This window comes from Phodopus roborovskii, unplaced genomic scaffold, assembly GCF_943737965.1.
Source record: "Phodopus roborovskii unplaced genomic scaffold, PHOROB, whole genome shotgun sequence".
Taxonomy (NCBI): domain Eukaryota; kingdom Metazoa; phylum Chordata; class Mammalia; order Rodentia; family Cricetidae; genus Phodopus; species Phodopus roborovskii.
The window spans coordinates 4,664,123-4,736,211 of record NW_026126447.1 but is presented as its reverse complement, the minus strand read 5'-3'; positions in this window follow the sequence as shown (position 1 = coordinate 4,736,211).

The window sequence follows — 72,089 nt, the reverse complement described above, 5'->3', positions numbered from 1 at the left end:
AAGCACTGTTGGCCAATAGGAATGCAAGATAGGCGGGACTAGGAGACAAGGAGGAAAGAGGAAGTAGTAAGGAGGGGTCAGGATGGAGAGCCTGGAGAGAAGAGAACTGCCATTCCTCTGCTCTCGGTAAGACCACGTGGAAGTACATAGAAATGGGTTAATAATTAAGACAGAGCTAGCCGATAAGAAACTAGCACCTGGCCAAAAGCATTGTATCAAATACAGAGTCTCTGTGCATTATTTGGGGCTGGCGCGGCAGTAGGACAAGACCAGCGGCGGCAGGCAGAAAAACCGTACTCCTTACAATTCTCCTAATTTTTCTAGCAGACAGTATTGCTTCCAGTGTGAGCTGGATTATCAAGTTGTTGATTAAAATGATGAATGAATATATGAAAACGTGAATGAATGAATGAATGGATGAATGAGTGAATTCTGTACACCTCCTTAATACCTGGATTTGCTTTGAGTCTATACCATGACCTCAATAAATATTCTTGTTGATTTATTCATTAGAACTCACTTTCAAATAAAAATAGTTTTCTTTCCTCCTCTTTATAACACTTGCAAATCCCCAGACCATCCAGCAAAATATTATTAAACTGTTGAAAGGAAGCAAGTTGCTACATGTTGACATAATCTTTCAGGAATGGGACAAGACTTTTGTCCTGTTGTGCTACAGGAAGAGAAAAAGTGGAGGAAGAAAGATGAGCTTTTGCTGCGAAGGACTCACACACACACACACACACACCTACACACACACACACACACACACACAAGCACATATTGTATTTGAAAGAAACCATTAAGACATTTCTCTTCCTTAAGCAGTAAGGATAGGCAGTGAAAGAGAACTGTGAGCAAATCCTTTGGGGCATTGATAATAGCCACCCATGGTGTTCCCAATCCCACTACACCAATGCAGTATGAGGTGTAAATAAGCAAGCTATGGTATTTTTAATAGCTACCCACCTAAATGGCTAAAATAAGAGAAAGTGCTTCTGTAGCTCATCCCACATCTAGAAAAGGTTACCATTAGTGCTGGGACTGCTCTATTTCAATGTAAACTCCCTGAGGAATTTTTCCAAAAATGCCAGTAAGGAATCATAATAACACTTCTGTAAATGTAGCTACTTCTTCTGCATCTTGGCAGCTGTGAATACATACCTGTCTTGGCTCATCCTTCAATTTATGTATGCTTTCAGATGGTAGAAGGCAGCATGAAAGTTCACCCTTCCAATATTCTTCCTTTTCTGGTGTCCTTAGAAGGCAGGAAGCCTGGTTAGGGAAATAGCAGTGTGCTGCTAGGGGCCTCAGGGCATGCACACACTGGGTTTTGGGCCTCTGGCAAATTCTCTTCAAGTAGCTAAACTTAGAGCATCATAACTCCTCTCTACATTCTCTATACTCCACCCCTGCTCCAATTCTATCTCATCACAAAACAAAACAAAACAGAATTTGTAATATTAAAGTGTACTCCTTGTATATGTAATTCAAAGGATTCACACTTCTCTCTCTCTCTCTTTCTCCTCTCTCTCCCTCTCTCTTTTTTTCTCTCTTTTCAAGGTTCTATAGACACCTCGAATATAATATGCCTTGCTTCTTTACTCAAAATACTGTCATGGTGGACCACTCATTGTATAGTTATGGCTAATTATTTTAATGTCATTTAAACCTTGCTTGAATCTTCATTCTTTTACTTTCATCTTCTGTTATAATGTATTCATTTTGAGTGTCTTTCAGATTCTAAAATGTGTTCTTTTCACACATTTGTGTGGTTCAGTTGTGCTCATTGTTGACAAAAGCTTCACTGGACACGTCCTATTCCCATTTCCATTTTACAGATGAGAATGGCAGGAGCCATAGTACATAAATGCTTTGTTTCAAATTAATCCCTTTGCTAAATCCGTCTTCTGGTATGTGTTTTTGCATGTGTCCCTATGCCCATATAACTGTGTGTCTCTGTGCATGTGTGTGTGCATGCATTCACACACGACCCCGTGTGTGCATATGCTGGCATTTGGAGGTCAGAGCTCAACATTGAGAGTTCCGCTAATTGCTCTCTACAATATGTTTTGATTGAGTTCTTCTCTAAACTGGAAACTTGCTGAAATAGCCTGTCTAATCTAACAGCAAGCCACAGAGGTTCCTGTGCCCAACACTTGTTTAACAATCAAGGGCTCCTACATCCAGAATAAAAATAAATAAATATATTCATTTATTTTACATCCTGGCCTCAGTTTTTCCTCCCTCTTCTCCTCCCATTCTTCCACCCTATCCCACCTCTGTCTTCTGTCTTTCCTCCAATCCTCTCCTCCTCTGTTTCAATTCAGAAATGGGCATTTCTCCTATGGGTATCAACAAAGAATGGAATATCAATTTGCAGTAGAACTGAGCTTATTTCCTTGTGTTAAGGCTGGAAAAGGAAAGCCACTATGAGAAATAGGTCCCCAAAAGTCAGCCAAATTGTGAGAGATTGTACCTGCTCCCACTGTTAGGAGTTCCACAAACAGGACAAGCTGCCCAAGTGTCACATGTAGGTAGAGGGCTTCCTTATTGTTTGATCACACTCTATAAGTGCCTTTGTGTTCAGGTTAGTTTTTTTTCCTGTGGATTTTCTTATGATGTCTTTGGACACTCTATCTCCTACAATCCTTTTTTCTTCTCCTCAGCAGTTTTCTTCAAGCTCAGCCACATGTTGGCCATGGTCTTTGCATCTGCTTTCATCAGGTATTTTATGGAAGTCCTCAGATGATAGTTGGGGTAGTCTCCAATCTATGACTGTAGCAGATTACCATTAAGTATCATTACTTTTTTTCCTTCCCATTGTGTATGGTCCTATCTTAGGTTTCTGGTCCATCCAGTCTTTGTGTCCTTTCACTCCAGGAAGTGTCACATGTGGACTTATTCTAATGGCATGGGTCAGACTGGGGGCTGAAATCAATAAAATAGAAATAAAGACAAGGAAACAAAAAAATCAATGAAACAAAGTTTGTTCTTTTAGACAATCAACAAAGTAGACAAACGCTATTCAAACTAACAGAAAGGCAGCAAGAAAAACCAAATTAACAAAATCAAAAATTAAATGGAAGACAAAACACCAGGCAGTGAGGAAATCCAGAGAATCATTAGATCATGCTTCAAAAATCTGTACTCCACAAAATTTGAAAATCTACAAGAACTGGACAAATTTCTTGATAGAGACCACATAGCAAAATTAAGTCAAAATAAGATAAACAATTTAAATAGACCTATACTTCCAAGGAAATAGAAGCATCTACATAAATCTCCCAATCAAACATGCCCATGGTCAGACAGTTTCAGCACAGAATTCTGTAGTTTCAAAGAAGGTCTAGTACCAATATTTCTCAAATTATTACACAAAATAGAAATGGGGGAAACAATGCCAAATTCTTTTTCAAAGGCCACAGCCATCCTGACACCCAAACCACACAAAGACTCAACAAAGAAAAAAATTACACAGCAATTTCCCTTATAAATATTGATACAGAAATACTCAATAAATACTGGCAAACTGAAAAAAAAATCCACCTTGATTAAGCAAGCTTCATTCCAAATATGCAGGCATTGTTTAACATACAAAAATTCCAGGGATGTAATCCACCATATAAACAAACTGAAAGAAAAACACCACATGTTCAACTCATTAGATGGTAAAATGCCTGTGACAAAATCTAACACTGCCTTGAGATACAAGGGACATACCTAAATGTAATAAAAGCAATATACAACAAGCTAAAAGCCAATATCAAATTAGATGGCGAGAAACGTAAAGCAATTCCACTAAAATCAGGAAAATGAAAAGGTTGTCCACTCTCTTCATTTATTCAACATAGTACTTGGTGTTATAGCTAAAGCAATAAGATAACAAAAGGAGATCAAGGGGATACAAATTAGAAAAGTAGTCAAAATATCACTCTTTTCAGATGACATGATAGTATACATAAGTGACCGTAAATTTTTTTAACAGGCATCTCCCAACAGGTAACAACACATTTAGTGGAGTGGCTAGATATAATATTAACAACAGCAGCAACAGCAACAACAAAAACAAACAAACAAACAAACAAAAAACCAGTAGACTTTTATATACACAAAATAAACAGACAGAGAGTAATCAGGGAAATGACACCCTTCACAACAGCCCCAAATAATATACAAAAGCTTGAAGTAACTTTTACCAAGCAAGTGAAAGACCTGTATGTCATCCAGCTTTTTATGTGGCTTCTGGGAACCCAAACTCAAACTCTGTGTTAGCTTGACAAGCAATCTATTGACTGAGCCATCTCCCCAGCACTTCATTTTGGTCTTCTGAGGCAGGCTCTCACTCTTTAATTCAGGCTTTAAATTCAATCATACTGTCCCTGTCTTCACAGTGATCCTCCTGCATGTAATTCCTGACTCCTTGGCAGCCATGCTCTGAAAATAGGCAAATATTTGCTTATACAGTTTGGTCTGTTCCCTTGACCTGCTGGGTTTTGTTTGTTTGGTTGATTTTTTGTTTTTGTTTTTGTTTTGTTTTTCCCATGAGAAACTGATGGCTGGTGATGTCAGTTCAAATAGATTACAACACATATGGAACAGACTTGATTCTCAATTAAATCCCAAGGACAGACCAACTGGACATGAAGACTGAAACAGAGTTGTGATAATCAACCATGGAAGAATTTCTGACTAAAAGGAGATGCTTCTTGCATTCAGCCACAGATTCAGGTCAATGCATTTACACTTCAATATGATGCTGATACTTAATACAGTGTGAATCATCTTTGCCTTCTGTCTTACAAACTCCTGCTACCAGTTTATATAGAGTAGTTTCAAAAGTGGGGGTATGTGAAAAAGATGAGTAGTATATAGTCTGCATTTGAAATAAAAAATGATTACTAAATCATAACTTTTTATTATTCTAAAATACAATGTGCTATTTTGAAATATGTATGCAATGTGGTATGATTAAATAAAAGTAATTAACATGTCCTCTCTTATCTATCATCTTTTTAAGGGAAGGCATTTGTAATCCATTCCACTCTTACTATTTTAGAATATGTAGCATGTTATTTTGAGTATAGTTACAAAGCTTCATAATATTGTCTTTGCAAGCTTGTAGAAATTTCAAAGGGCAGAAAGTGGAAATGTGGAAATGTTTGTAACACAGCCTCTAAGGGAATGTGTGAGCTATCCCTAAGGCCATGTGTAGTTGGCGAGATTGTGACATGTGGACCTAGGATAGAAAAGATGGAAAAATGTTTAGATTATACATTTACTTTTAAACTAAAAAACAAGTAATAGTCTTAAATAGTTTACAATGGTATTGATTTTTGTATATTGAACCAAATTTAATATTATTTTTGTTACACTGTATATGTATTTCTAAACCTGTTTAAGGTATTGTATCTATGCAGCTCATTTAACAATATAGCATAACAGGACCCCCTGAATATGTTTCTCAGCCAGAAGGACTGAGCAGTCTAAGGGACCTCAGACAGTGGAACCAGGATGTATCCCTGGTGCACAAAAGGACCTTGTGAACACATCCCCCATGGAGGGATAACTCCCTTAACCTAGAGACAGGAGAAAAGTCCTAGTCCCTACTTCAAATGACTTGAAAGATTTCCATGACCCCACCTGGATGGCATTGCACTACATGTGGAATTGGGGTGGGGGGATGGGAGCAGAGGGTGGTCAGGGTGCATGTGAGGGGGCAGAGAGGGTAAAAGGGAGGGAGAGAGGGAGGGAGAGAGGGGGAACTGGGATCGACATGTAAAATAAAAAATAAAATTTTAATAAAGAAATATCAAAAAAACCAATATAGCATAAATTTCTGGTCCTTGAAAATTATTATTTGGGATAATTAAGAGATACAGGTGAGTAATTATTCATACATACTAATCAAACCAGTAGTCATGTTAGGTATAATTTCAAGTTCAAAGAAATATTTTAAGATAATAGTCTTCAAACAACTCAGAGATCTTCAGAATGTGGTATTTAAGATGGTTTAATAACATAAGGTTTTTCATGATAGTGAGTCATGTCTCCTCCTGGCAATATAATTTACTTGAGAAGAGGATAATGTGTATCAAAGAACCTCCATATAAAGTTTGCTTTTATTTGTGGCAAATTTAATCACTGGGCAAAGAAACTGCCCTTTTCTCCATGGTTGACAGAGTGCTTTCAAAAAATGAACATGCAGAACACAAAAGAAATCAAGTGTGAAACTTTGCCAAGAGCTGGTAGAAAAATCCTTCAAAATGCCTGTTTCTTAGAAAAATCTGTCATATATTTTAGGCCTTTGGGCTGAAAATAGTTACCCCAACCTTGCAGGAAAACTTGGGTCCAGGCATCCAAAATTTCTGAAATTTCTATAAGTTTTGAAGATGTTTGTTCTGCATTTCTTGTTTACTCAGGTAATATTATATCCTTCTCACTTCCTGCATAGGATTAAAGACAGTATAGTTATAGTTACAATGTTCCTTAATACAAGTTCAGAAAAGAAATTCACAAAAGAGGTGTGAAATGTATGTGGTTGATATACATAAAAGCTTAAGTTCTTTATCTAAAAGAAGTTGTAAGGTTCAAAAAGATGTTTTTTTTAGATGGTAATACAAGTTATAATAGAAAATGGTTTAGGTATAAAGCTTTGTACTCACTAAAATAGGATAGATAATACAGTACATTTTTCTGAATTTGTCAAATTCAATTGGCATGGATATTATAAATGTAAGTCTTACCTGATAATTGTTCATATTGTATATAGTTTAACTATGTTACATTTAAAGCCCTTACTTTTTATTTAGATCATACCTAATTATTGTTCTTATATTATATAGTTTTACAGTGTTAGAGTTAAAACCTTTTCTTTGTATTTAGACAGAAGAGGGGAAAGTAGGATATTCTGATCTGACACTCCTGAGACTGGACAATAAGGCTATATCTTGAATATGAATCGGGATTGGAGACAGTGATTGGCTGACCAAAATTGACCATAGAAAAGCCAATGATTCGGATAGAAAAGACATATGAAGGAAAGGGGAGGGACTAGAGTTTCAGCTGTCTTACTTCTGGGTTAAGGGAATAGATGTATCTCTTAAGATGTCTCCGGCCATAAATGAAAGTCAGACAGTTGCTACTGAGCCTCACCAATTCAAGGTATAACTTTATTGGGCAGTCTCAGAAATATGATAAAAATATTCAATAACATGGACACTAGAGTAAACAAATGGGGCTTTTGAGGTTATGTCTTTTGCATTCAGGTTATAAATGGAACAGTTCTGATTAAGTGCATCGTGTCAGAGTCTTCTCACATTTGACGAAGTGTTTTATAGTTATGAAGTTGTAGTTTTTGTGTGTTTAAGAGTGTTTCTCTAACAGGTAAAGTGATTAATTGGTGCTAGTAGCTTAGGTTTCCATCATAAATACCACGGTAAGAGGTTGTAAATGTGTTTCAGTTATAAAATACTTGCCTAGCATGTACAAACTCTGGGTTGAATATAGTCAATTACAATTAAATCAAGATTAATGGTTTGGTAGTATCAGATGTTAAATTCCCAAATATAGTAGTCAGATATATCAATCACCTTTATTTCTATGAGTTCCCAGTAATTATTAAAAAGGTGTTGCACCACGTCAGGACAAATTTTGTTATTTTCCCTGCACTAACTACCACAGAAAGATAACCCAGGAAATTTTGGGTTGGTACACTACTGTTATTTGAATTCTACATAGGGCATTTTCTTTATTTCAAACTCTCTTTTACCACAAACATCTTTGAATATGTGACTTTCTAATTGCTACTTAAATAAAATTGAGTGAAAGTGGACATTGGGATGGCCATGACTGTGTTATCTCATGTGACTCAACTTGCCAATTCCATAATAGGGTACAGAAGGCAAGTCATGAGAATAGAGAGTATCTTGATCTTTGTATAAGTAAGTGCATGAGAACTCTGGAATCTCAAGCTTTAGGAATGTCAGTCTTGCCTTCTGTTGAATACAGTCTCTATTTCTATAGTTTGCTTGAATGCTCCATGGAACATGATTATAGATACAAGCCCTCCAGTACTATTGTTTCTGCAACATAAGCGAATAAACCACATTGCATGTTACAGCTTCAAAGGACTGCTTCAAGATGTGTTGAAAAGAAGGATATGTTTGACAAAAAGAAAATTATCATAAAATATGTCTTATTTAACCAATAAAAGAATAATATTTCAGAAGACATCAGAAATGTGAACAACTCAGTAAAGTGATACAGATTTACTATACTCGCGAGCTGTGACTTGGAGATATAAAGGACAACCAGAAGTCCTACCTTCAGCAAAAGCATGATCTGGGGACTAATAAGTTAATACGTCAATATGTATAGACAAGTCATTCACAGAATAAATAAATGACTCTATGACATGTCATAGTTAAAGTATAGATTGGGGAAATCAGTTCTAAAGGAAGTGATATCTATGCTGGGTTTGGAGAATTAGTTAAAAGGCAGAGGGGGACAGGCAGAGGAAAGAGTAAGATAAAATAATACCTGTGTCTTATGTCACTTACTCTTTTAGAAAAAAAAACACCTTATATTGAGGAATGTAGCAATCATTGAAATTTATTTCCTACAATTCTGAAGTATAGGAGGTCAAAGACCAGGGTACCAGTGGCTGTAGTACTCAAGAAAAAATATTTCTGAAAACCATAGAAGGCTCTTTTCTAGCTACACCCTCACATGGCAAAATTAGTAAATAATAAGCTACCTTGTGTCGTTTTTCCCCTTTGGTCAAGGTTACTAATCTCATTCATGAAGTATTCATGGATGTTAAGAGTCTCCAATAAATAATTGTGCCACATTGTACCAATGGGAATATGACCAGTTTTGTATCACTGAACTCATACCTGGTACCATTAACAGAGGAAGGAATACATGTTGGTTTTAGTCTATAAGACAGAACCTCCTATTTCTAACCTTTTAATCAGACATGGCATGAAACTATTTTCTATGTTCACATCTTTTAAAGCAGAGGTTGCATCTCATAAATTTTATCACAGAAGTTTCTTTTAACAATAGATTATAATTAACTCAGAGAACATGACTGGTTAACATTCAGAGAATAGGAGCCTTCAGAGTACACAGCCCCAATTTGGAATTTATATCTTGCTTTTTATTCCAAAGTCACTGGAATCATTATAGAAAAATGGGTAGGAAAATTATAAGTCATGGGTAGTACAAAAGTGATCTCTAGACTTGAAAGGTAAGTTGTGTACATGAACTCTCAGGAACTGTGATTGTATCCCCCAAAACATGCATAGGATCAACATAGTCAAAATAACAACCTGAAGTATCATAAAATTTTACCAATATCTGAGAAGCTATTGGCAATAGATATTTGTTAGAAAAGGAATAGTCATTTTTCTATAATGAATAGGACCCTATGAGCTTACTCAGAATCTAATTGATGGCTCCATATTGGTAGTACTATGTAGGAAAAGTGCATTTTAAAAAGAGAAGATTGCATGAAGCTGGAATGGAGAGTGTGGTGGTAGGGTAGGTGAAGAATTGGATGGGGGAATGGCCGGCATGTAGAATCAAAGTACATTATATGTATGTATGAAAATAATAAATTATTAAGAATTTAAGAAATTATGTATGTTTAGAACACATACATATGTATGTATGCAGGTAGTTATAATGGGGGCTTGTCCTCGGAAAGGGCATGGCAAGACAGAACAGTTAGAAAGTGCACATACTATACTTTAGAGTTGAGATAAATAGCAGTCCAGCCACATTTGCAAAACAAAACATTCTTCACCAACAAGTCAGAAGTATTATTGAAATAAAATAAGCAATGGATACTAGTCAAAAATATAATTTATTCTTGAATGTTATACACACATGTGTCACTGTATTTTTGCTATCTCTTTTTTGTAGATCTACATATTTTCAATATCTTATAGAAGAAATTGCAATCCAAAGACATAGAATGGCTTTTCCAGATTTCCCATAAGCAGTTTTAGGCCTTGTCTCTCTTCATCCAACACAGACACTTTTAGCCTGTATCTTCTGTAATTGTGGAATGCACTTTAATGATGAGTAAAATGTGGAAAGACAGAGATCAGCATTATAGGTTTCATATAAAACCACACCATTGCCCACCTCCAGAGTTCCCAGGTGCGAGGCACCATAGGGACCTAGAAATTACAAAGATTATAAAATGGATCCCCAGGTGTCCACATTTACTGCTCTAATGCATCCTCCAGGAGAGCCTTCTGTTTCTATTCTAAGAGACAGATATTCACCCTGAACTTGTAAAGAGTAATTTATAAAATGTGCACCCCTAAAGTAATAAAATAAACATCCTTCTTGAAGCTAATAATTGAACAAACTAGGGCAGAGAATGCATTATTATTATTCTCTAATTTTCCCAAAGAAGTGCACAGTTGCATACTATTTATAAAAAAATCACTGACATAACATCTCATCACATCAGCCGTCATTTCTACAAATAGAGCATTGACGCTTTAGATATTAACATGTGTTATAAATGTCATTGATATATTAAGAATGTTCAGACTGTCTATCTAAAAATAGAGGGAAAGCCATAGTCAGGGAAAAGGGGAAGATATTCTTGCAAAAGAAAGCCTTGTATATGTGGCTGGCAAATACCTAAATCTGATTCATGGTTTACTTTAAATGTGAGTAACTAGCAAAGCATGGTGCAGATAAGGAAAAGGGGCTGGGAGAGAAGGAAATGAAGAAAACAAGGAAGTGGAGAAGGAAGTACAGAAAGGGGATTGAAAAGAAGAGACAAGAGGAGGAGGGAGAGAAAATTATTAATTGATGTTAACATTATAAGACTTAAATTCTCTAAGCAAGCATTTTTTCCTTAACAATGCAGTATGTGACACTGAGTCATGTGAAGGTCACAAAGTTCATTCCAGGTAGTGTTTCTTGCTTAGGAACTTTGGAAACGATATCTAGATCAAATGTAAAAGAGAAGAATTGATGTTGTATTTTCCAAAGAAAAGTAAAAGTTTTTCTGGGTCTTTCAGAAAGCGCTGGCAAAGCTTGACTCTAAGAATTAGGAAGAGTGGTTGCACAGGAAGGCAGAGAGCTCACCACCTGAGAAGCAAAGAGAAGGATGTGGTTTCAGCTCTTTCAAAGAAATGTCTTGGAGGACACATTTGTTTTGATTGGGTTCTGATTCCCAAAGATTCCTCTTCCTTGTCTTTAATATTGCCATAGATTGGGGACCAAATCTTTCACACATATGTCTATTGTAAAAAGTTTATTACAATGAAAACTGACAGGGCAATATTGGCACATGCAGAGGAATTTCAGGGAGTAATCAATATCAAACAGAAGCTAAGTCTATTGTTTCCATTTCTATGACTTTGAGTGAAGAACTTAACTCCTTTAGATTTCTCTTTATCTCAAGTGAAAAAACAAAACAAAAAGACAAAAACAAACAACAACAACAAAAACAAGACCTCATCTAATAACCAAGGCATTAGAACCTTATCACATTCTGAGCTTAAGGGAAATGGATACTTTTGTTCAATATGAGATGCAAAGTGGGACCACTCAGATATCCACTACTTACATGAATCTCTGAAGACCCAATTGTAACTAGAAACTACTTACCACCCCTTACATATCATGGATGTTTCTCTTGATGTCTATATTCATGAAGAAACTGCTTTAAATATTGAGTCCATTTCCTAACTGTACTTTGTGTTCCCCAACTGATGATAATTGAGGAAGTATCTGCTGTGATTTTGGTTTTCCTTTGTCAGCAATGTTGCGGTAAATGTCATAACTCAGACATTTGAAAGTCTGCTGAATTCTATCACTTTGGCAGTCTTTTTATTGTATGAAGGCCTGCTTAGCTTCTTGATACTCTTTGAAAAGATTCCCAGAAGATTCCCAGCAGCCCTTTTGATTGGACTTTCCCTGACTGAGCTCCCAAGGCAGTTCATTCATCAAATATTAATTTGAACACCCTCTATTGTTCAAAGATAAGCCAAACACAGGCCTGGTATGAAAAAAAAATTAGAAGAGACATTGTAGAGATATTTGAATTTTTCTTCCAATATTAATAGAACTTTCTCAGAATTTATGAGACTTACTTCTAAATATTTACCATGCTATGGATGACCTCAAATCTTTTTCAAAAGGATGATTTTTCCTGGAGATCCATTGGGATTAGATAATGACTTTATGAGAAAAGGTCTAGGTTTATCTCTTCCTTGTAATCTCTTTTGTTTGGCTCTCCATTATAACAGCAACCATAAGGTATCATCAGGAACTTCTGATTTTTTTTTTCTTTGATACCCAGTTCCTCTGTGCTTCAAGGAGCATTTCCTTGGAAACAATCTGTTTCAAAGTATTACAAAGTATAACCATGATACATGGGTTCCTAAAAGTGACTGTAGGAAACAATAAATGAGAAGGGGAACAAAAAACAGATATATATTTCCAGACTGAAGAATATACCTGAATGTTTTATTTTGATGTACATTGAAAGGAGCTTAGGGTGAAAACAGGTGAGGGGGCAAAATAAGAAAGCTACAGGACACATAAGCCTCTGTAGAGAGGCATCATGAGCTCAAATGTTGTTTCCCAAATGGTCTTACTTATAAAGTTCACAACTGATTTATGGGACAGATGTCTGGAGAGTTATCCCTTGTGAATTTGCAACATAAATAGCAGAATGTCCTTTGTGTAGAATGATTCTTCCACTTCAAGACTTACTAGAAGCAGTTCAACCAAGCACCCCACACTCTGTGTGTGTGTATATGTGTTGTGAGTTTTATTAAATTTATTTATTTTTTTATTTTATATGTTGATCCCAGTACCCTCTCCTTACCTCCCACTCTCTTACCCTCTCTCCCCCCTCACATGAACCCTGACCACCATCCCCTCTCATACCCCCAACCCAATTCCACATGTAGGACTATGCCATTCAGGTGGGGTCATGTAAATCTGTCAAGTCATTTGAATTAGGGACTAAGACTACTCTGCTGTCTCTATGTTAAAGGAGTTTCCCTCCATGGGGGATGGGTCCTTAGGGTTCTTTTGTGCACCAAGTATACATCCTGGTTCCACTGTCTAAGGTCCTTTAGACTGCTCAGTCATTCTATTTGAGACTCAGGTTCAAGGAATTTGAGTCAGTAGTATGCTGGATTCTCAGCTATCAGTCTGGGGGCCCATTAGCACCTCCTTGTTCAGGTCAGCTGTCTCTATGTGTTTCTGCAACCTGGTCTTGACCTCTCCCTCTGCATCTGGATTCTTGTTCAACTTAGTGTTTAGGTATGGGTGTTTGCTTCTGTTTCCAACAGGTATTAGATGAGGGCTCCATGATGGTGGATAAGTTAGTTGTTGATCTCATTATCAAGGAAGGGCATTTGTGGTACCCTTTCCACGGTTGTTCAAATAGTTAGTTGGAGTAAGTCTTGTCTTTCTCTAGACCTTTCTTTAGGTTCAGTTTTCTCTTCAAACCAATAATGGCTCCCTCTTTTATGTTCTCTCTCTCCCCCTCCTCTCTCTCTCTCTCTCTCTCTCTCTCTCTCTCTCTCTCTCTCTCTCTCTCTCTCTCACTTTGTCTTCTATTCCTCCCCTGACTCAATCTTCCTAGTCACACATGCTTTCCTTTCCTCCACCTCTCTCCTACTTTTCTCTCCATTCCCTTGTGCTCTGGGGGACTTGTCCTTTCCCCCTCTGTGAGGGACTTTATATGAGTCTCTTAGAATACACCTTGTATCCTAGTTCCTCTGGTGGTGTGAATTATAGGCAGATGATCCTTTGCTCTAGGCCTAAAATCCATATATGAGCGAGTACATAACATGTCCCTCTTTTTTGGGGGGGGCGTTGGAGATTTTTTTTAATTCACTTTTTTGTTTTATTTTATATAACCAATTCCATTTAAATGAAAACCAACATTTATAAACAATATTTGGGAATTTGGGCGTTGTTCTTTCCAAACTACTTCCTGCTGGTAAGGGGCACTGTCATGGGGGATTAGAAGAAGATTCAGAAATCCTGGCTGTAGTCTCTCAGGCTGCTTTGTCCAGCTGTTTTGAATGTAGGATCACCTGGTACTCTGTTTCAAGTGGTCTGGCTTGATCAAACCACATTAGTCTGGAAGGAATCCACATCTTTTCATTTTCTGTGGAAACAAAAATAGAAATTCTTTTCCTCAGTAACTTGTCCTTGAACTTAAATTTTGGAGTCAAAGCATTTTTTTTTCATTTAATTTATTATTTTACATCTCGATCCCAGTTTCCTCTCCCTCCCTCCCTCCTTTCCTTCCTTCCTCCTTCCCTCCCTTTTACCCTCTCTGCCCTCTCACATGCATAACCACCCTCCCATCCCCCACCCCAATTCCACATCCCCCATGGAGGGATAACTGCCTTAACCTAGAGAGAGTAGAGAAGCCCTAGTCCCTACTTCACATGACCTGTCAGACCTACATGACCCCTACTGGGTGACATTCCTCCTTTTTTTTAATTTAATTTTTTTCTTTAATTTATTATTTTGCATGTTGATCCCTGTTCCCTCTCCCTCTCTCCTTCCCTCCCTCTCTTTTACACTCTCTGCCCCCTAGCATGCACCCTGACCACCCTCCCCTCCCATCCCCCACCCTAATTCCACATGTAGGGCTATGCCACCCAGGTGGGGTCATGTATATCTGACATGTCATTTGAAGAAGGGACTAGGACTTCTCTGCTGTCTCTAGGTTAAGGCAGTATCCCTCCATAGGGGATATGTCCAAAAGGTCCTTTTGTGCACCAGGAATACATCCTGGTTCCACTGCCTGAGGTTCCTTAGACTGCTCAGACCTTCTAGGTGAGACCCATATTCAGGGTGGCCTGAGTCAGTCTTATGCTGGATTCCCAGCTATGAGAATGGGAGCCCGTTAGCTCCTCCTTGTTCAGGTCAGCTGTCTCTATGTTTTTCTGCAACCTGGTCTTGTTCTCTCCCTCATCATCTGGATTCTAGTTCGACTCAGTGTTTAGGTATGGGTGTTTGCTTCTGTTTCCAACAGGTATTAGATGAGGGCTCCATGGATAAGTTAGTTTTTGAACTCACTATCTGGAATGGGCATTTATGGTAGTCTTTCCACGGTTGCTCAAATTATTTGGTGGCAGTGTTGTAGGTCTCTAGATTTTTCTTTAGTTTCAGTTTTCTCTTAAAACCAATAATGGCTCCCTCTTTTATGCTCTTTCTCTCTCTCTCTTCTGTCTTCTATTCCTGCCCTGACTCAAACTTCCTAGTCGCACCTGCTTTCCTCTCCTCCCCTTCTCTTTCTACTACTTCTCTCTCCATGCACTGACCCGTACTTCCCCTGTCCTCTGAGGGACTTGGTCCTTCCCCCTTCTGTGAGGGACATTACATATTTCTCTTAGAATATACCTTGTATCCTAGTTTCTCTGGTGGTGTGAATTATAGGCTTGTGATCCTTTGCTCTAGGTCTAAAATCCATATATGAGTGAGTACATACCATGTTCCTATTTTTTGTGACTGAGTTACCTCATTCAGGATGGATTCTTCTAGTGCCATCCACCTGCCTGCTAATTCAAGATTCCATCATTTTTTTCTGCAGAGTAGTATTCCATTTTGTAGATGTGCCACATCTTCTTTATCCATTCTTCAGTTGAGGGGCATCTAGGTTGCTTCCAGGTTCTTGCTATTACAAATAATGCTGATATGAACATAGTTGAGCAGATATCTTTGTTGCATGGATGCGGATTATTTGGGTATATGCCTAAGAGGGGGATTTCTGGGTCCTGTGGTAAACTAATTCCCATTTTCCTGAGGAACTGCCATATTGAACCTCAAAATGGCAATACAAGTTTGCACTCCCACCAGCAGTCGAGGCGAGTTCCCCTTTCTCCACATCCCCTCCAGCATAAGTTGTCATTGGTGTTTCTAATTTTAGCCATTCTGGCAGGAGTCAAATGGTATTTCAAAGCTGTTTTGATTCTACTGTTCTACCTGATTATTTTTGTTTCAGTGTCAAATTGTTTTCACAACTATAGCTCTGGAGTAGAGTTTAAAGTCAAGAATGGTGATGCCCCCTGATGTTCTTTTATTCTACATGGTTGCTTTGGCTATCATTGGTCTTTTGTTTATTCATATAAAGTTGATCATTATCCTTTCAAGGTTAGTGAAGAATTGTGCTGTGATTTTAATGGGGATTGCATTGAATCTGTAGATTGCTTTTGGCAAGGTTGCTATTTTTTACTATATTTATTCTATGCATCCAAGGGCATGGAATATCTTTCCATGTTCTGGTATCTAATTTCTTTCTTTAATGTCACAAAGTACTTAATATATAGGTCTTTTACTTGCTTGGTATGTATTACCCCAAGATCCTTGTTGTATGTGTTACCTGGTAGAGTTTTTGGGTCGCTTACGTAAACTATCATATCATCTGCCAATAGAGACAGTTTGAGTTTTCCTTTCCAATTTGGATCCCCTTGATCTCCTTTTGTTGTCTTGTAGCTGTAGCTAGAACTTCAAGTACAATATTGAAGAGATATGGAGAGAGAGGGCAGCCTTGTCTTGTTCCTGATTATAGAGGGATCGACTTAAGCCTTTCTCCATTCAGTTTGATGCTGGCTGTTGGTTTACTGTATATTGCTCTTATTATGTTTACGTATGTTCCTGTTATCCCTGATCTCTCAATGTCCTTTATCATGAAAGAGTGTTGAATTTTGTCGAAGGCTTTTTCAGCATCTAGGGAGATGATCATCTGGTTTTTCTTTATAGTTTATTTATATCCTGGATTACATTGATAAATTTTCATATATTAAATCATCCCTGCAATCCAGGGATGAAGCCTACTTGGTTTGGGATGATTTCTCTGATGTATTCTTTGATTTGGATTGCCAGTATTTTATTGAGCATTTTTGCATCGATGTTCATCAAGGATATTGGTGTGTAGTTTTCTTTCTTAGTTGTGTCTTTGTGTGACTTGGATATCAAGGTGACTCTAGCCTCGTAAGAAGAGTTTGGTAAAAACCTTCTGTTTGTATTTTGTGGAAAAATCTGAGGAGTATTGGTATTAGCTCTTCCTTGAATTTTGGTAGAATTCTCCAGTGAAGCCATCCTGCCCCCTCCCCTTTTTTTTTTTTTTTTTTTTTTGGTTGGAAGGCTTTCGAAGACTTCTATTTCGTTGGGGTTTATAGGTCTATTTAAGTTGTTTGTCTGTTCTTGATTTAATTTTGGTAAGTGATAGTTATCCAGAAATTTGTCCATTTCGTTTGAATTTTCTATTTTGTAGAATACAGGTTTTCTAAGTATGACCTGAAATTGTCTGGATTTCCTCTGTGTCCATTGTTATGTTCCCCTCTTCATTTCTGATTTTGTCGTTTCCATGGTCTTTCTCTGCTTTTTTGTTAGTTTGGATAAAGGTTTGTGTATCTTGTTGATTTTCTTGAAAACCCAACTGTTTGTTACATTGATTTTTTTGTATTGTTTTCCTGGTTTCTATTTTGTTGATTTCAGCCCTCAAATTGATTATTTCCTGGCGAATACAGCTGAGATGAGTTTTCTTTTTTTGTTTGTTCTGAGGCTTTTAATTGTGCTGTTAATTCTCTAATGTGACTATCCTCTGTTTTTTTCCAGGACCTTCTGGCCTTTAGGAATTCCATGGAGAAGTGAGGTTTAATTTTGATAGGTCTCTAGGTCTCCCTTTATATGTTATCTGTCCTTTTTCATTACTGCTCTTGATATTCTTCCTTTATTCTGTATGTTATGTGTTTTGATTATTATGCGTCAATGTCAAGAGGTATTTTTTTTTTTTTTTTTTTTGGTCCAGTCTATTTGGTGTTCGGTATGCTTCTTGTACTTTCATGGGCATGTCCTTCTTCAGATTGGTAGTTTTCCTTAATGATTTTGTTGAACATGTTTTTGGCACCTTTGATGTGGGCTTCCTCACCTTTCTCCATGCCTATTAGTCTTAGTTTTGGCCTTTTCACGGCATCCCATATTTCCTGGATCTTTTGTGTTAAGAATTTGTTTTATTTAAGATTTTCTTTGGTCGATGAATCTATTTCCTCTCGTTTATCTTCCGTGCCTGAGATTCTCTCTTTCATCTCTTTATTCTGTTGGTTATGCTTGTGCCTGTATTTCACGATCATTTGCCCATTTTTTTTCTATTTCCAGCATTTCTTCACTTTGTATTTTCTTTATTGTCTCTATTCCAGTTTTGAAGTCTTGAATCATTTCCTTCACCTGTTTATGTGTTTTTTCTTGGGTTTTTTTTTTTTTACTTTATTTAAGGAATTTCTTCAGTTCTTCCAATTTTTTGTTTGCTTTTTCTTCTATTTCTTTAAGCAATTATCTCACCTCATCTTTAAGGGCCCCTATCATTTTCATGATGATAATTTTTAAGTCGTCTACTTCTGCTTCATCTGCTTTGAGGTGTTCAGTTTTAGTTTTAGTTTGTATAGATTCCACAGATTCTGGTGGTGTTATGCTTGTCTTTCTACTGTTAGGTGTTTTGTTGTATTGCTGTCATCCCATAGCTTCTTGCAGTATGTGTTGGTGGGGGTCTCTCCCTCTCTCTAAGGTCCTCTCCATGTAGGCTTAGGTGGGTCAGAGGTTCAATGTCTGTAGCTCTGGTTGCTCCAAGCTCTCTATGAGATCTCTCTATCAACAGGTACCTAGCGATGTGGGTCAAAGATCAGGCTCCAGCAGAATACTGGAGATGGGAGGCAAAGATCCCGAAGGCTAGGACTCAGGATTTTCTGTAAGCTGATAGGCAGATCTCGCCTGGGCCTGGCACTGTGCAGCTGAGGCCTCTTTGGCAGAAGCCCTGTGATGAGGGTCACATGGGAACTCAGAGTGGCACTGCGGGGATAGGATGATTTCTGGGAGGGGCCTAGATCTCCAGTAGAAGACTGTCAGTGGGTGTCAGAGACCAGGCAGGTGGAAATTAAGGGTTATCCTTAGTGTATGGGCAGGTCTAGTGTGCGCAGAGCAGCTCCAGGATGTCTTCCCACCCAGTGTGTGTGTTTTAAAGCACCTACATATTTAATTCTCCATCTTGTTTTTTTACAGTTGTTTTTAAATTACAGTGTAATGCTTAGCAGATATTTTCTTGCAACCATCAGAGCATTCTCTTCTTATCATAGAATTTACATTTATAAAAACAAAACTTGGTCAACCCCCCACAGGAAACATACCTCAGAAACATACCTAATATATTAATGTTGTAGAAGAAAGCATGTTTCATTTTAGCCCATATAATTGCTTTAAAGTATGTACAATATCTGTCTGCAAGGGCTAGTCTGAACCTCTCATATATTATGAAAGCATTCTTTTAAAATAGTTACGCTGATATTAGATGTAATATACAGCAAAGACTTCCAAAATATTCTTAAATAGCTCATTGTATTTAAGGGATATATTCATTCAGTAATTTAATTTTAATAGCACTCAGAATAATTTGCAAACTCGAAAACACTGAGTCCAAGAATTTTTATTAGCATTTGGTACAATTGCTCAAAAATGTGGAAGGGGATAAATGCAGCATGAATGAAAATAATGATAATCATTGCCATCTCTATTTCTAGGAAAAATAAGCATTCCAGAGAAAAATTAAAATGTGTGTTAAGGAAGAAGATAAATGACCTGGCAGAAGAAAAGATTAGAAGGTAGGAGATGAAGGAGGAGAATGAAAAAGTAAGAACAGGAAAGAGAAAGCAGGAGAGCAGCCCGACTGGGAAATGGGAAAGCTGTGAGCACATTTATATTTAAGAACAGGGAAGAATTTCAAAAAGGAAATTTATCCACAGTGAGCTGGTGCTGGTGGAGTCTCTATGGAGAGACCAGAACCAATATTTAGACCTGTGTACAGTCTTGGACCTATCAATAGAAGAAGTAAAGAGGAATATTTAACTGACTAGTGTAATGAACAGACTTCAGTATTACACAAGATTTTGGTTCCCTTCCCAGTTTTGTGACTTTCTGAATATATGGCTCTAGACCAGTTATTTTAATTTCCCTCTGCCTCAGTTCCCTCATATGTAAAATGAGAATTATTAATTCCTGTGTCCTTAGAGAGAAAGGAACAAAACAATATGCAGCCACAGTGCAATATAATATCAGAACAGATTAAGTGCCACTTGTAGCTATTATTATTGTTATTTACTGTTATTGCCACTTTAGAAAAACCATGGTTCAATATGTAGCAAGACCCCTTCTTCCTGGAAATGGATCCCAAGAAAATAAATCCACAAATGCTAATCTGAGGATTCAGTGATGATCACCATACCATTAGCTATAATCACCAAAAAATTGGAACTACTTAAATGTCCATCAATAGGAGAATAGTTTATAGTAAATTATGATATATCAACATAATTGGATATTATGCAACCATTATACCAGTAACTATGGCAATGTAACATCTGAACAAATGCTTATAATTTAATGTTAGGTAACACAAAAATGGAATATACTATGCATTTATAGATTTATAATAGCATGCATATATATGGGCATGTAATGGCATCTTGTGAGCAAATAAATGAAATAATTATGTATGAGTATACACACAAATATTTTTTCTTGTTTGTAATTTGTTTCTTAGTCTTGTATTAAGATTGTCTACTCAATAAAAAGAACATGCAGAAGAAGATGACTAAATAGACAAACTTATAACTCATATCACTGATTTAGTGATTTAAAAAACAAATTTGCTTGGAATCATTCATACAAGAGCTTTGGGACATTTGTTTGGCTAAATCTACTGGGATTTACTGAGTTTCAGATACTCTCTAAATAACACTGACTTAATCTTTACCACAATTACATTCATGGATATGTGTTCCAAACCTTTGTAGGCTCTGTACTTATAAAGGTGCAACACATGACATTTTATGTTCTGTTGTTACAGTAAGAATTTTAAAACTCAATTTCACACATTTGCATCATGACTGCCCCTTACTCCTCAACTCCCTATCCTTCAAATTTCCTATTGTTATTCTCCCTGATCACTCACAATTTTCTATCTTCTCCTATTTTTGAAGATACATAATCTGCTGAGTTTCATTAGTGTTGTGCATATACACATGGACATAGAATTGAACAGTTTAGCATGGGTAACACTTCCTCCAGAGCACATGGCAGTATGTTCATGAAGAAACTGTCCTTGTTATTATTAGCAATCACTAGCCTCAAGTAGGAGTACAACCATTTTGTCCTTTTACTCTTCTATTCTGGAATGTTGAATGGTTTGAACTTGTATAGGCAACCACAGCTATTGCCAATTCATCAGTACAACATCTTTACATATATAGAAAACACTATTTACAACAATACTCTTAGAGGTCTGGCTTTTAGAATCTTTCTGCCATTTCTTCCATGATGTTTCTTGGGTCTTTCAGGAAGAGGTGCATTGTAGATGTCTCATTTGGTGATGGACATTCAACAGTCACTTATTCTCTGCACTCTGAGCTGTTATGTTTTTCTGAAATTCCCAATTTTATCTTTAAAATTATGTCTTTTAAATTAGTCTGATGTAATTATGAAGTATTTATTGAGAACACAGATTCAGTCTTCAAATGAATATCTACCTCCACCTATATATGTGTTTGCTACTCCTGTTTCAACCATGCTATTCTAGATGCTTCCTAGTCCCCATTTCTCTACCACCCCGCCTTTCCATACTATGGTCATTGTCATTTACTCCAAGTGTCAACAAGATTGCTTTGATATAATGGCAACTGACTTCAACCATCACTCTCTTTCTTGGTTCAGTTATGCATGGATTTATGATTTGGTCTATAAAATAACTTTGGGCTAAGCAAGATAACAAATATTTTGTCTTGTCCCATAATTTCAGCCTTATAAGAAGTGGCTAGATACAAAATTAACTTAAAAAAATCAGAAGCCTTCCTTTATAAAAAATGTTAAAGTGATTGAGAATGAAATTAGGTAAACAATACCATCTACAATAGCCACAAATAATATAAAATATCTTGGGGTAACTCTGATCATGCAAGGTAAAGACCAGTATGACAAAAAATTCAAGTCTTTGAAGAAAGAAACTGGAGCAGATATCAGAAGATTAAAAGATCACCCATGTTCATGGATTGTCAGTAAAAATGGCCACCTTACCAAAAGCAATCTACATATTCAATACAATTCCTAGCAGATTCCAAAACAATTCTTTCCAAATTTGAAAGAATAATAACTAACTTCATATAGAATAACAAAAATATTAGGATTGTAATTTTTTTGTCTATGTAGACCCACCACAGAGCTTCCAAATTAATAAAAAAGAGACTTATTTTTATGAATGTCAGCCTTACTTTGTCATGTTTTGATCCAGCCTCTTAGATTTTACCTTTCTCTATTATATATACCTTTCTTTCCTTTCTACTCCATACATAATGGCATCTCCCATCATCTCCTCTTTTCTGTCTAAATAAAAAGAAGGGTTTTAACCTTAACACAGCAAAATATATCACACAACAGTTATCAAAATAAGAATCACAGTTAACAATATATAGTTCATTAACATTTAGCAAGATTTAAGAAAATATTCCATCATCTATCCTATCTTTGTATGTCTAAAGTCTATGTAACTTATCTGTAATCCTGACTAAGAAAAACTATAACCATAACTATCTGTCTTCAACTTCTTCAAAGAACACAGACGGATAGTTTATAAACTCTAGAAATGACAGAGACATCTTGCCTGGTCAATCACCAGAAGTTCTTCTGTAATCTTTCATTTTCAGCCCATAGCCCATAGTGTGTCTAGCAGACTCTTCAGCAAATTAGAAAACTTTAAACTGTCTTCTTGTATTGGCAGTTTGTCAGTCATTTTTCTCTGTGTCCTGTAGACTGGCAAATAAAAGTGACATTTAGATCCTAGCTTGCATCTTTCATAACAATGATCAGGTGTGGGTAAGATGGAGGGCAAGAGTCCTGGCAGAGACAACTAGAATCTGGGGGCATCTCAGGGATAAGCTAGAAACTTATAGCAATGAAAGATTTCAGGAATCTATGAGGGTGGCCCCGGCTTGGATTGGAAAAAAAAACACCAGTGAAATAATTCCTAATAATATTCTGCTATTCTCATAGATTGTTTCCTAGCCCAGCTGTCATCAGAGGCTTCACCTAGCAACTTATGAGAACATATGCAGAGAGAGTCAAACATGTGGTAGACCTTGGACAATCGTTTTCAAGAGAAAGAAGAAGGATTATAGGAACCAGAGGGGTCAACAACACAACTAGAAAACCCACCAGTCCAACTAACCTGGGCTCATAGAGGCTCACAGGGACTGAATTGACAACCAGGGAACCTACATGAAGCCAGGGAGGCCTCTGCATATGTGTTACAGTTATGTAACACAGATTTCTTTTGGGACTCCTAACAGTGAGAGCATGGACTGTCTGGCACTTTCCTGCCTACCTTTGGGTCCCATTTTTCCTACTGGGTTACTTCATCCAGCCATAATGGAAGGGGAGGAACCTAGTATCACTGCAACTTTATATACCTTATATACCTTGCACGGCTGATATCCTTGGGTTGCCTGCCTGTATCTGAAGAGAAATAGTGGAAGAGGAGTGGAAGGATAGAGGGGAGGGTGGGAGCTACTACAGAGAGCGGAGACAGGGGAAGCTTTCTTGGGAATATAAAAACAAAAAATAAGTAAATAATCAACAACAAAACTCAAGCAGGCAAAAAAAAAGTGGGAGCCTACTGCTACCTCTAATTTAGGTCCACAGCATGTATTGCTTGCTCTATTCATAGGCTTACCTGGGAGTTTTTTTTTTTTTTTTGACAAAGAGTGAGCAAATAGGCCTGAGCATCCTGTGTCCTTTTACTGCCCATTCAGGCATAGCAAATACATTTATGAGTCTCTACAAATTATACAGCAGATCTTAGTTCCTACCATGAGCTACAGTAAAACAGACCACATAAAATATAAACATGCACATAGTGGAGACTCCTAGTCTTTACCTCTCCAAAATTAAAGGACACAGCAGTCATACAGTTACAGAAATTATACTTCTGTTGGGTATGTGATATTCCAACTCAATTTGGATGTTTTGATTTCACCTGTCCATAAAAGTTATATTATCTCACCTAGTTGAAGTCAGAGACAAGTTTCTGGATGCCTTAGCATCAAAATTGTCATATCAATCATAGAATAACATATATATTACCATTGTCCTTGGGTTGTAATTATAGATTTGATATAATTGTATCACCTTTTTGACTATTAACTAGCCAGTTTATCCATCAACCAAGGGCTCTCTTCCTTTGGGTATATGGAGGAGTAAATTAGACATTACCCATAAAATATCCTTTGTGATATGCCTGGCAGAATCAGCACTCAGCATCTTTACCTTATTAGGGAGAGGTGAGGCTTATACATCATTGTAGGTGTGAATGTGGGAAACTTGCTATATCACACAACATATGGGAGGTGGAGGCAATGATGAAGGCTGACATTCTGTTCAGAAAGCATTAGAGCCAGATCCTTTAATGTTCTTCTGACTTAAGAATACCTGAACAGAAGGTATTAACAGGTAGAACCTATATAAAGATCTTCTGGTTGAATTCCCAACTTCATGTGAAGTACCACACACTGAAAACACTGATCCAACACATCAGAGCACTTGTTGGCTGCTGAAACTTTTGTCAGAACAAAAGGCTTAATGTTTCCACAAGGCATTGATTTTATTTAGTTTTAATTAGAATATTAAATACATAAAAACTAAAATTGCAAACAATTTCCCCTCTTCATGAATAACTAAAAAATAAGTTGTTTAGATTGTGAAAAAAGAAACAATACAGTCAGTTGACACCTTTTAATATGGCAAAGTATTTGTATATACTTTAAAATATACTTGATTGGGTCATGATTTATAAATAACAAATGAAATATGTCAATTCCAAAAATAGTGTTCACTGAATTTCAACAGATGCATACAGATGTGTGTTATTACCTAGCTCAAAATATAGATCAAGTCACATGTATAAAGTGTTACTATGCAGTTCATAATAATCTATTACATATTTTATGAACAACCATAAACAACTAAAGCTCAAACTCTCCAAATATGAAAAAATAGTGTGAAAGTGAAAATTTTTATTGTCATGACTTGATCAGTAAAAATATATGTATATATTCAAATTTCATAATGTATCACAAAACTCTGTACAAATACTTGGTATAAATAAAAAATTAATTGGAGAGGGAACTGAGATCAACATGTAAAATAATAATTTAAATTAAAAATTAATGGTCTATTGCTTGAAGCCATGGAAACTAGGAAGGGGTACATATCCCCAAACATTCTGGGCTATTTCCATTACTGTTGGTTCCCTCTTGAACTTGATATTAAAGTCCTATTGTGTATTATATCACAAACTTGAGTAATAGGGGATGGAGAAATAATGCTGCTATTCATATGGAGATTCATCTCTACTGACTAAGTTTCACAGGGCTGGAAAACTGTCCATGTTATGTTACCTTAGAGAAAAACTGCCTAGCTGTGACATCCCAGAGCTATGTTAGTAATTACTCTGACACAATATATTGACTGGTACAATGGTAGAATGAAAGTTATGGAAGTAACCAAACCCTTTCTTGTTGGAAGAGATATGTCACCAGGTAAGAGTCCACATGAAACCCCCTTCTCATCATCCCTCCCTGTTTCACCACTTTCTCTCTGCTTTCAGCTTTTGGATCAGATGTCAGCTCATCTACCACTTCAACACTATTCCTATCTGTGGGATGTCATGCTCCCTACTGGGCTAATATTCTCAAACTATGTAGTTCCCCAATTAAGTAACTTCTTTTATAAGTTGCTTTGCTCATAGTGTCTCTTCATAGCTATACAAACTATTCATCAGTAACTAGGACAAACATTTTCTCCTCATCTGAGTATTTCCAGTTGTCCACAGTTCTTTATCTCAGGTTGAAGCCTTATAACCTTTCCCTCTCCCATGTTATCATTTCCTCTTGGTGCAATTATGATTCACTCTTTGTTAGTAAACCATGTTAATGAGAATTCAGTGATGATTTTTATGTCTTATTATAGGGATTGAAGCCAGATTCTAATGTTGCACAACAAGTATTTTACCAACTGCATTATCTCTTCATCCCAAATTTTCTACTTTAATATTCATCCAACAGAATCTTTTAGAATATATTCTAGTGTATTTCTCCATTAACTCAGCATATTTCTGAAATTCATAGATGTGTAGCTCTTACTTATTTTTATTGTTTATTAGTGATACACATTTCATTTGGTTCTTTGAGCATATAGTATTGCTTTATCTAATAACATTATATATGTATACACACATGTACACACACACACACACATAGACAGACAGACAGATAGATAGATATGTGTACGTAATTTGAAGGTTAATAGTTCCATAATTGTTATCTATGTTGGAGAGATATAAGAGCTGACAGGTCCTTAGTCCAACATTCTGCAAATATCCAAAGAAGAGGGATATCAAGAATATACCCCAACCTGAAAGACGAGTCTGAAAATTCATGGAAGGAGAGATTTTATGTAAATATGTGATGAAAAACTATAGAATCTGGACTCAGGTGCTAACAGACAACAAACAGTTAAAATAGAGCATATGTGCATGGGCTTTTTCTATCTCCCCGTTGTTTATTTCAATGCGGCCTTCAGAAGATTAGGTAGTGAAGTCATGTTCAGATTGGATTATCCTCCCTTATTTTTGCCATGCCCCCAAATATTCTCTGTAAATTAAGTTACAGACATTGCCAGAAATCTTATCCTTATTTTTAGACATCCTCAGTTACATTGACAACAAAAGTTAACCATTATACTAGTTACGCACTGTACATTCTTCTTCCATTTGCCAATAGTAAAACATCTTTTAAGTGTTTGACTATTTTAAAAGCTACATGTAATTTCCTAAATAGTCTCTTTGTGATTACAGTTTTTCATTGTTCTTATGTAAAAGGACATTTTATTTCTGCTGGGAGAATTGTTGGGTCATTTTTATGAGTCTGCTTAGCTGTTTTTCAAAGGCTGGTGCTGTTTTATACTCCTACCAGGAATGTTCATACATATTTGCTGAATTAATAAATTATTGCTTAATTAAATTCTTTATCAATAATGAATGAAGGAATTATGAGGTTTCAATTTTCTCTGCAAAGTTACTTTGTGAGAAACCATTTCACTTTTTTTAAGGAGGAACCAGATGGGTCGTTGTAGCCATCACATTCAGAATTATGATAGTTCAGACTGCTATCAACAGGGCCATAGACTTGGAGACCTGTGTTTAGCACAAACTTATATTTTCTAGTCTGATACTGAAACTAGGTTGGTGGAATAGCCAGTTTTTAATGAGATTCTTTTTTGGGGTTTCAGGCTAACATTTTCCTGCTATGTCCACATATAAGAAAACACAAAGAGATTGCTGCAGTCCCTTTGGCAAAACACTAATCTCATTCACAAGGATTCTATTCACAAGTTCCAGTCAATGCCTTCATAGTAAGAATACCATCACATAAGTGTTGGGGAAACATTCAAGCCATAACACTAACAATAAATTAATTTAGTAACTACTTACACTTTCGATGATGTATAGGTATTAAATAAAATTTACTTTGGTACAATGTGCAGTCTAGAATATCATGAATTTTGCAGAAAAGAGTCATAGTAAGTAAACAGACCATGTATTGTGAAGGAAGGAATCTGCTTGTTTTGCAACTATGTATAAAAGCCTTCCTTCTGTGATATCAGTCCAATTCTCCATTGTAGTACAGAAACATGAGCAGCCTCATCTTTGGGGCTTACTGGATCTTACATTGGTGTTGTCTGTGTTCACATTGTCTATAAAATTCAAAATCTGGGGGATGGATATGCAAAGAAACACCTTAAAATATGTTTATACAACACTTAAAAGCCCCCCCAAAACCATATGCCATATGACTGGGCAAGTCTCTCATTTAATATGAAGAATAGAAAATTGTGTTCTTTTATTTCCAGATGAAGAACTAAGAGCCAACAGGTTTTCATCTGTTAGCATGAGGATATAAGAACAATAGAACTTCAGAGTACTTTGGGTTCAAAGTGACATTGATGGCTTGCATTGTTTGTTCCAAACTCAGAAGTACTTGAGTGAGTGCCTTCCTACCATATTCATTTTTCTATGTTCAAATTTATTTCCTTTTATTTTCTCAGTAGTAGTAATTTCTTGATCTGAATCATAACATTACCTCTTTCAACTCTCCTCTCTTTGCTCTTATTCAGTTAGCCTGAGGTCCATGGTAGAGGTGTGAATTGAACCTACAACTTCTTATGTCAAAATTCCTTGGGCAATACATGCAGGGATGTTTTTATACATAATAATTTCATCAGGGAGTTAGGAGGACTAATTAATTGCTATTTATAAAGCATCCTGGGAAATGAACAGGAACAGAATTACCAGAGTGCACAATATTAGCCATATAATGTGGCATGTACAGACTCAAAACTATGACATGAGGCCAGTGAAGTGCAAAGTTTCAGTATGGGAGTGTGCTAATTAATGGAATCCTTTAACAACATCAAGATGTCTAGGAGCCATATATCCCAGTTCAAATCCCAGTAGTTGATCTGCAGTCTCTTCACGTTGAACCTACTTTCAGATGAATGGATTACACAACTCCTAGACATTAGTTACTGGTAACTTGAAAATGACTTTAGTTCTCAATTATGCATGTTTTCCTTTGAGGATTGCATTTATAGCAAAACATTAATAAATATCTATTGTTGAAGTCTCAGACATTTTGTTATAGCAATTCAGCCTGGTATAGTATTACTATTATATAAATAATGTAAACAAATTTTAATATATAGAAATAAACACGTTACATATACATTAGTATTTTGAGGCTCAGACAAAAACCAAACTCAAATGAAGTGCTGAAATGAGGGAGATATTTAATAAATACCACTTCCCAGCTATCTTTTTCTTTTGCTGTAAAAATCTATACTTTAGCTGTTGCTCCTTGTTGGCTCTATGACCTTGGTTTGGGGCATTCTGATAGAGTCTTTGACAAAAATTAAGAAACTAAGGTGTTTTGCTACAATAAGGAAAATATCCAGGTCGAAAACAAAAGGTGTTGTGCTGTTTCCTTGCACTGAGATAGACTGCACTGAGATAGATACCCTAGCATGTTAGGAATGTTACTTCACAGCATGTTTCTGAAAGCAGGAGTTGAAGTGCCCTTTCCTTTTACACCTCATCTTTATCCCTTAGAATAAAACTGTAGAACAGTATTGTTTCCTTTATGTAGTGAGCTGAGCAGTAGGATGGATTAATATTAATATGTCTCATAATAGTTTTGATTTACAAATTATGCTTATTGGCTTATGAATATGGATACATTTTCTGTACAATGAAAGGGCAAATTGGAAACAATTGATGGAGACAATATTTGAGAATGAAATCCCATAGCAGAGACTGAGCTGAGAGGTATATAAAGGGAGATCTAGGAGTCCAGGAAGATGCACAGTTGGATGAAGACAGATGCTGCCCTGATACCAAAAAAAAAAAAAAAAAAAAAAAAAAAAAAACTGGCCACCAAGATGGAGAGGCACAAAAAGAGGAGTTAGGGAAGTTGAAGAGAAAGAGCACATACTGAGGAGCCAGTGATAATTTGAGAAAGAGGTCAAGGCCACCTTGAAGTTTAAATGAATGTCTTCAGAGGAAAAAAAAATAAACAGTAATGGATTGGAAGAAAGCTGTGAAAGTCTTTCATATGGCATTTAAACTAATAAATATATATAACTCTTAGAGGCTACATGATGTATAGTATATGGAAAAACAGCTATTTTTGGTGTATTCAATTAGAGAATACTCAGTAGAATTTATCCAAGCTTCCAACAGCACTGAACACATGACCAGAGTTTAACAAACTTCAAGTCCTCAGGAGCTTGATTGAGGTTCTAAGACAAATATCCTGGACTAATAACAAGATTTACTAAGTAGTTTATTACAAAAGTATAGTATTATAGAAGAGTGGCGGAGGAAACTTTGGTATCTTGGGGGCTGGAGAGGGGGAGCTGATGAGGCCAGGACCTTCACAAGGTCATAAAAATCACATTTCTATGTACTTTACTACATGTGCAGTTTTTTTTTTTTTCCCATAAAGGAGAGACCATGGCTCAGTATATGTCTCCTGTATTTCTTAATTTAGAACTATTTTGAAAATAAAAACAGCAATGATTTCTTTCTTACTCTTTATGGGGTAATATAGAAATGACATAAATCTCCATGAGTGAAGTTATTTAGCTAAAGCATCACTGTAACGATCACTGTAACAATTTAGTTAAGTAAAGTGTGAAGTGTCTGATGTTGTGCATAGAGAGTAGGGGCACCAAATAATAACTCAGAAAGGAAACAAATAGCAACTCAATTTTTTTAAATTTATTTTATATAACAAAGTCCATTTAAATGAAAACAAACATTTATAGACAATATTTGGGAATTTGGGCATTGTTCTTTCCAAACTACTTCCTGCTGATAAGACATGCTATCATGGGGGATTCGAAGAAGATTCAGAAATCCTGGCTGTTGTCTGTCAGGCTGCTTTGTCCAGCTGTTTTGAATGTAAGATCACCTGGTACTCGGTTTCAGGCAGTCTGGCTTGATCAAACAACATTAGTCTAGAAGGAATCCACATCTTTTCATTTTCTGTGGAAACAAAACTAGAAATCCTTTTCCCCAGTAACTTGTCCTTGAAATTAAATTTTGGAGTCACTGCATTTTTTTTTAATTTAATTTATTATTTTAAATGTCGATAACAGTTCCCTGTCCCTCCCTCAGTCCCTTCTTCCCTCCTTCCCTCCCTTTTACCCTCTCTTCCCTCTCCCATGCACTCTAACAACCCTCCCCGCCCATCCCCCTACCCAATTCCATATGTAGGGGAATGCCATACAGTTGGGGTCATGTAGATCTGACACACCATGTGAACTAGGGGCTAGGGCTTCTCTCCTGTCTCTAGATTAAGGCAGTTATCCCTCCGTGGGGGATGTGTTCGCAAAGTCCTTTTGTGCACCAGGGATACATCCTGGCTCCACTGTCTGAGGTCCCTTAGACTGCTCAGTCCTTCTGGCTGAGACCCATATTCAGGGGCCCTGAGTCAGTCCCATGCTGGCTTCCCAGCTATAAGTCTAGAGGCCATTAGCTCCTCCTTGTTCAGGTAAGCTGTCTCTATGTGCTTTTGGCGCGTGGTCTTGTCTTCTCCAACTGCATCTGGGTTCTAGTTCGACTCAGTGTTTATGTATGGGTGTTTAATCCTGTTTTCAACAGGCATTAAGTTGAGGGCTCCATGGATAAGTTAGTTGTTGATCTCACGCTCCGGGAAGGGCATTTATGATAGCCTTTCCACTGAAGCTCAAATTGTTAGTTGAGAGCAGTCTTGTAGTTCTCTAGACCTTTCTTTGTGTTCAATTTTATCTTCAAACCAATATTGGCTCCCTCATTTATATGCTCTCTCTCTGTCTCGGTCTCCCTCTCTCTCTCTCTCTCTCTCTCTTTCCTGTCTTCTATTCCTAACCAGGCACAATCTTCCTTGTCGCACATGTTTTCCTTTCCTCCCCCTTGTTTTCTCCTACTTCTCTCTCCATTTGCTGCCCTCCCCACTTCCCCTGAGCTCTGAAGGGGACTTGTCCCTTCCCTGTTCTGTGAGGGACTTTATATGAATCTCTTAGAATACACCTTATATCTTAGTTCCTCTGGTGGCTGGTGATCCTTTCATCTAGGTCTAAAATCCATGTATGAGTGAGTACATACTGTGTTCCTCTTTTTGTGACTGGGTTACCTCATTCAGGATGGTTTCTTCAAGTGTCATCCAATTGCCTGCGAATTTCAAGATACCATTATTTTTTTCTGCAGAGTAGCATTCCATAGTGTAGATGTGCCACATCTTCATTAACCATTCTTCAATTGAGGGGCATCTAGGTTGCTTCCAGGTTCTTGCTATTACAAATAGTGCTGCTATGAACATAGTTGAACAGATGTCTTTGTTGCGTGGATGTGAATCCTTTGGGTATATGCCTAAGAGGGGGATTTCAGGGTCCTGTGGTAAACTAATTCCCATTTTCCTGAGGAACTGCCAAACTGATCTCCAAAATGGCTGTATGAGTTTGCACTCCCACCAGCAATGGAGGAGTGTTCCACTTTCTCCACATCCTCTCCAACATAAGTCATCACTGGTGTTTCTAATTTTAGCCATTCTGGCAGGGGTAAGATGGTATCTCAAATTTGTTTTGATTTGCATTTCCCTGATAGCTAAGGACGTGGAGCATTTTTTTAAGTGTCTTTCAGCCTTTTTGATTTCCTCTATTGAGAATTCTTTCTTCATTTCTGTACCCCATTTTTTAATAGGGTTATTTGGTGTTTTGTTGACTAGTTTCTTGAGTTCTTTGTGTATTTTGGAGATCAGCCCTTTGTCGGATATAGGGTTGGTGAAAATCTTTTCCCAGTCTGTGGGCTGCCGTTTGGTCTTGTCGACTGTGTCCTTTGCCTTACAGAAGCTTCTAAGTTTGAAGAGGTCCCATTTATTGTTTCTTTCAGTGTCTGTGCCCCTGGAGTTATGTTCAACAAGCAGTCTCCTATACCAATTTGTTCAAGGGTACCTCCTACTTTCTCTTCTAAGAGGTTCAATGTGGCTGGATTTATGTTGAGGTCTTTGTTCCATTTGGACTTGAGTTTTGTGCATGGCTACAGACGTGGGTCTAGCTGCAGTCTACTACACACCCTCATCCAATTGTGCCAGCACCATTTGTTGAAGATGCTGTCCTCGCCCCATTGTATAATTTTAGCTGTTTTGTCGAAAATCAGGTGTTCATAGGTGCGTGGATTAATATCAGGATTTTCAATTCGATTCCATTGGTCTACCTGTCTATTTTTATGCCAATACTAGGCTGTTTTTAGAACTATAGCTCTGTAGTAGAGCTTAAAGTCAGGAATGGTGATGCCTCCTGAATTTCTTTTATTGTATAGGGTAGTTTTGGCTATCCTGGGTCTTTTGTTTTTCCTTATAAAGTTGATTATTATCCTTTCAAGGTCATTGAAGAATTGTGATGGGATTTTAATGGGGATTGCATTGAATCTGTAAATTGCTTTTGGTAAGATTGCCATTTTTACTATGTTTATCCTACCTATCCAAGAGCATGGGAGATCTTTCCATTTTCTGGTATCTTCTTTAATTCTTTCTTTACAGTCACAAAGTGCTTATTATATAGGTCTTTTACTTGTTTGGTAAGCGTTACACCAAGATACTTTATGTTGCTTGTGGCTATTGTAAAGGGTGATGTTTCTCTGATTTCTTTCTCTGTCTCTTTGTCGTCTGAAAAAAGTAGGGCTATTGATTTCTTTGAGTTTATGTTGTATCCTGCTAGTTTGCTGAAGTTGTTAATCAGCTGTAGGAGTTTCCTGGTAGAGTTTATGGGTTGCTTATGTAAACTATCATGTCATCTGCAAATAGAGACAGTTTGCCTTCTTCCTTTCCAATTTGGATCCCCTTGATCTCCTTTTGTTGTTTTATAGCTTTAGCTAGAACTTCGAGTACGCTGTTGAAGAGATATGGAGAGTGAGGATAGCCTTGTATTGTTCCTGATTTTAGAGGAATTGGCTTAAGTTTCTCTCCATTCAGTTTGATGTTGGCAGTTGGTTTGCTGTATATTGTTCTTATTATGTTTAGGTATGTTCCTGTTATCCCTGACCTCTCCAAGACCTTTATCCTGAAAGGGTGTTGAATTTTGTGGAAGGCTTTTTCCTCATCTAGGGAGATAATCATATGGTTTTTCTTTTTCTGTTTGTTTATATGGTGGATCACGTTGATAGATTTTAGTATGTTAAACCATCCCTGCATTCCAGGTCTATTTGGGGTTCTATATGCTTCTTGTACTTTCATGGGCATGTCCTTCTTCAGATTTGGAAAGTTTTCCTCAATGATTTTGTTGAATATGTTTTCGGCAGCTTTGAGTTGGGCTTCCTCACCTTCCTCTATGCCTATCTTTCTTAGGTTTGGCCTTTTCATGGTGGCCCACATTTCCTGGATGTTTTGTGTTAAGGATTTGTTGGATTTATGATTTCCGTTGGTTGATGAATCTATTTCTTCTAGTTTTTCTTCTGTGCCTGAGATTCTCTCTTCCATCTCTTGAATTCTGTTGGTTATGCTTGTGTCTGTAGTTCCTGATTTTTTGCCCAGCTTTTCTATTTCCAGCATTCCTTCAGTTTGTGTTGCCTTTATTTTCTCTATTTCAGTTTTCAAGTCTTGAACTGTTTCTTTCACCTGCTTAATTGTTTTTTCTTTGCTTTCTGTACTTAAGGAATTTGTTCATTTCTTCCACTTTTTTTGTTTGTTTTTTCCTCCATTTCTTTAAGGGATTTCCTCACATCTTCTTTGAGGGTACTCACAGTGGTCCAGCAGAGATAGGCGGATCTCTGGGAGGTTGCCTGGGACTCCAGCATAGGACTGGAGGTGGGGTCAGATACCAAGCAGGTGGAAATTACAGGTGGTCCCGCGTGGATAGTCAGGTCTACTTTGTTCAGTGTTGCTCCAAGAAGTCTCTGAAGTAGGGTGGAATGTTGGCTCCACCCTTTGTCCCAGTGCTCCAGCAACTCAGTTTTAATGATTACTTTTGACCTTCTAGATACAGATGCTTTCTGAATCTTTATCCTCTCTCTCTCTCTCTTTGTTTTACACCCCCCTCCTTCCATATCTTCATTATGTGTTGTAAATAGTGGTTCTAACTCCCATAAATTTTATGGGCAATATATTTACCAATATATATATATATATATACATATATATATATATATGTGTGTGTGTGTGTAATATAGATATATTACACATAAGTTTTATATATTATTTAAAATTTGCAATACTATGTAAAGTACTAGCTTAAATAGATATGTGTAATTTTAATATGTGTGTAACAATTTGTAAATACATTTGATGATGTTACTTTGTCCTATAATATCTATTTATATAGTCTATAATTAGCATTTTATGGAACATTCTTAGTGTCTGTTGATTTAAACATTTTTTTCACAAGAATTCAGGGAAAGTCTCATTATATATCTATTCATACAAGTAATCCAATTCTTAAAGAGATGATTTATGCAGTTTATGTTTTAGAATAGATGGCATATTTGAGCAATGAGATAACTTGGTTCTGAATATAACTTGGCTTTATGCTCAAGTCTTGAGGTCAAACATATCTCAATAACAAAACTTAAAAATCAGAGCTCAGGACTAATTTATTTAGTCTCCAGAACAAAGATTCTAACTGATGCTTGCATAACACCTATATTTTTTATTAACTCTAATTATTTTTCACTTTATTATTGAAGTAAGGTCTGTGTAGAGTTAGGTTGCATTTACTAAATCATGTAAGAAATGTTTTTGACCAATAGTCAGAATATATACCATGAGCAGTATGTTCAGTTTAGGCATAACATAAACAAGGTAAATTTATATGAAGATTTTGAGTTGATTTTGAAAAAAAATGGGTACAACTCTGACAGATGGTTCAGACAAAGGAGACACATTTCAGATTGTCTAAGACTATTTCCATATATATATATATATATATATATATATATATATATATATATTTCTTGGGCAACAAATAAACTGATTTCAGTTTTCAAGTTCTGCATATATGCAGATGATCAGCACAATAGTTTCTCTTTGATGAATGCTTGATGGTGACCAATATTCATATGTTCTGTTTTAAGAACCTCTTTATCAAATTAACCTGCACCCAAGAACTTTCCCAATTCTAGGAAGATTGTGTGTACAAATATATAAACATTATAGAAGAGTGTATGTATTGAATGGATGTATAAATCAAGCATAACATATCTTGGAAAAGAAAAAGATCTCCCAAATTTTTAGGAAGTAAGTCAAAGCACAATGCCTAAATGAATATAAATACTGAGATTTTTTTCATAATATGATGCAGTATAGGTATGCCTATAACTATTGCTAATGATTATTTGCCACTTGTTATGAGTAAGCTGTATTTCTTGACTAATATGTATCCACCCAGAGCTCATCCAACATATGCCATCATCACCATGCCATTTTTCAGATCCTAAAATTCTGTTTAGTAGATTAAATTAGCATGTCCAAAGCCACAAGATTAAACACAATCTAGGATTTGACCTCAAGATCTCCTAATGTAGAGGCCTTATATTGGATTTTTATATCTTAACCTCTTCCAAAATTTTCCTCTCCTCGAGTTGCTTCTTCCATGGCATGGAGGCTTTGAGACATGAAATGAGTCACAAGCTTCTCAAATGGTACCCTAAATATGTGGATCCAATATTGTCTATTGTTTTTAATGGTACTAGAGATGACTAGTAAGTTAAAGTTAATGAGACAACTCATGTTATAACACTTCCAAAGCTAAAAAGAATCTTAGTATATATCTGGTATCAATCATGGAATGCCTAGGCATTTATTTGAACAGAACTGATAAATTGTCACTTTGCTCAGAACCATGAAGGCTCTTGTTGAAAAAGCATTTAAAGTTTTCATAATTATCTTACAGAGTGTCACAGAACCAGTACTGTCTTCAAATGTGAAGATACAAAAATAATTTTGTATAATAAGAGTGTATGGTCTTATACAGGTAATCCCAGATAATGTGAGTTAATAATTATGTTAGAATGTCAAGACCAGAAATTTGGGTTGCAAAACATTCCTACACATCATCTGGCTTTTGCATTCTTCTAACTTTTTTCCTGAGATTCTCTGATTTGGAGGCAGAGGTAAGAAAAAGGTTCCATTTCGAGCTTAGCACTCCATATCTTAACAATCTTAAGTTAAGCATCTCAACATTGACAGCTGCCCGCAGCATAAAGATGTTCCTTTATCAAGGATGAGAGCAGCCTAGATTTGTGGTCATAAACATAAATACTGAAAAAACTTTGTTGTTGTTTTTTTTTTTTTACAACAAATTGAATATATCCACACTTCATTACATACATGTGTAAAATTTTTGATTATAATAATATTGATATGAAAAGTGATACCTTAATAGAAGGAGCCATTATAGGTTTAAAGAGAAATCTGGCACTAGGGAAATGTCCAGGGATCAACAAGCATTACCCCAACTAGGAATCTAAGCAGTAGTGGAGAGGCTACCTTAAATGCCATCCTAGAGCCTTCATCTAATAACTGATGGAAGGAGAAGCAGATAGCCACAGCTGAGCACTGAGCTATACTCCCAGTTGTAGAGATGGAAGAGTGATGAACAGAGGGGTCAAGACCTATCTGGAGAAACCCACAGAAACAGCTGACCTGAAGAAGTGAGAGACACAGACCTAAGTTGTAAAGCTGGGGAACCAGCATTGGATTGAACCAAGCCCTCTGAATGTTGGTGACAGTTAGGAGGCCTCTACATGCTATGGGACCTCTGACAGTGCACAAATGGACTTTGGGAACCCATTCTCCATGGAAGGATATTTTCTCAGCCTGGATACATGGAGGAGGACCTAGGTCCTCCCCCAAATTATGTGACAGACTATGATGATAACTCATGGAAAGCCTCGCCTTCATGGGAGAATGATAAGGAACTGGGATTGATATGTAAATTAAAATTGTTTCTAAATTAAATAAATTAATTAAAAATATTGATATGAAAAGAAATCATATACATGATCTAAATTTCATCTGAAAAACCATCAATAACAATTATAGTAAATATATACATAGTAATTGTCATATACAATATATTTTATATATTAATGCAGCATACCTCATGGGGAAATGCCACCTTCCTTTTATAGATGAGTAAACAAAGTCACAGAACTTTTGCTTTTTGCCCCGATGTTAATTAATGCCGACTATAAGCTGAAGCTAACATGACTGCCCTTAGATATAATATTTTAACTACAGTTATTCTACTGCCTATCAGCTATCAAAATTCAAATGCCTTTATTTTCCGTTGGATTTGGTTAGAAGACCATGTTGTAGAGCTTTTTGACTAGAAGAGATGATATTATCATAGATTATTATAGATATCAATTACTGTCACATCATTGTGTCTCAGTTCCCAATGGGAACATTTTTTAATGGTAAGATTTGTTTCAGTGTAACATGGAATAGAAGGCACAGTGGAATAGCTATGTAAATGGTGGTTGTAGTGTGTAGTAAATGGTGGTTAGATAAAGCAGAGTATGGAACAGGGGTTAGGGGCCAGTTTTGTATAATGTTCAGAGGTATGCGTATCTAATGATATATATTTTTACCCATCCTTTTAAAGATTCCATGGAATCCAAAATGTGTTCTGTGGCCAGAGGAAAATAATCATTATGGTAGGGGAATTTCAAATTCAAACAATCACAATGATCCAACCATTATACAAGAACAGATACCTCTGATTTCCCACATCAAAGACATAAGAGATTCTGGAGCAATGAACCTTGCTTTTACTGTTAATAACAGTATTATTCATGCCTACGTTCTTGCTATTGTTCCTAGATTTCCTGCTAGCCTCTGTATGTACATATAGAAATCTCTCTCTCTCTCTCTCTCTATATATATATATATATATATATATATATATATATATGTATGTGTGTGTGTGTATGTGTTAAATTTCACCATTACTATCTAACTTTAATAAATAAATTATGATAAATTATGTCTAAATATGACCAGAGAACATAACCAAGCAGCATACCAATTACAAATTGTGTGAACTCAAGTGATACTCCTTACTCTTTAGCTTGGTTGATGTTTTATATGTTAATGAAATGATGTGCTTTACAAATATCAGATACGCTATCCTCCATGCTTTTTCCATACAGTCTTTTTTTAATGTAGAGAACAGTATTAGTTTCAGTTTCTAAGAGAGAAATTGTAAAAGATACATGGTACACTGCCAAAATCCATGTTCATTCATTTAAATAACTGTGTGATGTGCATTATGGAACACTAAAACTATAAGGGAAACAAACATGTCTTTGTCTTCATGAGTTCAACGTCTTCTGATGTATTAATCAAATTATCAGAGCATTGCATGTACATGTCAAGTTGAAATAAACACAATGTAAAAATATATGACTGACCTTGTCCTATAGAATACAGGAAATAACTGACTTTGAGAAGCTTAGAAAGATGCTTCTGAAGGAATGACATGCAAACTACTTATATGCAGAAACAGGAAACAGAGCAGAGTTAGTTAGATGAGGATGGGGTAATGTTTACCTCCATGGGGGATGAAATATTCAGACACTTCTATAGGAAGAAGTCCATTTGAGTAACTGAAATCAGGAAAATGGGTTCCTCCTACTAAATTGGAAGTTGTCATTGAAGTGTAGAAGTTTCTAGGTAGTATTACAGAGGCTAGACAGATCTCAGTCTTGCAATGTCCAATAATTGTCTGTGTTAAGGCATTGGCCTTTTATTGTAGATAATTGGATCGTTTAGTTTCAGGTAGATTGATGGGGGGGGGAGTCTTTTGCACTTAAAAACATTCTCTCAGCTGCAGAATATATACATATATGTGTGTATTTCTTTCTTCCCTTATTTCTCCCAGCCCACTTCTCTCTCACTTTATGTCTCTGTCTCCCTCCCTTCCTCCCTCCCTCTCTCTCTCTCTCTCTCTCTCTCTCTCTCTCTCTCTCTCTCTCTCTCACACACACACACACACACATACACACACACACCACATTGTGGGAGAGCTGGAGCAGTGATAGGGAGACTTTGAACAAAGATCTCTCAGGACTGATAGAGATCATAAAGTGGAACATGATACTTTTTTACTGGGAAATGTCAAAGGAATTGTAAAGAAAACAATGATTAATGAGACTTTTAAGCTTTTAAATTAGTAAAGTTTAAAAAGACTGATTTATCTGCTGGTTGGAGGAAGGAGTAGATAAAAGGCAGAGCCAGTCATTACAGATCCACGTCTAGGACTCCACACAATGAAAGTAAGCTTGCTGGAGCCAGGACACTGTTAGACAGTAACAGTATTTGGGCAGTGGATGTCATGACCAGGGATCCAATGACTCCTTAGAAAAGAAGGTCAACTTAATCTTTGTTATAAAAATTTAGATTTTGGACTTGTAGGAACATGTAGAGGAGTTAGGTGTGTGTGTGTGTGTGTGTGTGTGTGTGTGAAAGAGAGAGAGAAAGAGAGATAGATAGAGGTAAGTGGAAAGGGATGGGGGATAGAATGGTAGATATTGATCGACAAACAGATAAATTATAGATAGATGACATATATATATATATATGTATATATATATATATATACATATATATATATATATGAGAAAAAGTGAAAGTTTTCTTTCTTACCCTAGTTTCTATGAACTGTTATGTCTTTTGTGTTCTTTGCCAAGAGGAAAGAAAACAGCTTGTGTAGTGAGGTAGTCCTTCTGTAGCACTGACCACGCCCATTGGGGGGTAGAGCGATGGGCGGAGGTGACCTGAGGGAGGAGGTCGGAGGGGGCCAGGAAGGAGCTCTCTTTCTGGCGTGACTCGGACAGGAGAGGATCGGGTTGAATTTCCTGGTGTTCATCTGTCTAGGTTGTAAGTTATTTCTCCCTGAATAAACATCTATTCGGCCTATTTGTTTATCCTGATCCTTATTTACCGCAATAAGCTTGTTCTTTCTCAGAGCATTTAGCTGACTCAACTGGTGCCAAACCAAAAAAAGACCTAAGCAGATAATAATAATTGCTCATGTGTGCATATCACTTTACACTTTATGAAGGGCTCTGTGTTACACTCCTAAAATCTACAACCCCTGTGATAAGAAGCCTGATAATTTCACTAGAGTTTAAGCATTATGAAGTTAGTTCTGAGATGAAGATGAGGACTTTGGCATCATAACAAATTTGCATATTTTAGGTCCTCATCCTTCCCACCAACATTTTCTTCGTTTGGCCTTAGCAAGCTTCAGCTTATTATGAAGGGGTTCTTGTGACATAAAGGAAAATGGATAGTTCTTCCCCACTTACAAAATCTTTTCACTCTGTCACTTCACTTTCATTATCACAAGACTCAAGCTGCTATCATTTGAGAATCAAAACATTTTCATATTCATCAGCCTGAGGTAGAACTGATAGCTTAGTTCTCCCTTACTAGCCCCTTGGAGTTTCACAGGATTGTTTGAGGCTGAAGGTCATGGGATCATAGGTTTTAAAAGAGATTTTAGTTCTTTCAGTGCATGTATGGTAGAAAATCATACATACATTTCAAGCCCGGGTAAATGAATGAGCCCAGGTCTTCACACTGATCAGTGGTTGGGGTTAGGAACAGCTGTTGTTGAGCACTCATAATTGGGAATAATTGAGATTCTGTCTCAAACCACAATTCCCTGAATTAGCCAACTCAGACTCAACCAGGAAGCATCTGTTACAGTCTCCAATGGCAAAAGTTCAATCCCCTCTCCAGCATGGCATTCTTCCCTGCCAACTGGCAAACAGTTACTACTCAAAGTCTGCAGGCTTTTAGACCAAAACTCAGGCCCCAGGAAAATATAGTGAGATCAACTTCTCATGGTGAGTGCTTGATGAAGAACAAGAAGGGCTTATCACAGTGCCCACTGAAGCCATGGAACTGATGTCATTGAGGATGTACTAGCCATAATATTAAGATACTAGTATGTTGAGTTGTATCTTGTAATACAGTGGGGTGAAAGTTAATGACACTTTGCACAGGTTAAAAAAAATGGACTCAGAATTATTCTACCATTTCAAAGTCACAGAGCTAGATATTTGCATACCTAAGATTAGATTGATCATCTCCCTGGTGCAAAAGCAAAAATGTTCTTGACACATTTCCACTCAGACTCATGAAAAATCATTTGCTTTGTTTAAGAATTTTTGAGACAAGGCACTCCTGGTCTCATCTGTCTATCTCTAGGCAGAGATCAACATAGCTGTCCTCTTGGGTATCATTGACGAAAATGAGAATGAAAATACTTCAGGAATCTGAACAGGATCATATATAGCACTAACTCAAAAACCAAGAGGAAAGAAAAACTGACAGTGAGCATTTATAAATTATATCTTTGCTTTTGTTGTTGTTTTGTTTTGTTTTTCGATACAGGGTTTCTTTGTGTTGCTTTGGAGCCTGTCCTAGAACTCGCTTTGTAGACCAGGCTAGCCTTGAACTCACAGAGATCTGCCTGCCTCTACCTCCTGAGTGCTGGGATTAAAGGCATGCATGGCCAGCGCCCAGCCATGTAAATTCGATCTTTAATGTAGTGCAATATTTTTTGTTTGAAGAGACAGTAGAGGTGTCACAGTTTTAATTTATAGCAGGGAAGGAGGGAAACTCTAAATACCCTAGAGCCAAGTGAAGTATAAGGCTTCAATTTTAAAGGTTGTATTAAATTACATTAAATGATGTATATTACATTACTCACATACTCTTACTGCCATGCTTTGTTTTCAATAGCTAAATTAGTAAAGACTACCATGAGAATAAAAAGAAAAAAAAAGCTACCTTTTTTTTTTTTTTTTTGAAAACCTAAGTTCCACAAGAGGAAGGAAGGCATGGGTGTCAGTAGTTCCTAAATGCAGCAGCAAAGCAGATGAAGCCCTTGGAATAGAAACCTGCCAGTTGCTGAGGAGAGAATAATGATTGTTTTTTATATTATCTTGCTTGCAAGATGCTGAGAACAGACTTGTATTTATTATGTTAATGGTCCTCTGTGATTGTTCTTTCTTATGTATAATTAAGATGGCCATTTTAAAAAATGCCTCCTTCTAGAATTGGGGAAAACACAAAAGTGTTTGTTTGGATTGGTAATAACTAATAACAGGAAATAAGCAATCCAAAAGAACTGTAGAAAATAAGGGACATGTTGAGGCATGGGTGACATGGAAGAGAATACAAGATGCAGCTTTGCAGGGACTAGGGAAAAACAGAGCAGTCATCTCTTGCTTCTCCAGTCACAGATTATAGAGTTCTCAGCACTATAGTTTAGAAAGTGCTAAGATGCCAAAGAAGTATGCCTAGGAGGTAGAGAGCAGGGTAGGATGGATAAATTCCTTTGAGCCTTATTTTCATCATTTAAATAGTGATAAAATTAAATCAAATTAAAGTTTCTCAACTATGCTTTTTTTGCCATTTGTTATTTGTTTGTTTAATGATGTCACAATGAACTAGCAAATTGTATGTCTCTTTGGGGTTCTAGAGTATCAAATATGTGCTGAGTACCTACTGTGTGCCTGAAACCAGCAAGATGTTTACTCCACATCAAGAAACATAGACTTTGTCTAAGAGAGCTTACTTTGCAAAAGGTTGATTTAAACTATTTAAGTAAACCAACTTGTGGAGAAGTTATTTTCCGAGTGTGATAGGAAATATTTGGAAGACAAAACACAATGGCAGTCATGTGATAAGAAATGTTTTGGAAGGAAAATAATATGAGTGTGAAGAAGGTAATGTTTTAAATTTAGTGCCGGGCAACCAGAAGGCCCAGCCAGGTTCAGGTATAAGGATAAGGCACAAACAACAGATACCATGGATTTTTTTAAAACCAAGAATCTGTCATGTTTTAGAATGCAAAAAAAAAAAAAAAACTGAGTAACTGTGGACCAGTGACTAAGGCAAAAGGGCCAATGACTAAGGCCAAATAATAAACAGGATAATTGCCTAGAAGACCAAGTAATGAGAATGAATTTCACTCAAGTTACAAGCCTTTACAAAGTTCCCTGTAAATGATACAGGTTTATGGAATGCTAAAATTAGAAAAATCATAGAGGATCACTGCCCTACTTAAATCTCATCCATTCCTCTCAAGATTTCATAGAATTCTATATCTCCTTCTATTCTTTTTTTTTAAATTTTATTTTACATATCAATCCCAGTTCCCTTTCCCTCTCTTCTTTCCTTCCTCTTTCCCTCCTTCCCTCCATCACTCTTTCTTTCCCTATCCCCCCCTCACATGCACCCCAACCACCCTCCTTTCCCATCCCCCCCCCTGCACTCCACATGTAGGGAGTGATGCCATCCAGGAGGGGTCATCTAAAAGTGTCAATTCACTTGGAGTACGGACTAGGACTCCTTTCCTGTCTCTAGGTTAAGGGAGTATCTCTCCATGGGGGATGTGCCCGAAAAGTCCTCTTATGCACCAGGAATACATCCTGGTTCCACTGTATAAGGATCCTTAGACTGCTCAGGCGGCCATACCACCCTGAACGCTCCAGATCTCGTCTCATCTTCTCCTATTTTTAACTAGAGTGAGTCCATGGGATACATTTTGGATGGCATCAGGTTTTGTCCAGCTCAGTGGCAAAACTTGGCGATGATAACTGATAGGAAAAGAGTTTGTAATTATTAAGTGTGTAGCTTAAGCCGATGACTCCAGTTTCTCAGCCTATGTGCACCTGTTTATTTTGTTTGTTTGTTTTTGTTTTTTGTTTCTTTTTTGTTTTGTTTTCTTTTTTGCTGCTGGTTAAGATAACTACCGTCCTACAGAGGTCTGCTAAATGACAGGGAGAGTACATCTTCATATAGTCAACTTCTAATGTTCTCACTAAGCTTGGCAAGTACTTCTATAGCATTTAGTTTTGACTATGTTTTATTGCTTCAATTTAAATTTAACCTCCTGGAGTGTTGTATCTTTGCAAGGTTTATATTTAGATAAGATCCTGCCTCTTTCTCTAGCCTGGAATGATCTCAAAACTAGACAGTGTATTTATTTGTGTGTGTGTGTGTGTTTGTGTATGTGTGTGTGTTTACTTGTGTCTGTGTATATGTGTTTGTGTATATGTATTCATGATATAAAGCTATAGATACAGTTATTAATATAGATATAGATATTAATATATGATATATAATAGTGAGTTTGCTCCAAATCTCTTCATTGAAATCTTATAGAAGCAACTCAGATTGCATCTGGAGACTTTTAAATAGTTTACCCAATAGGACTTGTCTCCTTCTGAGAAATGATTTGTGTATGTACTAAGAAAAGGGCAAGGGAGGACACCGTAGGAAGGCATTCAGTACCCTTGCAAAAGGAGGAGTGAGGTACCATAAGAAACTATATCTGCTGACAACTTATCTCCAATTTGTAGTCTTTAGAAGAATGAGTTCTATTGTTGCAGTCCTTCAGTCAGGAAAGTCTTCTTACGGATCCACTGGCAAACTAAAACACTGTTGTGTGTATGTAATCATATACAAACACAATGCATGTTTGTACTTAAATAGAATAATCACTGGACCAGAAGATATATCCCCTTCTTCTTTTAGCTATAATTTAAGCTCTGATGGACATTCTGCTACTGGATATTTTATATAAAAGCAAGTGTTCTGGTAACACCAAGAAGCTGAGCCCAGCTGACCATCCATCCCAATGTGCCAATTCAAAATAAATGAGTTTTAAAATAACAGAGAGCTGACTAACAATGAAAAGTAGAGAATGAGGATATATTCAAAGCAGTCTGAATGTAAAGAGGAAGAAATAAACAGGTTTAATAATCATAGGCTCATTTTCAGGGTCCTGGTGGTTAAGTTTACAAAGGGGGTGTAAGGTACACAGGATTAAGTGACTTGTTAAGAGTGGTAGTGCCCATTACTGATCTGTCACTGCCTTAGCTCTGGTCCTGCGAAGTGATCTATTTTGCAATATATTCTGATAATGTAGAACTTTTCTAATCACTGAGAGTGAAGCCTTATCCTCATCTGGGTCTGTTCTGAGGTCTTGCTCTTCTTTTTATTCATGCGTCTCAAGAGGAAGGTTAAAGATGATGACTCTCACTTCTGTAAAAGTGTTGATGCAGAATGAAGGCAGGGATACCAAACTTTCCTCATAGTTTCCATTATCTTGTGGACCCATATGACAATTCTATATCTTACTAAATCAGCTTCTAAACAACTCATTTGTTGTCATGTTCCGTTTTCTTATTGGTGTGCCCCCCATTTAGCACATACTAGGGACTCAACCTCTATTTCTTCAATAAGCAAACAAATCATGCTTGGATAAAATTGTTTCTGAATATGACCCAGGGTAGCAGTTATTTAACTGTCTTGTGCCAGTAGGATCTGGAATAAAATATATTCTGAGAAGGTCAAGTATACAAAACGTTAAATCTAGAAATTATGTGACTGTAGAAACAGTTGATAGTTCAGGAGGCCTTTGCAGTAGGCCTAGGAACATAGTTTTGGCAAGATGGATGATCTGAAGCCAGCGCCAGTAAACATTTTTCATTCTTGTGCAACTATTCAACTCTGACACAATAGCACAAGCACAGCAATGGACAATTTATACATAGATGACTAGGAATTTAATTCAATAAATTTTTACCAAAGAGAAGCAGAATGGCCAGGCCTTCTGGCTCAAACCTATAATTATAACTACTGAGAAAGATGAATATTAGAATTATAAATTTAGGGCATGCCTGGGCTACAGAGCTAGTTCAAGGGCAGTGAGGGCAACTTATATATTGTCTCAAAATAAAGATTTAGGGAGAGAAAGAGATGTAATTATGTGGTTTGGTGCTTTTCTTGCATGTGTGAAGATGTTTAAGAACACAAGAGACTAAAAAACCAAAAACAGTACATTTACAGATACAAAGATACACAAGCATATTCACACACATATGTGCACAAACCTATTCATACACACACACACACACACACATAAACACATACACAGAAACACATGAACATACAGGTACATAAAACCCTACACACAGACACATAACCTCATATAAATATATGATGCACATTTATATACACATGCTTCTTTTCACACATACAAACACATATGTTTATACCTTCACAAATACACACTTACCACACTCTCTCATACATACAAATCACTCACTAAACATTCACACACACAAATACATACAGACACAAAACTTATCAAATTGTTCTTGTACATATATATGCATATACACATAATTATTCACATATATATTATTGCATCTTTGCATATTCTATCATGTGTGCATACACACACACACTCAAACAAACACACACACATACACACACATGTATATATATATATATACACACACACACACACATATATTTATATATATGTATATATACACTCTCACATATGCACACATACAGAGCAAAATGATCTAACTTGACTCATATTCCAGTGTTTATAACTTCTGATTGAGAGGTACCTTACTTTCTCACAGCTGTGTAAATTGGATTATGCAATGTGCTAAGGTCCTGTTGTTAATTTCATGATATGTACTCTACAATGCAGAGCATCATCTGTAGGACCTATATGGTCCTGTCATTCTTTATTGTGTTCACAGATTTTCAGGATCCCAAATATCAGCAGAATAAATTCCATACTCCTTCAACAGGCAAGAAATTTTTGTGAGTCAATTGCTGCTATTTTATCCCATCTCCTGTCATTAGTGTGTCTGTGTGTTCAGTGTTTCCAATCTTATTTAAACCTGTAGAATTTGAATTATACTTTTACATGTGCCTTAATATTTCAAATTATTTTTAATTGTAAAACTTTTTATCCATCATCTGTCAATCTAATCATCTATTTTGTTTGTGTGCATGCACACATGCATCCATACAAGCATCCATGTGTGTTATGCACATGTATAGTTAACAGAGGACAGACTAATGCATAGATCAGTTCTCTTCTTCCACCACATCACTTTCAGAGATTGAGCTCTATAGCACAAGTTCTAATTGGTCTTAATAATTAACACCCAGAGTCAGACATGGGAGTAAAGGGTTAAAATATCAGAGAGACAAAGGAGGAATTCATAGCCAGTTCTTATCTCTCTAACTCAGCAGACTGAATGGGACTGAGCTCCTGTCTCCCCTGCCTTATATTTCTCTCCCCATCCAGCCATATCACTTCCTGTTTGTCTGTACAGACCTCCAGATCTCTATGGTTAACTAGTGGCTAGCTGTTTTCTGATCTTCAGGCAAACTTTGTTAGATCACAAACAATAATAACGACCACAAAGCTCAGGTCTTTATGCTTGTCTGCAGGCACTTTCACCCATTAAATCATCTCCATAGACCTTCAACATGCTATTTTCTTTATGGATACTATTTTCCCACTTCTGTTTATCTTAATTACTTTTTCTTGTCTACCATTCAAGATATTGTGAAGATGTTAATCTCTCTTCCACATAGAATTCTGCCTTCATTTGGGCAAAGTATAAGAAATACAACAGAAATCCTTAAAATAGTTTAGATAAACAAAGATCAATCTGTACAATCAAAGTTCCAACCTCCTGCACTGTGAATCTAGAAGTGAGTGTTCAAAACTTATCTTTACAAGACAGCCAACTGGCCCATATTTCCCAGGACTTTACTCATAGATGGCTAATATCTCCCTTAGACAATCAGAGAGACTCACTAGCCTTTGTGCCCATCAGGATATGACAGACAGAAAGATTTCAGTTAAGAACATGAATTTCTTTTGTAAAACATCATGACCCAGAAGATGGTTACATCATTTCAATTACCACCCTTTAATAAAACTAATTCACCTGTGAGGAAATGCAATAGGTACTCATCAAATTACATATTATCAAGTTCTATAGTTAAAAGAGTTAAAGGAAGGATATATGGGTTCTGAGAGAAGGTTAGCTTTCTCGACAAAAATATCTGGCATATTAGTTATTTTTATGTCACTGGGAACAAGGTTTCTTATAGAAACAATTTTAAGGAGAGAAGGCTTATTTTGACTCAGGATTACAGAATGCTTCTGTCCATCATCTCTGTCCATCAAATCAGTCTGGAGTAGGTCAAGCCATTGTCATGGGAGCTTCAGTGGAGATTGTTTACCTCTCAGCAGATGAGATCACTGAATGTGTGACAGAAACCAGAGCTATATTTAGCTGATGAAGGTTTGCCTTTAATAAACAACTCTAGCCAGATAAGCTCCCAGCATCCAATGGTTGTTCCATAGCTTCCACAAAACTGCAGAGGGCCACCAAACATTCAAAACATATCCATCTCTCTCCATGGATCCATCTTTCTTCCCTGGCTCAGCACCTTTGTTCACAGTCACTCATTTACCTGTCTACATTATGAAAACTGGAAAGGGAGTGGGGATTCCTCTCTTTGTTTTGTACTCATAGTTCTCTGCACTAGGCTCAACAACCAGTGAATGAATTCAAATACCTGTCATAATGACAAACCCATATAGGAAGATCAATATCTCAAGTTCAATCAGTTACTATCACAAGAGACTGATTCACCCATGTCCAAAAGTGAAGAAATCATGGAGAGATGGTCAAGAGAACCAGATGGCTATGAGACACAAATCTGAGGTAAATATTTGCTAATTTTCCATTCCCATGAAGAGGATGTAGGATAACTAACTGGAAAAGCGGGGAATCTATTTCTGCTTTCAGTTGTAGCCTTTTAAGTTTATGGAGACATAGCTGTGTTGCTTTGAGCATAGGACGAGAATGTATATCATGTAAAGGATTCTCCAGTACGTTCCTGGGAGCAGGTAACCAAAACAGAATTGGTATAAAGAGGAACCATGATCCCAACATCTTCAACTGGAAGCCTGCAATGGTAATTACCCCACTCCTGAAAGGTTTGCTACCTGCCAATAATAGTATATATTAGGAAGTAAGCCTTCTGTACATGTGTAATGGGGAGGGAGCCATTTAAGATCCACACTCTGGCCAGAGTTATGGGTTGTGATAGCAGAAGACCAAGTTGGGTTCAAGAAAGCAAGTGTTTTGAATCAATACTGAGACTCTATGGAGAAATTGCTCAGCTCCTGATACAGCAATGGGAATGGTCCCAATATCACTGTGCCAGCCAGCTCTTCTCTACCAAAATTCCAACTCCCTTTAAAAGCAGGAAAAGCTGTGATTACAATTTGTAAAGTCTAAATCATTAATTGTGCGTGAGTAATACCTATTTACCTTATTATTTCTTAAAAATCAAGAACCACATATCAAATACTAGCATAGCTTTTCCATATCTTTGACTTTCCAATATGCACTCTTATGTCAACTCCACAGAGAACAGTCACATCTTCAGCATGTTTTAAGCGAGAGTGACCCTGTGCTGCTGAGTTTTAAGAACAAGATACATGCATTGAAGTCTTGAATCTGAATATCCTTTCCTGTTTATCTGTTTGTTTACACTGTAAATATATCCATGTGAATGGGAAGTCAGAAGCTCAAGGGATAATCATTACTCTACCTTTAAAACATACTATCGCTGGTAACAGGATGGGTTTTTTTGTCCCTTTCCATTTAAACACATGGCTTAAATATCTAACACGTTAAAGCCCCACATACTCCCTTTATCTCCTGAGTTCTGTTATGTTTACACAGAGACAGTTGGGCAGCATGTCTGTGGGAGGCTTAAAATGCTGTGAATTACGCAGATCCTGGCTCTTATATCATCAATTATTCTGGTCGCTCATGTGGGCCTGTGTAGGCTGAATTATGTGACTTCTGATTCTTGCTCTGCTGGGACTCTTAGCTTCCTAAGCTTTTAAAGCACCCATCCTTACCACTTTTTCTTGATTCCTAATGATCTTCCCATCCACCTCTCTCTTCTTAGCATCCTAGTTTTGACTAGTACACTGGCTCTTAGCACAAATAGTTGAATTTTCAGATTCTCTTTTTCTCCTGCAAGTGCGAAGATCATCACCTGGCAGAAGAAAATCAACTGCAGCTCCCCCACCTCGTTTCCTGGTCATTTTTAAAGCACTGATTTACTTTCTGCAAATAATGTGGAAAGAGCAGCATTCTTAAAGGATAATGATAAAAGGAAACTTCCCTGCTCAGAGCACCACTATATATAAATTTAATATACAAGCACACACAGATATTCATCTTACATAAAGAATACTCATATCATAAAAATACTTATGAGACAAAACAAAATAAAGTTCATAAATTATATCCATGTGCATACAGATGTAGATGCAATTTTATGCTACAGTCTGCTAGCAGGAATAGCCTCCTGAGGCCAGCTGCTTGGAAGCGTCCTGATCCCATTCTAATAAAGATCCAATGGCATTTATGTGGGATGTGCCACCATGCAATTCTGCCACCACTGCTTCTACATCATTTCTGTAGTTCCCCAAAGCCAACATAGTGGCATCAATATAAAAGTTGGAATCTGAGAAAATTAGGTTATAACATTTCACTTCTGGCAAAATCCTTGCAGAATAACAACCATAATCTTGAGGTGAACAAGTTCTATGACACATACTGGCCCCCCTCTCTTCAGGGAGATCACATTGTCTCAGGGGACAATGGTGGGTGATCTGGTTACATTTTTCTTCTCCCATTGTAAAAGTCCGTCTGCCATACTTTGAATTTAAACATCCTCAGCTATATTTAATTATAATTGACAGTCCTCCTTCACCTGTAGATTTCTCTACTGAATATGTAAATATTAAGTGATCGTAGATCTACAGATAATTTTTTGCTCCAAAAATTCCCTAAAGGAAACATACTATGGAATGGTTTGCATGTGTATGGAAAGCTGCTCTTCACTTTATTTACCAAGGCAGGGTCTCTCTCTGAACATAGAGCTCACAGGTTTATTTAGACTCGCTAGCAAGTCCTGGCGGGTGCTGTGGACCTGAGCTTGAGCACTCATACTTGAGTGGCAAGTGCTTTATCCACTGAACTACTCCTCTAGTCCTGTGCTGCACCACTACTACCTGCTGGATTTTTGACCCCTATTGCCAGGTCCCTGCCTGAAGAGAGACCCCCTAGAGAGCCTGGAACACAAAGAGCTACTACCATCGAACTTCTGACCTACCTAAGTCCACTGGGGGAGTGGCATATATAGAGAGAACCAACCACTGAAAGAAGCAATGGGAAGACAGCAACAAAAGAAAACACCTAACAATAGAAAGACAAGAATAACATCACCAGAATCTAGGGAATCTACACCAACTAGATGCAAACATCCCAAAGCAGATGAAGCAGAAGAGAATGACTTAAAAAATATCTTCATAAAAATGATAGAGGCCTTCAAAGATGATGTGAAAAACTCTTTAGAGAAATGGAAGAAAAAACAAACAAAAAATTAGAAGAAATGAACAAATATCTTAAAGAAAGTAAGGAAAGCCAAGAAAAAACAAGTAAATAGGTGAAGGAACAGTTCAAGACTTGAAACCTTAAGTAGAGAAAATAAAGAAAACAAAAACTGAAGGAATGCTAGTAATAGAAAAAAATGGGCAAACAATCAGGAACTACAGATGCAAACATAACCAACAGAATACAAGAGTTGGAAGAAAGAATCTCAGGCACATAAGATAAACTAGAGGAAATAGATTCATCAACCAAAGAAAATCTTAAATCCATCAAATTCTTAATGCAATACATCCAGGAAATGTGGGACACCGTGAAAAGGCCAAAACTAAGAATAGTAGGCATAGAAGAATGTGAACAAGCCCAGCTCCAAGGTGCAGAAAACATACTCAACAAACACCGAATAGACTGGACAAAAACAAAAAGACTTTGCGTCACATAATAATCAAAACACCTAACATACAGAATAAAAAAAGAATATCAAGAGCAGTGAAGGAAAAAGGCCAGGTAACATATAAAGGCAGACCTATCAAAATTATACCTGACATCTCCATGGAAACTCTCAAGGCCAGAAGGTCCTGGGTAGATATAAGTAGTAAGAGTCCATGGATGCCATCCCAGGCTACTATATCCAGCAAAACTCTCAATCACTATAGATGGAGAAAAGAAGATATTTTATGACAAAGCCAGATTTTCAAAATATGTATCTACAAATCTAGTCCTACAGAAAGTTCTGAAAAGAAAACTCCAATCCAAGGAAGTTAACTACTCTCAAAAAGACATAGGCAATAGATAATCCCACTTCACCAGAATCAAAGGGTAAAGCAGGCAAATATAGTCACAATACAACCTTCAACAATAAATCTAAAACAAACCAGCATTAACAATCAAAATTCCTTTCTTTCACTCAACATTAATAGTCTTAATTCACCTAGAAAAAGATACAATCTAACAGAATGGATACAAAGACAGTATCCATCCTTGTGCTGCATACAAGAAACACATCTAAGCTTCAAAGACAGACCTCAGGGTAAAGGGTTGCGAAATGGTTTTTCCAATCAAATGGACCCAAGAAGCAAGCAGGTGTGGCTATCCTAATATCTAACAAGTTAGACTTCAAACCAAAATCAATCAAAGAAGATGAAGACTGTCGTTTATTATTCATCACAGGAGGAAACCATCAGCACAAAGTCTAAATTCTGAACATCTATGCCCTAAATACAAAGGCATCCCACATTTGTCAAAGAAATGCTACTAATACTCAAAGCTCACATAAAACCTGACATATTTAATACCACACTCTCATCGCTTAACAAAGAATCAAAAGAACTAACAGAAGTTATGTCTCTATTGATTTAACAGACATCTATAGAACATTCCATCCAAACACAAAAGAATATACCTTCTTCTCTGCTCCACATGGAACCTTCTCTAAAATCAACCACATTTTAGGTGGGATAAAAATATGAAGAGATTAAAAGAAAATGGAATACTCCCCTTTATCTTATCAGACAACCATGCTTTAAAGCTGGAATTCAACAACACAAATCACAGAAAGCCTACAAACTCATGGAAACTGAAAATGTGCAATTGAATCATACCAAGGTCAAAGAAGAAATAAAGATATTAAGGACTTTCTAAAATTCAACGGGAGTGAGGGCACAACATACCTCAACTTATGGAACACCATGAGAACAGTGCTACAAGGGAAGTCCTTGAACTACATATGTAATGAAGAAAACAGAGGATAGTCACATTAGAGAATTAACAGCACAACTGAAGGCCTTAGAACAAAAAGAAGCAAACTCACCCCAGAGGAGTAGACACCAGGAAATAATTTGAGGGCTGAAATCAGTAGATACATGAAAACAATACAAAAAAAAAATCAATGCAGCAAAGAGTTGGTTTTTCAAGGAAATCAACAAGATAGACAAACCTTTATCCAAACTAACCTAAAAGCAGAGAGATTGAACAACAATTTCTTAAAATCAGAAACGAAAAGGGGATATAACAATGGACACTGAGGAAACCCAGACAATTTTCAGATCAATCTTTAAAAACCTATACTCTACAAAATGTAAAAATTCAAAGGAAATGAACAATTTTCTAGATAACTATCTCTTACCAAAATTAAATAAAGAAGAGATAAACAACTTAAATAGACCTATAAACCCCAATGAAATAGAAGCAGTCATTAAAAGCCTTTCAACCTAAGAAAGCCCAGGGCCAGAGGTTTTCAGTGCAGAATTCCATCAACAATTCAAGGAAGAGCTAATACCAATACTCCTCAAATTGTTCCACACAATAGAAATAGAAGGTTCATTTACAAATTCTTTTTATGAGGCCAGAATCACCATGGTACACAAGCACAACAAATACTCAACTAAGAAAGAAAACTACAGAACAATATCCCTCATGGACATTGATGCAAAAATACTTGCAAACTGAATCCAAGAATACATTTGAGAAATGATCCAACATGACCTAGTAGGCTTCATTCTTATGTTGCAGGGATGGGTTAGCCTATGAAAAATCTATCAATGTTATCCACCATATAAACAAACTTAAAAAGCAAAACCATATGACCATTTCCCTAAATGCTGAAAACCCTCTACTACAGAATTATAGTCCTGAAAACAGCCTGGTATTGGCACAAAAATAGACAAGTATGCCAGTGGATTCAATTAAAAAATCTTGACAAGAACCCACACACCAATGAACATCTGATTTTTTGACAAAACAACTAAAAGTATACAATGGGATGAGGAAAGCATCTTCAACAAATGGTGCTGGCACAAATAGATGATGGTGTGTAGAAGACTGCCGATAGACCCATGTCTATCACCATGTACAAATTTCAAGTCTAAAATGAAAGGCTTCATAATCCATTCACACTGAAACTCTTAAAAGACAAGGTGGGAGATACCCTAGAACAAATTTGTACAGGGGACTGCTTCCTGAACATAACTCCAGTAGCAGACACTGACATTGACAATAATACATGGGACCTCCTCAAACTGAGAAGCTTCTGTAAGGCAAATGACTGAATTGAAAATACCAAACAGCAGCCCACAGACTGGGAAAAGATCTTCAATCCTAAATCTGACAGTAGGCTGATCTCCAAAATATACAAAGAACTCAAGAAACTAGACAACAAATCACCAAATAACCCTATTAAAAAATGGGGTACAGAACTTAATAGAGAACTCTTATTAGAGGAAATCAAAAAGGCTGAAAGACACTTAAGAAAATGCTCAACATCCTTAGCTATTAGGGAAATGCAAGTCAAAACTACTCTGAGATACAATCTTACTCCTGCCAGAATGGCTAAAATTAGGAACACCAATGACAACTTATGCTGGAGAGGATGTGAAGAAAGTAGAACACTCCTCCACTGCTGGTTGGATTTCAAACATGTACAGCCATTTTGGAGATCAGCATGGCGGTTCCTCAGGAAAATGGGAATCAGTCTACCACAGGACCTGGCAATCCCCCTCTAAGGTATATACCCAAATGATCCACATCCATGAAAAAAGACATGTTCAACTATGTTGATAGCAGCATTATTTGTAAAAGCAAGAACCTGGAAGCTATCTAGATGCCCCTCAACTGAAAAATGGATAATGAAGATGTGGTACATTCACACAATGGAATACTTCTCTGCAGAAAAGCAAACAAACAAAAAATAAACAAACAAAAAAAACTGGAATTTGAAATTATCGGGCACGTTGATGGAATTTAAAGAATCCATCCAGAATGAGGTAATGCAGTCACAAATATAGGAACATGGTATGTTCTCATTCATATATGTATTTTAGACATAGAGCAAAAGATCAACAGCCTATAGTGATACTGGGATACAAAGAGGATTCTAAGAGATTCAAAAAAGGTCTCTCACCGAAGGGGAAAGGGGCAAGTTCTACTGAGCATATGGGGAGTGGAGGGGGCAATGAGTGGAGTTGGAACTGGGAGAAAGAGAAGGGGAGTAGAAGGACTCAGGGCAAACTAGGAAGATTCCCTCAGATGAGGAATAGAGGAGAGGAGAGGAAAGGAAAGGAGAGGGAAAGGTGAGAGAGAGAGATACCATAAAAGAGGGAGCCATTATAGGTTTGAAAAGAAAACTGAATGTAGAAAAATGTCTAAAGACCTATAAGCCTGACTGCAACTAACAATTTGAGCAACAGTGGAAAGGCTATCATAAATGCCCTTCCTTGAGAATAAGATTGATGACTAATTCATCCACCATCATAGAAATCTCATCTAGTTGCTGATGGAAACAGAAGCAGACACCCACAACTAAACACTGAGCCAAACTGGCATACAGAGGCAAAGAGGGAGGACAAGACCAGGCTACAGAAACACATAGAGACAGCTGACCTGAACAAAGAGGAGCTAATGGACCCCCAGACTGATAGCTGGAGATCCAGCATGAGACTGACTCAGACCCCCTAAACATAGGTCTCAGCTAGAATACCTGGGCAGTCTAAGGGACCTCGGACAGTGGAAGCAGGATGTATTCCTGGTGCACAAAAGGACTTTGGGATCACATCCCCCATAGAGGGATAGTCCTCTAACCTAGAGACATGATAGAAGGCCTAGTCCCTACTCTAAATGACTTGACAGATTTAGATTACCTCTCCTGGAAGTCATCACCTTACATGTGGGTTGGGGAGGAATGGGAGGTGAGGGTGGTTGTGGGTCATGAGAGTATGGGAGAGAGGGAAATAAGGAGAGAGGGAGTGAGGGAGAAGGAACTGGGATCAATATGTGACATAAAAGTAAAAAATAAAAAAAAGAAAAATAAATAATAAAAGATATGAAGTTGGTGATTTTGATGGCATTATGATTAAAAAATAATTCTATGAGTGGCCCTTTGTATATGGATGATTCTTTTGAATGATGTTTACCTTTTAAGCTATTATTAATAAAATCAAGGGTAAATACCCTAAAGAAAATATTCACAAAAACCTCAACCTTTTGTTCAACATAAGTTCTATAGGAAGCCAAATGCTCGAACCTCAATCTTTTTAAATTCACCAAATCTTTCCTAAACTCATTATTTGTGAAAATATTTCTACCACATCTTTCTGCATAGCCATGGACAATTTACAGTATATGACCAGGACATCCAGGCTGTACTTCTTCTAGTTTAGAACCTCTGTCCCACATGCATTATGAGTAGAAAGGATAATTCCCTCTATTCTTGACACTCCAGTGAAACATTTGTTTACTGTACAATCAATAATTTCTTGCTCTTAATAATCCACTAATTTTTAAATATTCTTGGAGGTATTTCATGTCAGACCAAAGAACATCTTCTCTGAACTTTCATGTATTTGCTAGAGTAGAGTGGATTGCCTTGGATGCTTTTATAGTTCTTGTTCAAGTTTGCTGCTGCACTCCATCATGATTGCCTCCATAGGTTAGTCTCCAGTCATTCTTAGGAGCTCAGGCTTCCCAGGTACCTCTGACATAGCATGTCTAGACACACTTGTATGGCTCTTTGAAGCCCAGGAATTTACAAGGCCATCTTGCCCCAGCAACTTACAAAGGCTATACCCTGAGCCTCCAACTGAAAGTACTTCATTTTGGATTCTCAACAAGCCTTTGATGCTGGGTTTCCTCATAAGTCTTTTCCACATAGGACAGGATGATCCTCAGCTCTGCGCTGACCTGAATGTTGCTTGTGCCTGCTGCCTTCATTGTGAATTATATGTGTGTGTGCGTGTGTGTGTTTGTGTATGTATATTATGTATCTCTCTCTCTGTGTGTGTGTCAGTGTGTGAGTAGAGAGAGAGGAAGGGAGGTAGAGGATGTTGCTCAAGGTTGAACATGTTAAAGATGAAGTATCAGTCATTTCCAGCAGGGTAGGCATCATAGACAAACAGATTTTTGTAGTGTCAGGTTCGAATGCAAGATAGCTAATCACATTGGTTCACTTTGATAGGAAAGATATGAATGGGGCTACTCAACTCCTTTCTGTTTTATTTTCTTCCTATTATTGTCCAGGAGCACAGTGCACTTCATATTGCTACTGACATTTTTTTTTATCAGTAATAAGGATTATTTATTCAGGTAATGGTTTGGGGAATTCAGCAACCCTATAAGAAAAGAAAGGTCCATTGATAGATTTATTTTGTAGTTTTTTTATTCTTTTTTTATTTTATATAACCAAATCATTTAAGTGAAAACAAACATTTATAGACAATATTTGGGAATTTGGGCTTCATTCTTTCCAAACTACTTCCTGCTGGTAAGGGGCGCTGTCATGGGGGATTCGAAGAAGATTCAGAAATCCTGGCTGTAGTCTGTCAGGCTGCTTTGTCCAGCTGTTTTGAATGTAGGATCACCTGGTACTCTGTTTCAGGTGGTCTGGCTTATCAAACCACATTAGTCTGGAAGGAATTCACATCTACACAATGGAATACTACTCTGCAGAAAAAAAAAATAATGGTATCTTGAAATTAGCAGGCAAGTGGAACCATCCTGAATGAGGTAACCCAGTCACAAAAAGAGGAACACAGTATGTATTCACTCATATATGGATTTTAGACCTAGATCAAAGGATCACCAGCCTATAATTCACACCACCAGAGGAACTAGGATACAAGGGGTATTCTAAGAGATTAATATAAAGTCCCTCAAAGAACTGGTAATGGACAAGTCCCCCAGAGCTCAGGGGAAGTGGGGGAGTCAGTAAATGGAGAGAGAAATAGGAGAAAATGAGGGGGAAGAAAGGAAAACATGTGCGACCAGGAAGATTTAACCTGGTTAGGAATAGAAGACAGGAAAGAGAGAGAGACAGAGAGACAGACAGAGAGAGAGAGAGAGAGAGAGAGAGAGAGAGAGCATAAAAGAGGGAGCCAATATTGGTTTGAAGATAACATTGAACACAAAGAAAGGTCTAGAGAACTACAAGACTGCTGCCAACTAACAATTTGAGCTTCCGTGGAAAGACTATCATAAATGCCCTTCCCCAAGAGTGAGATCAACTAACTTATCCATGGAGCCCTCAACTAATGCCTGTTGGAAACAGAAGCAAACACCCATACATAAACACTGAGTCGAAGTAGAACTTGGATGCAGAGTGAGAGGATAAGACCAGGTGTCAGAAACACATAGAGACAGCTTACCTGCACAAGAAGGAGCTAACAGGCCCCCAGACTGATAGCTGCGAAGCCACCATGGGGCTGACTCAGGCCCCCCTGAATATGGGTCTCGGCTACTGACATTAAGAGTGTCTTCTCTATTTCATTAACTCACTGGAAACTCTCCCAGAGATACTTTTCCTAGGTGATTCCAAAACCAATCAACTTGCCAATGAAGATTAATTATCAGAAATATTGTTTTATCTTCTGATACTTGTTTATTTCAGTGACAAATCAGACACTAGTTATCTCAGTTTTGTTTAATGCAATCATCATTGTTTTTGCCTTTGAATATTATCTAACATTACTTTGAGTTCATTGATTATACTGCTATAACTGCTTGCAAATACCTTCACATTTTTGTAATCCTAACACCTGGGTTAATTTAGGATTGTGTTTTTGATTAGTGTGCCACATTTCCCTACTTATTTTTACATTTCTACTAATATTATTGCTTGATGTTATTGCTATTATGTTCTAGAAATTTTAGAGTTTGCAATTTTTATGAATTCTATAGCTGGATCTATTGTCCTAGGGGTTTGTTATTTATTTTACACAAAGATGGTCATATTGCTATAGACAATTCAATCCTTAGCATTCTAACAGTACCTCCCATTGTGTAAGTACCTTTTCCCAACGCTGAGCTCACTATCTCCTTAAAGAAACTTAACTCATCATTTGAAATCTCTTTTCAAAACTTTTCTTTTGGGTTTATCATGATGTGCTGTCTTTGTGATTTCACTCAGGAGCCAAAGCGACAGGTGCATTGTCTTTTTTAAATGACAGTATTTAGTATATCTAAAAACAGTGATCATATTTCCCATCACTCATGTCTTTCAGAAAATGTAATTTTCATTCAATCATCTCTTTTCTTACATATTTTTAAAACAGGTTTCATAGATATTATGAATATTTAAGAAATCCTGAAATTGAGTGCCAAATTGTTTACCCATCTGTAAGAAATACTCTGGGAGTGGCTTCCACAGTGCATTAGATCCTTAGAGTTCTCCACATTGTTAAGAGCTTCATAGAATATAGTAAGAGTCTTGTGTCAACATTGGATTACTTAAACATGTGAATCAGAAGGATACAGTTATTCTAATTTATACTAAGGATATTGTCTATCATCTGTCCAATATAACAAATGCTGTTGAGGACAAGTGGATGATAGGTACTTTTAGTCATGTTGGTATATGCTCATTATCTTACTGTTGGTATAAAATACCTTGATTAAAGCAGTTAAGTACAGAGGGGATTTATTTGGCTGATACTTTGATGGGAAGTTTATCAAGGCAGGAAATATAAGGCTATAAGAATTTAAAATGACTGATGTTTAGGCCACAAGGATTATGTTCCTCTTTTATTTCTTTTTCTTCTTGTTTTTTTTTTTTTGTTTTGTTTTTTTGTTTTGTTCCATTTTCCACCCATTCTCCCATGCCCATACTTCTTACTGATCCCCCATCCCATCCCATCCCATTCCATCCCACATCCTTACTGCTGGCTGTAGCTCGAGTCTTAAGAGATCTGACACTCTCTTTTAGGCTTCTAGGGAACTGCATGAATGTGGTGAAAATCAAAACATCCATACAATTAAAAAATTAATAAAACGCAAAGCAAAAAATAATGGAGAGAAAAAAGTATGTAAGATGGAAGTTCACAGTGTCACTTCTATAATGAAGCTCAGATTCTGTTCTAAACTCATTGTCTCCTTTTCTCACAGTTCAGGATGCCAGCACATAGGATGCTCCAGTCAGAATGGGTCTTCCTACCTCAATAAATCTAGATAGAATGGGTCCTGGATGATACTTGTATGGACTTTGTCAATCAAGATAATGTCTATGAGATGAAACCAGATGCTTGGCACACAGGCATTCCCAAATCCTGTCAAGTTTACCATCAGTATTAACCATTATGCAGTGGCAATATCTGAGAAGGTTAGAAGAGATTGGTGGAGGGAATATGCTTCCAAAGTGGGGAAGCATCATTATAATTCATAGAAAATTTCAAAAATCATAAGAAAGAAGTTTTACCAGAATAATTTGAAGAGTCTTTAAAAGTTTCTATTTGCCTTTCATTGATGGGAAATGTCATTCTGTAAATATGTTTCTCATACTGGTTAATGAATAAAGCACTGTTGGCTAATAGGAAAGGAAGATAGGAGGGATTAGGAGACAAGGACGAAACAGGAAGGAGTAAGGAGAAGTCAAGATGGAGAGGCTTGGGATACGAGATGCTTGCCCTATTCCCCAGTAAGATTAGAGCACGTGGAAGTACTTAGGACAGAGCTAGCGGATAAGAAACTTGTACCTGGTCAACAGCATTATATCAAATACAGAGTCTCTGTGCATTATTTGGGGCTGGCACAGTGGCGGGACAAGACCAGAGGCAGGTGAAAAACCTACTCCTTACATTTCATGTCAGATGTAAATTAGAAATTACAAGGGTGGGACTATGAAATTTCATTTATTTAAATGGATTTACTGACAACTAGCCTTTCCTTTTCTTACCCTTATGATTCTGAGCCACTTCAGTGGAAAGTCAATGAAGCAATGTCTGGAAAGCCATGTTCAGCTAATTCCCAGGTCCATGCCATCATCAAGAATAGGTGACCCTGATAAAGCAGTGCTCAGCTGCTTTCCTGTTTTGCTCTTGGACACATGGAGAATGAGAACAGAAAGGTGATTTGACTCTCTTCATGCTGGTAACAAATGAAAAGGTCAGGCCAGAAACGTATGTCTGATGACTTCACAGCCAGCAATTTCTCTGCCATACAATTTTAGCTAATGATTATTTGGGTTGACTTGCAGCTCAGGCTTTTATCATCTGCCTCAGAGGTGATTGTGACAAATGATCTGTCTTGATTTGGTCCTTGGGAGAGTCGTTATCGTCTCAGTTTATCTCTCTCAAAAATTGGCACAGTCTTGACCTCTAAGATCCTGGTGTTTTGAAGTTTAAATAATGTGGACCTAGTCCCTGGGTACCTCAAATGAAGAGTATCCTGTTGATACAAAGTATTATTATTACAATTTACTGGTAGTCATGTCTGTGACTTCTGCTGGGTCTTTTACTATGTTGTATTTGAAAAGAAAAAATAAAAAGGCTGAAAAACCAGCAAATCAGCTGCAGCTTGGAAATCCACCCTGGTGTTGGGCTTGTGCAATTATAAACCTTATATCAGAATTTTAAACTGATCCCTGATCACAAGAAGAATTTATAGCTTCCATATGTTCTAGAAAAAAGAATGATAAAGCAGTGAGGCGGTGAGCAAAGGGTTCCAGCTAAGGAGACTAAAGTGTATGGACTTATATACTGGATTCAGGCTTACCATTTAATCTTCTGGGTGACCTGGAGATAATGTCTGGTTTGGCAGGATACTTTATATAAGCCACTTAAAGTATTACAGTTACTTTACATAGCATCTGATACTTGCCAAAGATTGCCCAGATAATGGAAGTGCTAGAAAGTGGTACAAAGAAAGCAGGACACAGAATAATGAGGGAAGAAGGGCATGCTTTACTATAACTATCCAATAACAATTAGATGGGAATAGGAATGGTAGCTAATATCTTCAGGCAGATATCTATTTCTTTCTTTCTGTCTTTCTTTCTTTCTTTATTTTATTCATTTTATTTCTTTTTTGAGACAGGGTTTTTCTGTGTACTTTCGGAGCCTATCCTAGCACTCACTCTGTAGCACAGTTTGACCATAAACTCAAAAAGATTCCCTCTGCCTCTGCCTCCTGAGTGCTGGGATTAAAGGTGTGTGCCACCACCACCTGGCTTCTATTTCTTTCTTAAAGCAATGCCAATATCTCATTTCTATTTTGCTCATCTTTTCAATGTTGCAACTGAAGATCCAGATACATTTGAGTTTTCATAGGTTACTACTGTTCAACTTGTGCATAACTAATATACTTTTGGCTTTGTGACAGGTGCCTCTCACATCCACACAGTCAATAGAGCATGTGGGACTGATGATTACATGTTCTGTTTTCATCATGATGCCAATGTTCCTTCTGAGAATCTTTAGAAATCAAATCAACGTAAAGAATAGTTTTAATATGTCAAAATTAATTTTATCCATGTCTTTCTCCCTCACAGTGATGCTGCAGAGGAAGATGAAGACACATTCCTATCTCCATTTTATTACAATGTAAACTGAGATACAGATATCATTAAGAAAAAGAGAATTGATTAACATCATTCACATAGATACCAATTACTTCTAGAGAGAGGCATATATTCATATTCTAGTTTACTGTTCTAGTCTCATTCATAAGCTCTTGCAATTTCTTATGTTTAATTTTTGAAATACTTTTTGTTTATTTGTTTGCTTGAAAAGTCTGACTATGTAGTTACATTTGGTTTCAAACCCTCTATGTAACACACATTCTACTCAAAGTTGTGATATTCCTGTCTTTTTTTTCCATATTTTATTATATCAGTCATGGATAATCACACCATAATCTTAGATTGGCATCCCAAACGTTATATATTACATATCGCCTTGATGGAAAAACAAAACAAGTTGTCTTTACTATGTCAGCCACATTGGCCCTTACATAAAAGAGGAACCCATTTCCTCTTAACCAGTCCTGAGGCTCCCAGGTGACTTATTTTATACTTAAGATATACAATTCTCAAAGTTCCCTGTTCCCTTATTGTGTCCCAGAGCAGCAGTAATACATTCAGTACCTGAGTGAATAACAACATTGCCTGTTGGCAGGAGAGTCCCTCAGAAAAATATTCTAAACATCAGGGAGCAATAAAAAGAAGAACCAACCAACATAGGAGATAGAAGGGAGGAAGATAGGAAGAGAACAACACACACTTTTATAGACAAAAAAAAAAAAAAAAGGATGAGTCTCTGCTTGAGACTAAGATAAATCATCAAGATATTAAAAGGCAGAGAAAGAGACAAGATCACACACACACACACACACACACACACACACACACACACACACACACACACACACCTTACAAAGCCTGATAAGAAAAACAATCATTAAATACAGAAGAATAAAATAAAATATCTTGTTTTAAATTGTGATTACAATGAGTACAGAACATCTTGCTTAACAACTAAATGAGGTGAATGTGTAAGAAAGATAGCAAGGAATAACAGGAACAGACAATCTACTTCTTCTATCTTCAGTTTTAGGGCATTAAAAGGCAAAAAACTAGAAGAGTTGACAAAACTCCCAAAGAAAATGCTTTGGGCCCATATCTGTCTTATATTTGTTTTAAACAGATAGCATATTTTTATTTGGAATCCTCAAAATAGCTGAAACAAAAAATTATGTAAAACAGTCTATTCATGTTCCTACAACAGTCTACCATATGTTCTGCTATGATCTAATGTTTCTGTGTGCCTAAATTGTATTCATTGAAATTAATACGACTGTGTCAAGTTGTAGAGTCTTAGCAAGAGTGCAATGCTCTCTGGAGTAGAAGTAACATCCTTACAAAAATACATGACAAGAGATCTTGGTTACATTTTTTGCCTTGTGAGATCACTGCTAGAAGATTCCTCATTAGACTTCAAATCTGCTGGTGTCTTGCTCTTAAATACAGAATGTGAGAAATACATTTCTATTGTCTAAACTACTCAATTATTGGTATTCTATTAGATCTCACTCTACTGATAGAGACATATTTTGTAAGTCTTACTTTAGGCTTCTTAAAGAAAGGAGAATACTGGTGTGGGATATAGTTCAGTGGCAGAGCACTTATTCAGCATGCAGAATGCGTTGGGTTCAAACCTTAGTACACAAAAATAATAACAATTTCCAAAGAGAAAGATAAAGATAGGCAGACAGCACAGTGAGTCAATTGCTTTATCTGCAAATGGTGGTTTCCTTGTCAATATCATAATGCAAGTATAAGCCCCCTTTGACTGATGAGATAACTGAGCTTCAGGAGTTTAGGAACTTTCCCAAGAGAGAGCTTATAAAAGTCTAGCTGAAAGCCCCATTATTTAATGTTATGTTCCTTTAAGAGATGTTATACCATTCAAGAGTAAAAAGCAGCATAAGAACGAAAGATTTCCCATACCAAGTTTTGGAAAGTAGACACTAAAATAATTTGACTCTCTCTTCTGTCCTGTTCTCACTCTTTACTTTTTATTGGCTGGATAATTAGAAGACTTATTTTTGTTCCTCACAGATATTCACACATTCACTCCCACTTCATCTCAGGTCTACGGAATGTTGGCAGGAAAAGTCACACACCTGTTCCCCACTTCTCCTTCCTTCCCTTCCTGTTCACATCGGCATGTGAGTGTGCCATATTTTGATCACTAATTGCTGTGATTCTTAACAGAAATCTGCATGCTTGCAATTCACTGCTGTTGCTGTCATAGCCATGATGTCATAGGTGGCACTATGTCACATGAGTATGATGAAGAATCTTTTTAATAATAAGATAGTTTCACAAATGTAGAATGTTAACAGAAAGAAAACTTAAACATTCAGAATAGAAATCCAACATTAGTATATTTTTTGTATGAGTAACCAGTCTAAAAATTCCTTATAATATTTTTCTTCTCTATGACGTTATATTTATGGAGCACAACAAATAATTATTAATCCTAGAAAGAAATGCCTCATTGGCCTAAGGTTGAAAGGGTATAATTTAAATATGACTTTGAGTCAAAAAAACAAGTTAGTCTTCTTAAAGAATTATTGAGATCTGGGCTCACTTCCACAGACGATCCATGAGTCCTTTCTTTCCCAAAACCTAAGTTCCACCATCTGTTAAATAGGAGTGAAAACATCTACTTTCACTGAGTTGCTGTGAAGATTGGCTGAGAAAACTTGTTCAAGGCACTTGGCATATCATAACTTTACATCACTGCTGCTTTCTTGGTTTACATTATCATAAGGATATGTCATTTCACAGCATGAATTCAGACAAGTCATCTTTTTTTATACTTACTTTTTTGCAGTTGATAAAACAAATGGGATTGAATTGGATAAATTCACTTGGATAAAGGAACCATAGAATCAAATTCACAAAAATGGGAATAGAATCCTAATAATATCCACCTGGTCCTAGACTTCAGACTCTGGATACTAAAAGGAATCAGATTTTACAAGATATGTCTATTTTTATTTTATTTTCCAACTATACAACCAAATCTACTTACTGCCAGTTGTGATAACTGATGAGTGAACATTTAGATCTTCTTAGTGAGCTTGAATGAATGGGATATTGTCTAGAGAATGGGACAAATAATTTTCATCCAATGAGAATTATTAGTTGGACCGGGGATGTGAACTTAACAGAGGAGAAGTTGCTAGAATAACTAATATTCTTAACTCATGAAGGTTAGATACTGAAGAAAGGACACTTAATTTAGTATACAAAATCAGGAAGAAGGTCACAGGTCAAAATTTAGATAATGGTTTTAAGTAGAAATTTTTTTATCATCAGAGGCTCCAGTCAGTAAGTTTGAAAGTGTCAAAGTTAAGAGATATGTTGGGGGTTGTTATAAGTAGTTAATATATGAGATAAGAATACACCTTACTTAGGGGAGTGAACCCGACACACTTCAGACAATTGGTCAGTCTCTTTTCTTAAGGGAGATTTTACTATGAATCATTTTTTTTATTTGCCTTCAAAACAAAAAATGCAACTGGTACATACGCCAAAATATCTCAATGGATACTCGTGTAAACTGCATTTTCCTTTCCAGGTGAAATTAAATTACTAATGTTTTGCATTTTGTGGGCATCTTAAATATATAACATCTATATTTGACATTGAGAATCAGTTATTTATAGATAAAGTTGGTAATTGTCAGTGTAGCAGCTGAACAGTAGGAAAACTGAAAACAGTTTGTCCTTGATTAAAAGTAGTTCCATATGAATTGATTAAGCAGTCACAATCATCCGTACCACTCTAGTTATGATGACCCTCAAGTGTATCTGGTGATACAGGAGGTTGAACATGGAATTCTAAGAAGATAAAATTACTGCAATAAAAAGCACTTTATCCTAAAAGCACTTTATCCTAAAAGGATTAAACTTAGAAAAAAGTCTTTGGGACCAGATATCGGTCCAACATGCAAGAGTAGAATTTTATTTCTCATCAGTCATAGTCTTTGCTCATGTATGAAATGCTGTAATGTTTTTTTAAAGTTTTATGAGTAGCCATTACAAAACAAGCAGCCCATTAATCTGAGCATCTTGAACTATAGGCGAGAAAGACTGCATGACAAATAAAAGAAAAACATTGTCTTTACTGCAATCATTTAATTCTCATTGGAATCTATCATCTCAGTCCACCTCTCTCATAGCTGCACTCGTCACCTTCAATAAAATAAACAGTTTCCAGCATGGCAACAATCCAACATAGTCTAGAGGAAGGTGACCAGGCACTAACTATCCCTCTTTCTAGACTTTTTCTTCTACTTGACATGGCCATGTTGATTCTCATCTTGCAAAGAACATATTTTGTCAACACAAATAAACTGCCTCTTCAGTAGGAAAACTCACAATCTCTTCATTCACGAGTGCCTGCTGAGTGTAACCTTTGTTAGTCTTGTTTCCTTGCATCTACATTCCAACAAAGCTTTCAATATTCTATTGTTGGTTCTGGCTATTTCTAGTATTTTCTATCTTTTCAAGCCAAAAGTTGTCAGATTCTAATTTAGAAGACCAAGAAGGTTATTGTTTGAGAACAATAAAGATAAGAACTTAAGAGTGAGACAGAGGCAATTTAGAACTCAGTCAAAACACTCTCAACAGTAACAGAAATAACATGTGTGAACTCTGTGATAAATACATTAAAATAATTTTTAAAATTGTATTTCATATGTGAATCAGAGCATTTACATAACATAATCATTGCTGAGTTCAACTTACAAACTCAAAGACGGTTTATCCAAGATATACAACAATTAGAATACAACAATTCAATTCCACCTTGACTTGTCTCCAAACCTTCTTATTTAATCTGGGCCAGGAAAGGAGTATTGAAAAACAGTCTGCTAGAGTTTTGAGAAACTGAATAGTTTGTAACATTAAGAGACAGGAGGAAGCAGGACTGTGCAATGCCAAAGAACCGGATTATGAAGTAACTTGTTGCCAAAAGAAAATTTCTCCATCAAAAGGTTTTGTAGGAGTTTGTGTATATGGATAAACTAGACAGTTTTAGTGGAGAGTAGGAAAGTTTGGATTATGGGTTTCATTTATTAAAATTTTCATATGTACCATGACTCTTTTCAAGATGTCACCACTGATGAGTTTAAGCATTAGCATCTCTCACTCATAGTTCAGCTCCTCCAGTCAAACAAAGAGAAATTTAGACTATTCAGGATGTTGTTCTTGTGCAACTTATCACCTCTCAGATTTATTTAGAGAAATAAACAGCAGAAATGTTAGGCATCAGGGGTTTCTGTTGAATTGGAGTCCTGGGTAATTTAAGAAGAGTCAAGAAATGTTGCGTTGTTCTCAAGTTTTCATAGGAATGCACTCAGGAATTCACATCCAGGCAATGCCAAGTACTTCAGTGTGTCTCAACTCTGGGTTTCTATTTACATTTCAATGTGATCAAAATACTCCCTGCATCCAAGGAAAGATCCCAGGAAAGAAGAAATATTCTTTGAACAGAGTCCTGGTTGAAGATTGTGCTGTGCCAGGAAGTAAGTAGGATGAGTTAAAGGTAGTTTTAGACAATGATCTATAGGAGGTAAGTGGCCTAAATATGGTTATGAGCCAGTTGACTGAGTAGATATAATATGCTTCAAGAGCTTAAGTGGACAAAGAGAGGATTGTAGCCTCTTCATAAAAACGTACTTAGTACAAGATTGGCTATTTCCACAGAAGTTCAGTACTTACAGCTCCAAGGAAAGGCAGACTTCATCAGAAAATGTTGAAGCACTCTCTGTGAATCAGAAAGGACAGTGGAATGATCTGAGTCAGATGGTAGTTGAGAGCTTGCTCATCATCTTTTTTACTACCCAGAAAAATTTATATCTAAAGAGAATGTGCATGTACTCATAGGAATTTAAGGAAGTATATTTCAAAACAGATTCTAAAAGTATAACACATATTTAGGGTCTTATGTTTTATATTAAAATTCTAAACAAACATTATGCTACTTTCAGCAATATGTGCCTTCTTTTTAATACAGATTTGGAATGTGTGTTATCCCATAATATTTATTCTTGGCATACTTTGGAATTATAGATATTCTCAGCTGAGAAGCAACAGTTGAGATCCTACAATAATCAACATTCTACCATCTTAGAGTTGAAATAGGTTCTTGGGTTTGCCACTCCTGATTACCATCCAATGTAGATATTAAGTACAGAGTAATGTATAATTACAGTAATTTTTATAATATAAATATTTAGTTATACTATGGTTATTCTCATATTTTTCACCAGGCTTTGTAGGATACATAAAATTTTGTAAATTTAGAAGTTGGAGACAAATGCTTTCAAATACTTCCTCTGCATTATTGGTTCTCCTGTGACCTAAATTGCTAATCTGTTTAGCCCTCATTTTCTTAGTACAAAATGGGAATTAAAATGATCTATATCCCAGAGTTGTTCAAAGTGAGAATACACTAAAGCAAGAGAAGGTTCTGTTACAGTGCCAAAAAAATAAAATAAAATAAATAAATAAATAAATAAATAAATAAATCGGACATTGAAAGTGACAGCTGTGCTAGGGTGTGTTTATGCATGTTTATGCAAATATGTTTCAACTTGTTACAAGTACACAATATTCTTGTGAAAAGAGTTACTTATTATTGTCTTTTAATTTAAAAAAAAATTATTTATTTTCTTATCTTACATACCCAACTGCAGTTCCCTCCCCCACCTGCCCTACCACTCCCTGCCTGACCCTGCATACCCTGTACCTCACCCTCAATCCACCACTCTGAAAGGGTTAGGCCTCCCATGGGGAGACACAAAGCCTGGCACATTAAGTTGAAATAGAACTAAGTCCTTCTCAGCTGCATTATGGTTTAGGGACACTTCACCATAGGGAATGTGTTCCCAAAAGCTATCACCCCAAACACACCAAGGCACACAACTGTTGCCCACAGGCAGATGACAGAGCTAGGACTGGCCTCATTCAGTCTGTACAACTGTAGGTGTAGAGTTCGTGAATTCTCACAAACTTGGTTCAGCTGGTTTGTCAAGCTGGGGAAGAGACATGGAGTAGGAGATTAATGAAACAGTGATCTTGGCAGAAAGAACCATTAAGAGTAGTGAACAGCCAGAAATCGACAAGGATCACCCCTCGGATAAGACTCCTTGCAGTAGTGGAGAGGGTGTCTGAACTTACCTTCCCCTGTAATCAGATTGGTGAATATGCTGTCACCATAGAGCCTTCATTCAGTAACTAGTAGAAGCAGATGCAGAGATCCACAGCCAAGTACCAGGCAGAGCCCCTGGAGCCTAGTCAAAAAGAGGGAGGAGGGATTAATATATCAGTGGAATTGGGAGTGGTAAGACCCCAATGACAGGTAAATCTGCAGAAAAAGAACTATTTATAATTTATTTTATGTGTGTGGATGCTTTACTTCATGTATTCAAGTTCATCACATGCATGGCTTGGGCTTGGGTCTATAAAGGCTATTGGACTATTGCAGGGCATCAGATATTTTGGAACTGGATTTTGAGAGTTGTTATGAGCTGCAGTGAGGGTGCTAGAAGCTGAACCCAGATCCTCTGCAAGAACAGTAAGTACACTTAATTACTGAGCCGTCACTCTAGCAGCAAACCAACATCAAAAAACAGCAGTGGACTTGAGTGGAGTTATCTTGAATTGAGAGTAGAGATGTTGAGGTTTAATGATTCCAAACTAAGATGTAATTTTATTTGAAGAGTTCACTGAAAAATTGTGTTACATTACTATTTTTTCTTCAAGCTCCTGAGACGCAAAGAACTCTAGAATTCATTTTGAAAATCTACAAGTTCTTTCTCTGGGCACAGACAGGTGAGTTGCATCTTGCTACACAACAGACAGTTAGCTCTTTGTACACAAATCATCTTTGCAGAACAAGCCCAGGCATAAGAGAGGAGAAAAAGCTTCTCCTCCAGTTTTATTTTCCTTCCTTGGAAAGACAGACACATATTGCTTTTCTTTACCAGAAGGCAAGAAATAACTAAATACTCAGTAGACTGCATATACCCAGACTAAGGACTTAGCACCAATGCTGTGGTTCAAAATTTCTCTATCAGAAAGCTACAGATTAAGGATTCATTATAGATATAGATATAGATATAGATATAGATATAGATATAGATATAGATATAGATATAGATATAGATAGAGATAGAGATAGATATAGATGATATTGATATAGATATAGATATAGATATAAATGATTCATCCCAGGAGATGTTATATTTCAGAGATCCTTTATCTACTCATAACAATCAAATCATGGAGCTTCAATCCCATAGCTTTCCATAGGAAAGCACCATCTCCAGGCAGCATATAACATGTGGCTATCATGATTCTGGATGAAAAATTGCAGCACATAAACCTGTTTGTTTTAATGGTAAATAGACACAAGAGAGGGTCAGTTAAAATTAAGGAATTTCACTCATGTCAATGAATCAAACAAATTGGTGTTTAGACAATAATATATGGAAACATCTTTTTTATTATAATTGATGTGGGTGGGCCCAGGCATTTTGGTTAGCAACATCTTGGGCAAATGTCCTAGACTGTATAAGGAAACAGACAGAACAAGTCATGGGAACAAGTCAATAAACAGTTTTCCTCCATACTCCCTGCTTCAGTTCTTGCATCTAAGTTCTCCTGTTCTTAATTCCCTGCCTTGATTTCCATGAAGAATAAGACTATAAATGAGATGTGAAAACCAAGTATAACCTTTCCTCTACATATAGTCTTTTGTTATAGTGTTTTATTAAAGCAATAAAAG